General features: G+C 42.7%; 4 protein-coding genes across 5 annotated transcripts; 1 reads left to right on the top strand and 3 right to left on the bottom strand.

Annotated features, from left to right (window-relative positions):
- Positions 1–35030: 35030 nt before the first annotated feature.
- LOC119660558 (nucleosome assembly protein 1-like 1) lies at positions 35031–52973 on the bottom strand. The gene is made up of 6 exons (XM_038069198.1): positions 49569–52973; positions 41596–41768; positions 41300–41519; positions 40918–41182; positions 40749–40846; positions 35031–35322 (listed from the first exon to the last, which is right to left on the bottom strand). Exons 1-6 carry the CDS (start codon positions 49668–49670, stop codon positions 35116–35118), a joined length of 1065 nt encoding a protein of 354 aa, XP_037925126.1. The 5' UTR covers positions 49671–52973; the 3' UTR covers positions 35031–35115.
- On the bottom strand, positions 45994–61117 carry LOC119660556 (ATP-dependent RNA helicase abstrakt-like). Of its 2 annotated transcripts, XR_005250441.1 has the most exons (5): positions 60210–61117; positions 57369–57683; positions 57051–57267; positions 54166–54753; positions 45994–46360 (listed from the first exon to the last, which is right to left on the bottom strand). XR_005250441.1 is itself a non-coding variant. In XM_038069196.1 (4 exons), the coding sequence occupies exons 1-4, from the start codon at positions 61026–61028 to the stop codon at positions 54248–54250; spliced, it is 1857 nt and encodes a 618-aa protein (XP_037925124.1). In that variant the 5' UTR covers positions 61029–61117; the 3' UTR covers positions 53118–54247. The 2 variants fall into 2 exon arrangements, 1 of the variants encoding a protein (XP_037925124.1); XM_038069196.1 differs by lacking the exon at positions 45994–46360 and having other exon boundaries at positions 53118–54753.
- Positions 61118–64119: 3002 nt separating this feature from the next.
- On the bottom strand, positions 64120–66021 carry LOC119659539. Its single transcript, XM_038067683.1, has 2 exons — positions 65700–66021; positions 64120–64378 (listed from the first exon to the last, which is right to left on the bottom strand). Exons 1-2 carry the CDS (start codon positions 65926–65928, stop codon positions 64191–64193), a joined length of 417 nt encoding a protein of 138 aa, XP_037923611.1. The 5' UTR covers positions 65929–66021; the 3' UTR covers positions 64120–64190.
- A 232-nt stretch (positions 66022–66253) lies between these two features.
- On the top strand, positions 66254–67777 carry LOC119659842 (pre-mRNA-splicing factor RBM22). The gene has a single exon (XM_038068140.1). The coding sequence runs from the start codon at positions 66400–66402 to the stop codon at positions 67675–67677; it is 1278 nt and encodes a 425-aa protein (XP_037924068.1). The 5' UTR covers positions 66254–66399; the 3' UTR covers positions 67678–67777.
- The last annotated feature ends 4312 nt before the right edge of the window (positions 67778–72089 follow it).

The following is a 72089-nucleotide window of genomic DNA, read 5'->3' as shown; positions in this document are numbered from 1 at the left end:
TACTCGTATAGTGACAGAAGTATAGGAGAAGGAGGGTATATGAGAAGGAAAAGATGATTTCAGCACGGAGAGGGGACTTAACAGCTATTAGGGCACCTTCGTCGATTGTCTTGCCAAACGCAGCGCAGTCTCTGTTACATCGAAAGACAGAGTAACTTTCGAGGAGCTCAGAATCTAAAATCCTGTCATCCAACCAGGTTTCAGAAATGCAGATGACGTGATGTTGGAATTCTAATACCCCTTACATTTTGATAAAACAATGTAAAATTGTGAGAATCACTTACGTTCGGCGAGGGTGGCGTGCGGGCCGCAAATTTTCACGAAGCTTAGTCCTCTGATAAGTCTTGACGAAGACCCCCTGTGACCAAAAGGAAGATTAAACGATAGCATCGAAGACGTGAGGATACGTCACTTTGTGGGAAGCTACCACTCGGTCAGGAGAGCCATCTTTCATCAGCTCCAAACATGAGACAAATGACAAAATTAAGTTGGCTTTGCTTCTGATATAGGCCAAAATTTCGGCGGAAGTGGTGGAGTACGCTAGCCTGGACACGAACAGTTGTTTCGAGGGCTGGGAAGGCCTGCGGTTCAGCGGTGGCAACTCTCGATGATGTGCAGGAGGAATCGTAGGAAAAATTTTGTTTGGTAATTACGAGGTGGCCTCAAAATCAATGAATAAGGCAACAAAGGTTAGAACATTTCAAACAAGGATGATCCCTAATATTGAAGGGTAAAAATATTTTCATCAGCTTCTTATCGTAGGAGTGTTCAAGCCCATCCTGCTATATGCGGCTCCTGTCTGGGTATGGACACTGAACATCAGGGTGAACCGAAGAAAGATGAATTCGGCATACCGGCTAATTGCGGTGAGGGTGTGCAGCGTATATAGGACGGTATCGGGTATAGCAGTCTGTGCCATCGCGGCGAGGGGGGGATGGATCTTATAGCGAACGAGGCACACTGTTTCTGCTGGAGAAGAACAGCGAATCGACCGAGATGACTGCGGGCTTCTGAAAAGTCACTAGGAAGGAGTTTTACAGAAGATAGCAGCAATAGTGCAATCATTCCGGAAAAGGCAGCTGGACCCATACACTGATCCCGTGTATTGAGGGATGTGTCGAGCGAAAAGAAGAAGAATTTTTGAGATCTTTTTGAGAGTAGCAGATATATTTATAAACGTGACCTGAATATCAAAATAAGCGAAATCATTTGACCTCTCGATTGTCAACCTCTGCTTACAGCTTACCCTAATAAGATGGTTCAGTTTCCAACTAGCTACGTCAGCAGATCCAGTCCCTTTTCTGCTAGAATGTCGATAAGGGAAAACTAACGTAGATTCACTTCGTCAGTGAATGCTACTCACAAAGAATGGCTCAGTTCCATGGCACGTGCTAACCCAAGGTCGTTTTCTAAATATAGCAACGACTTTTGGCGGTCTAGGGGTGTTGGCAAGCCACACGCCAGTGGCAACTCATTAAAGCCAGGCTAGGGTGCTTGTACTTTGTTAGTGAAAACTATCCACTAGATAATGAGTACAGTTACAAAAATAAAACTCTTCAAATCACCCCCCTTCTCTCTCCTAGAACAAAACACTTCATCAAGCTCAACTCAAATAAATTTCATTGAAGCCGGAAACTTACCTAATCAATATCGAATCCCAAGCATTTCTCAGATATTTCCCAACAATTTCAATAAGACAGAATGATGAATATTCATTAACATCAAAATGGTCCCGAATGAAATTCAACTACTAACGAGTCCAACCGAAAACTTTAAGAAACTCAGTTTACCCAGCTCCTACGAGTTCTGTATCTGCACGATATACATGTGTATCCTTATATGTGGCCGCCTAACCTCCTGCCAATCTAAGCCCACTACAAATTTCCCTCAATAACTTCAGCTGGTGAAATAAATCCAACTCTTCGAATTCCCTACAATTTGTGTGTATATCCAACTGAATTTCATTTCGACTTAGAAACACCCCAACCCCCACAAGCCTCCGCCACATAACCCAATCATTAAGATAATGAACTTGGTATCTTGCTCTTGTAATCGCTTAAGAACATTATATAGACCCACTAGTGGGTATTATGCAGGGGGGTTGAAAGGCAGACATAAAGCGAGTGATTAGGCTACCAATCATATCCGAAGGCACGTTTTACCCTAGGCAAGGTTCTCGTCTCCTTGCTCGGCTTCATTTCAGAGGTGGAAATTATTCCTTTCAACCCCAAAGGTCATATGTAAATTTTCCACAGATTTATGCAAAATACTTGGTGCCATTCTCATTTAAATTTCTTGTAATTCATGTATCGAACATGTGGTGTCACATTTCTCACCCTTTCAGTTGTTTCTGGATAATTGTAAGGGTGCGACCGGATGGGGGTTGCGGAATACGTTCAGATTTTACCGAGAACCCATGGTTGTAATTTGTGAACAGGAGAACAAGCTGGCGCATTTGAGGACCGGCTTCATCTAAGACGAAGAACAACTTTCCTTTTCGTCGTAATTTGTCCTCACTACCCCCGATTTCGAGGACCCCTTTCAAGGGTGCACCGAAATTTCCAATCTACCACACAAAACACATAAATGCAAGTAGGCTATGACCGAAATGGAGGCAAATATTGTTCTAAATTTGCGACATCTTGTAGAGTCTCACATATTACAAAGTTTCGCTACGAAACATTTTTATCTCTTGTTGCTGGGAGTTTCGCGTCTGAAACTGTTTGTTAACTATTAATGTAAGGAGGGAACATGGAGTCCTAGTCGGGGAAAAACTTTCATCCTATGGCTAAATGTCGATAAGTGATTTTGCTTGTACACATATTTGCCCTGAAGAAGTTTTCACGACAACGAATTAAACCGTTCGTTGCAAGGAGGATAGGAAGTTGTTGCCTGGGTTTTTTTTTGGCTCCTGAATATTTCACTTGCGGTTCTGCTCGTCGGGAAACATGACTTAGCCCACTGTTTTTAGGATAGATATCTGTCCTTTGATTATTGCCATTCGTGATTCAGGTTCTTACTCAAAAATCATCCCCAAGAATTCTGAGACTAGGACTCAATTTTTGCTGTTTGGGAGACGAATTATCCCCTATGGGGCAGGGTCTAAAAAACTGGATCCAACCCTCTCAATAAGTGGACAAGACTTTCCTTTATCTAAACCATAAAGTACGGAAGGCTGACATGCTTTCATGATTTCGGAGAACCCTGCATTAATTGTCATAGATTGTGGCAGACATGCATCAGTTTGAGGTCAACCCTTTCCACCCCCTAAGCAGACGTTGCTTCCTGGTCGACACAGGCGTTGAGGGGTCAGCGCTTTCTGCATCCCGCCCAAGCACCCTATTCCCGCGAAATTTACGTCTGGTGGACGTGAGTCTCGGACTACGCCGAACCTTTTCATGGCCCTTCATTCTAGCGGACATCAGCATCCCCATATTAGGCGTAGACTTCCTGTGTCACTATGGGTTGCGGGTGGGCTTACAAAAGAGGACATTGATAGACCCCGGAACCTCGTTACGTACGTCAATGAAGATTTAAAACTGCCAAAATGACACTCAGTCTATAATTTTCGAGAACGTTGCGACCATCGCATTCGCGCACTCCTCCGAAAATATAGCAACATCACTACTGAAAGTAGTTTCTATAAGCCGGTTAAGCGCGATATGCAGCACCACATCAACACTACTGGCTCTCCAATCTTCTCAAAGGTGCGTTCACTTTCACCGCAGAAGTTTGCTATTGCGAAGAAAGAGTTTGAAGACTTGATGAAACAAGGTGTCTGCAGACCATCCAATAGCTTTTGGTCCTCTCAACTTCATTTGGTCCCTAAGCTAAACAGCGAATGGCGGTCATGTGGAAATTATAGGCGTCTGAATGCCCAGACAGTACCAGACCGATATCGCGTCCCACTCATCCATCCAACAAATAAAAATAAATCATAAGACCCGGACGCCAATAAAATAGATATCATCGAATCACTTACTTATGGACAACGATGAATTTTATCACAGCAGCTTACGAGATCTCAGCGTCCAGAAAAGCCCCATCATTGAAATTACCAGCGAGTATGAAGAATTTGCCTTAGTCTACGTTGAATTTGACAGCACGAAAGAGGCAAAGGCAAAGTAGAAAGCGAAGAGAGAACTAAGTAATCAATAAGTGGAAGCATTCTGCTAGCACGACAAAGTGAATGAAAGAGGTCCATGGGGCCCCCATTATAGTTTAGTAACATAAAGTCTCTAATTTCTGAAACTTCATTGCTACAACGCCTCGAACAGGGACTGATCTTACCGCAACGACCTACCGAAAACGAACTCGCAGGGGCAAGGGTCCTCAGAATGCTTGCTTTCTCCAATTTGAGCGGAAATTTCAACGATATCAGCTGGGCATTCAGGGACTAAGCGAAATAAGATGGTGGAACTCTGGAGAGTACTCCTCTCCCTCTTGCCACAGTAATTCGACCGACTTTAAAGTCCTAATCTTCTCCTAAGTTTCAAAATGACTTTACGGGGAACTAGTTTATATATATACCCAGTAGAAAGTGGCTTTATTATAAAACGATCCTTTCTCCATGAGAAAATTAAATCCATTTTTTTCGGCCATAAATTTAGTCATATCCATGCCACTCCATTAATGTCTAGAGACGTTATTCAACAGTAGAAGTAAGAAACCTGTACAGTTTTTCTCCGACCCCAAGGATTCTTCACAATAATTCCTTAAAAGAAATTTTTCTCATCCTCTTAGTATGCCAGTTTATCATGGATTTGAAACTGTTCTATTTATGCAATGGATAAAAGTAACAAGAAAAACAGAACCGAGCATGAACCCCAGAATATTGAACTTTCCCTTTAAAATGGTCTGAATTTAATTAAACATATTCGAATTGGTCATTCCTTCGTTAGATTGATCATTGAATTTTCAGGGGGTTTCATTTAAAGTGAAATTAAAAAACTCTGTAGCTGTACCTGTGTATCTAGGTAAATAGCAATGAGGCAGAAAAAGGAGAGAAGACAGGTAGAAAATCTGAAGAAGTTTTCAAGCCTTTGTGCCCCATATTCGTCCAATTGAATCTGTTTTTCGTATTTTTACGTAGTTCATATGGTAACGGAATTGTCATTCATAGTCCTGTGACGATTTAGGAACCATCCTCTTCAGAGGATCACATCCTGGTAAAGATAGTTCAATACTCTACAGTCTCTCGATCATGAGCCACGGGTTCGAATCCTGATTTTGGTCATGAAAGCTTGAGGTTACCCCTTTTAAAAACTCACCAAATGTGGTGGTAATAAAACCTTCAGTCTCATAAAGTCTCGTTAAAAATGAATTAGAAAAAATTAGCAATAAAAAAATATACTTATGGTTGCCCTGAAATCCCCTACACTCCTCATACACATTCTCCAAAAGTTCTGTCACACTTTCTTGAAAGATTCTTTCAGATACTTTCACTCATACGCAAACTACTTATTCATCGCCATTTTATCCCCCACAAGCGTTATTACTGAAACATTAACTTTTTATCTATATGTTCAATTGGAGATATCCAAGTCATAACCCTACACGCCCTTGTGTCGTCTTCTTCCGCTCGTAAAGTGATTTTTCCTCTGTTCTATTCAGTTTTTCTCTAACCAATGGAAAATTGGGAGGATCTCACTCATCTATTTCGTTCCAGGACAAAAGAATTATTATCTTGCTTACATAATATTGAAACAAGTCAAAGTATCTTAGCGTTTTTGTTTCTATAATATCGAAGGCATGCAGGATAGGCTAGCAAAGGACCGACGAAGAAAAATGAAGGACTCGTGTTTTAACAACCAGAAGAAGAGTCAGTGCTAAAGGCTATTGAATGCCTCTCCGTCTATTGTTGTTGATGGGATAACAAACAAAAGGACTAATCAATTTTGAAAGTGGGTATCTTTTTGCATATAATTTTTTATTAGATACATAGCATTGATGTTTTTTCGAGGCCGACTTTAGGGTACTTGTGGCATGGGGGGCGGTCAAGTACATTAACTCATGTTTGACATGGAATGGCTTTTAGTTTAGAGTCGTAGTCGTAATATAAATGATTTGAATGGTGTTTGCTTTGCAAAATAGCAGTCCAGACGAAAAAATGTTGGAATTTTAATAGGCAAATATGATATTATGAACCATTACGGATTCAGACTCTCTTACGTTGGTATGACGTACTGTTTTCGAAAGGACTTTTTCATGATATGATTTAGGACAAGGACTATGTTCAATACACTTATCGTTTGATGTTAAGAAATCAAATCCTAATTATCTTCCCCCTTCCCACCACGAAACAAAAAGATTGGAAAAATATGCCGTCAAATGTATCTTTATATGAATTATATGGGCCGGCTCAAAACAAGGTCCATCCTGACAAAAATCCACTAGAAATGCCATGTAGTGTACCGCTATCAAACTCTATTTTCACCTTCTTCAAGAAGTTTACAAGGGGCGGACGTCAAGTGATATTCACTGAATCTCCAGGAGGAGGATTGTGGATAGGTAGGCAGATGGGGGAAAACCCCCGACGAAAACAAGCGAATAAATCTCAATGCGGGATAAAGATATTTACCTCCAAACCACAAGACTCCCGCAGGGCTTTTGACAAACAAGGTCTGTAATGACTCATCAGTTGTATGTATCAACCTCTAAGCATCCTTCTAGAATGAATACTAAGGCAGTACGGGCACCACCAGCAAGGACCGCAACCTACCCTACCAGAAAAAATAAAGAACCTTACACTTTCTCATAAAAAAACCAGCAACACATCAGCTCATAAATGATACCCTCTTGAGGCGTTGAAATCTCGGTCCTTCCTTCCCATATCTCCCAATCATAATTTACCATCCCACAATCGTTGAAGCAACTTCCTCGACGATCCACACGTATGACTACAGGTAAGCAGACCTGAGCCTAAGACTAACAGCGTTTTCTTTACATTTCATTATCGCGCACATCAACATTCTTATCTTAGTCACCAACTTCCTGTACCACTATGGATTTATAATAGAGCTACATAACAGGTCCCTCATTGACCTCGAACTTTTCCTTAGGCCATCAGCAAGAATCCCATCCTAGAAACCCAGAGTGCTGGGTTTTTCTATCGTTTTTGAAGGCTTCGCCGACCTACGTATTTGGATACTTCTTCAAAAATACCGTGACATTCGAGCCTAACCTACCTGAGCCCGTTCAGTATGATGTTCAGTACCACATCAACACTTTATTACCACCCCAGAAGCTCGCAGTTACGCGGAAAAAGTTCAAAGAAATTCTTAAGCAGGTCTTTGTTGACAATTGTTGGTCTTCGCCATTTCACACGGTCCCTGAACCTAATGATAAGTGGACAGCTTGTGACGACTACAGACGATTCCATCCCGATACCCCATTCCACTTGTCCACAACTTTCCACACTCTATCGAAACTTACAGTATTTTCCCGGCCATGGATTTAGTCGAGGCGTACCATCGAATCCTTATAGCTCCCGGAGACATTCCGAAAACGGCAATAGACACAACTCTCCGACACTTCGAGTTCACTAGAATGACTTTTGGATTGTGCAATGCGGCGCAATCCTTTCAGAGATTCATCCACTGGTCACGTCTTCCTCTGAGTCTGAGTATTTAAAGCACTTCGAATGCATTCTTCAATGTCTCCTTGAGGCCGATCTAGCACTTGTGGTCCACGGAACTCTCTTTATTGAGCTAAATACCCAAACATTCAAAAAAGTGACTGACAGTTTCTTCCTTGGCGGACGCAGCCTCGCACGATTATACATAAAAGAGCGATTACCACCTGTAGCCACTCCCGATCACGCTGCTCGCAGGGCAAAGATGAGGCAGCACTTAAAGAGTTGCCTCAGCCCTGGAAGACCCCTTAAGTCACTCCTTTGAATTTTCAGGTTCCGTTGTTTCACTATGTTTCCTATGCAGGAAAATTGGTACTCACTAGGATCTGACAAGATACTGACGGTTTTAATTGAGTAACCGGCACCGTTTATGGATCGTCTATGCTATTAAACGAAGGGGCAAACCAGGAGAAGCAAGAATGCAATCGCGAAATAAAGAGAATGTAGTCCTAGAGGATACTACGTATTATTGCTTCCGGTTTTTAACTTTCAAAACTGTCAAAAGGATTGACTGTGGGCCAATTTGCAGACAGCTCCCTCAGAAGAATACCTGGCGCATTCTAGAGATTTTCTTGTTACCTTGCAACCTGCAACTAGATCTAGTTCACTGAAGTCCACTTCAATCTTTTAAATGCTAACACCCTCATCATGCAAACCGCTCCCTCTTCTTCAAATTAAACCCAACTATGTAAACATTCTAAACTTAAGTATTTTGAACAAAATTAAAAACTTGACGTCCTGTGTTGTTCTCCTTTCATGAAATAATAAAAAAATCTCTCCCATGTTTTCATTTTATCTCTAACCAGATTGAATTTGCTGAAGGACTCCACTGAAACTATGTCGCACTTGGCTCATGTTTAATATATTAAAGTCACCCGACACCATCCCCGCGGTCTTTACTCAACTCAACTTGGAAACTTTCAACTTTTCCTTGCAGTTGTTTCAAATCAGAATTGTACAATATATTTCCGCAAATAGTCATGGCCATGAGCATGGAGAAAAATGAATGAAATCCGTGGTACCTTCCCAGGAACATGAGCATTTCTGTATGTTTTAATGTTCACGTAAACCTTTTCGACATACGAAGCGAACACAAGAAAAAAAAAATACAACTTTCATAAAAACATTCGCAATTGCTACCTTTGGGAAATTACGATAAAACAAATCTCCCGCCATTACCAGTTTCCCATAAAATCCTCCTCGCCATAGGAAAATGCTCTACGGAATTAGAATTATTGTTTGCGCCATAGTCTGGATGGGGAGGTTGCGAGCATGGAGGAAGGGGTTGTGATTTCACTTTAGGTTTCTTTCCGGGAGAGGTTAGTTTTCTCGCTTAACGCGGAGGTGGTATTTGTCCCCTGAAGACGACCCCATCAGGAACAATCACATGGCAGTCCCGTCCTTCACGCCTAGTCTGACATCATCTAAGATATCTCATTACTGAGAGCGTTCCTCCGTTTTTAACTATGTCCCCACTGTTTACTTTGTGTTTTGGCCTTTTTTCATTTTCTTAGGTCCTTTTTGTTTGTTCATTTTCGAGTTGCAGAGGGGGACGACTCCATAAATCATATGGATGGCATCTTGAAGCAACAAGGACATGGACCGTGACACGCAATAACTTCTCGACGACAGAGCGCTGAAATCTCGACACTGTGTATATGGAGTGGATGAACTGGATGTTTTCCCTGGTATTGGGTTCTATCTCGTCTAGACGATGATTTACGGAAGTAGCAGTCATAAATATTTGTGTGTGGCTGGGGGTAGTTAGGATTGAAGGCAGTCAGTTAGCGTTGGTTTAGTCGACCATTAATTTTTAATTAGCTTCGGTTCGAATTAGCCCAACATTCCTTATTTGGCTTAAATCTTTTTTCAGCCAATTCAATGCACAGGGATGTAATTAAATTTAAACTTTTCAAATGTCGTAACCAGGATTAGTCGGACTTTCAGTCAGGAACACGAGCTGAGTACGTAGAGCAAGAAATGTGGGGCCCTCAAGCAAAAAAGGGTGAAACATGTCGAAGCACATAGCGAGCTTAGATTCGCCCGGGGTGGAATCAGGCGTATGCACCATGCATGGAGGTCAATGATCAACTAGCAGAGCTGGGAGACGTTTTAATAAAATTAACTTCCATTTCAGTTGAGTGTTTTCCTCCGTAATTTATCAAATGGATTACAGATAAAAGAAAATGAGTCCCTTTGTGTCCTGCTCTTTCACTCAACGGTTAACTATTTTTTTAGATTTTCAGCTACTTCGTCATTTAAATACCCACTTAGATGCCACTAGCTTTGAAAAATCCAACTTAGTTCTTTCCTTAAGATGTTCAGTAATGGCTGTAAAATTAAAGGACGTCATGAACATATCGGCCCCCACTCCCTCGTCCTTTGAAGCAAACGTTCCACTCAAATTTTAAATATTTCCATAGATGCGCATCTATGGAGTGTATATTTGTACATTATCTAACACATGTAGGCTGTAGCTCGCCTCTCAATTTGTGGTTCACGTTTGGCCTTGCCGCATGGATGTAGGAGGCTATGCTAGCGCTTTCGCAACGCTTTGAAGTAACGTTTAACCTGATTAAAAATCTTCGAAGTTGAAATTAAATTTAATTAGAAAGTTTTGACCTTATTATTCGAAACCGACATAGAAGGAAGTTCGCTCCTTGTACACCTTACCCATAAGTGTTCGGGGAGGGGGCGCGGGTTAGGTGAAACGTGCATACCATGTACCATACGAGCTCGCACTTGTATAAGCTTCATTTTCAAGCATGTTCCGAAAGTAAAAATCTAGGAGGCTTCTGTGTAAGTGAAAATTGGGTTAAGCGTTTATGAGTTCTAGTTTCGATCAATATGTTTACTATGTGAACATTTTAGTTTAACTGGATTATTTTTAGAAAAAAAAAGGAAAAACGAGTTTTATAATATGTTCCGGAATCATGGCTAAAAATAATTGGGGTCAAAATTCAAAAGATTCATTCATGGTCTTAGAAAATGAATTAGTTTGGAATTGATTTGATGAGAATTTCCGTCCACTGGTTGCCTCTAGTATTCGAATTATGATTTCCAAAAACACAACGCTAAACCTGACATTTAGAATGTGGCGAAAAGAGGGCACTCAGGTCCACTTATAGTTATTTTGATACTCGCCAATAAACGCTTGGGATGACCAGCACTGAAATCAACTTAACATTAGTTCCCTTTCTTTTTGTTAAAATTATTGCTGGTCTGCTTCTTAAAATGAATTCATTTATTAAATAAAAAGCGAGAGAAAGTAGAAGGCAAACCGTTTCGTCCCCTTCCAAATACTCGCTCCACCCAGCAACGCTTAACTTTAGTTAATGGACGGAAGGCGGTTTGTTCCAAAATTAATTTTACTACTATTGAATTGAGCACTTTTGTAAAGTAATTCTCGGCTAGCAAACGCCGGATGGACGGCTTCTAAATTCTGAATTTCTGTCATATTTTATATCTGTACTTTTTGACCCGACATGCCCCTATTCCGCAACCAACGTCAAAACTGAAACCTGTTGTTTAATTCATGCCCTACAAGGAGGCTATATTCGTGAAAAAAAAATGCTTACACCTTTTCTTCAAATGGAATGAACGTCTGCTTCGATTTAACACAAGGTCATAGCAATTTTTTTCTTGCCGAAATTCGAGTTACGGCTAACCCATTCTGGCAATACAAAGACACGGTCTTCATGTCATCGAGTTCTTAAACTGAAAACTCCAATTATTCAACTTTCAATCGGCGATCCATGCCCAACGTTCTCACCACACTTGCGAGATGGAGGTCATTGAGGAATTACTCAAAACTCAGAAGGAGCTCCCCATTAACAGAGAAAAATCACGGAATATGTTATTTAGATTCAAAGGAACTACTGCTCGAATGTTGATGGCAAGCGTTTAGTGCGGGGTATTGGGAAGTAATAATAACTATGGCGAAGGATCACCTATCCCTCGTAGAGAAACTATTTGAGCAAATAAACAAAATATACAATGAGCCGAGGGAGCTTAGCTCCGAGTGCAGAGCCAATATCGAAGTCGAAGGGTCTGAGCAACAGGAGAGGACAAACATTGATCCAAATACGTCCGCAACTTGGTTTCAAGCGTCAATACGCATTACCTAAGTTACCACCAACTAAAATTCCAACATTTATGTAGGATTTACAAGAACTGAAACTCCTTCCATGAGATTTTTTCAAACGTAATCCACCAGAATCTATATCTGAGATAAGTCGAAAAAATGCAGTACCTTGTTGCTCACTTGGCAGGTGACGCAAAGCAAATAATCATCTCCAGTTGTCCGATAGCAATTATAAAGCGGCTTTACAACTCATTCAAGTTCGATTTAATAACAACAGCGAAATATCATAATAACGTCACACATATACTCCATAATCAACACAAAGAAAGTTTAACATCGCTACCAAGATAACATAATAACGCCCCACGACACAATAAAAGAGAGCCTAAAGACCTTAAAAAATTATAAGCATAAAACAGAGAAGTGGACCGAAATAGTGACTTATTTAGTGATGAAAAAGCTGAATCACGAGAGCCTCAGATTATTCAAAGAGTCTGACTCTATCCAAAATATGCCCTCAATAGACGAATTACTGACATTTCTCGAAAAGCGTTTCCAAATTCTAGTCTCAATCAAAGGCACCAATTCTATCAAACATGAAGCATATTTTGCAATCATCAGCACAGCATATTCCAGTGATTGGAATTCAAACGCTAGAACATTCCAGCCAGGCATGCCTTTCCAAAACTAAAGAAGCTCTGGATTAACTGCATGAGGCATAGGTCGGATAACCTTTGCTGGTCAAACAAGCACCGCAATTTTTGCAAAACGAAGCATCACTTCATAATGAAAAGGAACCTAGGGCAATGATGAAAGCCCACAGAAGCAGCTCCTTCCCAGAACAGCGACGTGTTATCATTCCACCAGAAAATAAGCTCCCCGACTGTCCATGGTTAGAATTCGTAACATATTCGGACAACCAGAGCTGCACAGAGCGTTAGTGGGTCCTGGGCCACAGATTTCATTCATAGCCGAAAACGCGGTACAATCCTTAAAATTCCGCAAAGAGCGCGTCTCAACTACCATTCATGGAGTTGGTGAATCTCATATGAGCAAATCCAAAAATAAAATCAAAATCAGATTGCATCTGCGTGACCTACATTTCGAGGCATTAGTTTTACCCAAAATTCCCCCCCCCCCCCAAATTCCTCATCAAGAACTAACATGAGGAATACAAAAACCTCATATTAGCAAATCCCACTTTTAACGCACCCGGCCCAATCAATTCCAATTCCAAACAATGATTGGGGAGAAAAACGACCCTAAATGAGAATCAGCATACTTAAATCGAGCTGCTGATGAAAACAATCAGTGAACTTAGGGACACAGTGAAATCCCTGCAATCTATGCTGGCGACAGTATTTCCCGCTATGAACGTAGGACTACACACTGCTTCCCTGACCAAGCCACCCGGCTGACTATCCTCCACTGCATGAGCCACGTCAAGTAGCGAGTTCGCCATTCCGCTCAACGCAGGAGAAATCGGCAAGTAAGCCAAAGCAGGAACCCAAAGCAGAAAAGATGTACCTTATGATCGTCGACGATCAACTTAGTCTGCCGGCGGAAAGAGCAACAGGTGACTGCTACAAGTATGCTCGACAAACAGCAAGTGTCAGTGCTTCCTCTGCTAGTGCCTTAAAGCCTAAAAAGGAGAAAATTCCTCCAATTACGGCATATAATATTATTGTCCCGCAGCTGCGATTTCGGGCGAAGGGAATCTCTACTTTAAAAAGACGGAAAAAAATCGTGATTCTAGCTAAAGTTGGTAAACTTCCAGGCGAATCAACCTCGTATAAACCGAAGTGACTTTTAAGCAGTGTATGACAAATATTGAAGTGGGCAATTTATAATGTCTTTTACTGCTCCTATTGAGGAGCATCTTTATTAGATCGACAATAAAGATTCCCTAAAATTAGATGATAAATGTCCGTATCTGAGAAGATCCTTCCCGCATTATGGAAGTAGCAGGAGCTGATCCTGGTGCCTAGTGCATGTGCAAGTTTACGGCGGTCTGCATGGGGCTCGGTCAGACATTTCCCTTGCGATAGCTAAGCTTTAGCTAGAGCCAGGCTACGGACACTAGATAAACCATTCTTTCAGGACCTCAGGAAGATATCTTGTTGTAGGGTTGGAGAGCTGCTTTCGCTCGTGAACGAAAATCGTGAAAGTCTTACTCGGCTGAACTGAGGTTAGTAAGTATTCAAAAGGTAGGTATTGATTTCGAGCTGTCTACATGCCGATGGCAGGGAGCGAAGCCACAAATCCTCGGGGAACTTCAGTCTAACAAGCATCGCGCCCTTATGTTGAAAACCTAAGAATAAAGCCTCAGATTTCATATCTGAAAAGTAACATCCGTTGAGATAGCACTCAACAAGGAAGTCAAAATAGAGCATCTACTGCAAATACTACATGCTGCCCAGGTAACAGAATACATATCCGAAACGAAGATCCACGGAGACAGCCCTCTAGAAGCGTGGTCGAAATAATAACGAAGCTACCCTAAGAGCTCTAATGAACATTGGCTTGGAAAGCTGCTCTGTAAATATGCTGAAATCCAGAAAAATTGAGGCAAGATTGGTATACAGCAGACTACCCGAAAAGTCTGCAAAGAAACGCCCCAAGGCGGAGTTATTTCCTATACGCTCTGATTTTTAATAGTGAAATCTTGAATAAGTTGGACAAAACAATTTTAGAACAACAGAATTGCTCAGACGAGAGGGTTGCATTAGGTTCGGAATTAGTCTCCTTCATCATCTGCAAGATAATAGATAAAAGCTTGGATAAGGTGGGCTTAGTCATGGGTGGCGAGCTGTGACTTTGGTGTTAATTCGAGTAAATTGGCATGATACCCCGACTGAAGGACCACTGTCTACATAACTGAAGATAAACCATACTAAACTGCTGGCAAAGATAGCACATAAAGTGACTTCCCACAGGGAATTGTGCCTGCAACCAAAGAAATTTTTTTGTCCTATTCTGATTCATGACTCTGTTGTGCTATGTCCTGCGCTGGGAAAGGGTACTGCCCAGCGGGGACATTACACACCAGAATCATGAATCAGAATGGCACAAAAAAAATTCTTTGGACAAGCTTAACAGGGTACAGACAGCAGTATTAGTCTGCACCACGAGCCCTTAGTGGACATGCCCTACAGAGGTTCAGAATACATCTTCTATTGCATCGACGGCACAAATCGAAGTGCTGGGCAACCAAGACTTATGAACAGAGCAGTATCCTGGAGTGACATACCGAGTATGAATATGAGTATATGGAAGAAAAAACTTTGTAAAGACTAAAGCGGACGCAAGGATCGCTTCCCTTCCCCAAGTACCGTTTAGGACCTAGAAGCTTCATTAAATCGGCAGCATTGAGAACTCGTTCATAAAGATCGATAGCAAGCTAGTAACGCTCGTAACAAGGACTGCCCGGATGGTCTCACCTCATTGTCGTAGAGAGACCATCCGGGCTCGGGGTGAAAATGATGAGAAAAAAACTGAGCTCGGTGTGAAAATTGTAGGAATCTGGAGTGAAGACCAGAAACTAGCTTTGAACTTTATCATCACAGCAGAAGAGGGAGCAATATCTTGCACTATCTTCATAAGGGCTGTTAATTGTGCATAATAAACGGAATGTGAGTTGACTTTAAAAAAATCCTGCTCTCCACAAAGCCTCACCATCGAATACACTGTTATTCACCCCAAACCTGAAATAATTCATCATAGATTTAAAAATAAAATCAACGCAACTGTGAAAACCTCATGAACTCAATTAAACCCGAAAGCTAATCCCTTGGTGAGATTTTATGTGAAATGGAGCTCTTTCAAATGTCATTTCATTAGGCACGCTTGTTGCTTAACGCCCGGTAACCCGAGCTCGTACCAAAGAGCCTTACAACAACGTATGCACCAGAATTCAAACAATGCCACCTTCTAAGGACTCTCCCATTCACAAAAGCAACTTTACAATTATTATCCAGACACATAAACCCGACTAATCGTATTATTTACAGAAATGCATAAGCAACCTCTTCCATTTATGCAGCTTATCGCATCTGTATAGTATGCAAACAGAGAAAGGACTCGAGCTTTTCACAAGGACCCGCGCACTTAGTGGTTTTTGCTGCATATCAAACACGGAAATTATGAATGGCACGCAACCCAATAACGATGTGATTTATTTGCGCCGTGATAGTGGATAATAGGTTGGAGAGCGGACGGATTCCACCCCCCCTCTGGAGTTGGTAGTTCCAACATAATTATATGCCGACCTGCTAAAATAATTTCCTGTAGAAAAAATCTTTACGCTAATTTATTCAGGAGAAAGTTTAATTAGTACAAGTGCGCGCTCTTTGTGACGGAGGTACACACGATAAAGTTGCTCACATATTCGCCTGCTTTTGTTATGGGTAAAGGAATTGACTGAATGATATTATTTTGATGGAATAGAGGGGGGTGGTTTTTTTACTGAAGGATCTTGCTCTGTTGCTATGGATGTTTACTATAAAAAAAAACCTTCAATGAACTGGCGTACCTGACGAGGTGGAAAGATATCTATGAGCTGAGTCCTGTCAACCCCAAGGACTAATTTAAACCTAGCAGTCAAAATAATCATCACCATCTACGCGCACTTCGGTCACTTAATTGTCAAAGAGCAGCATAGTTTCGTGAAACATAGATCTACAGCTTCAAACCTCCTGGTCTTTGCCAACTTTGTTACTACATGCTTTACTTCACGACAGGAGGTACATGCTATTTATACTGATTTCTCCAAAGCCTTTGATACCGTTGACCATAACATTCTCCTCTCCAAACTCTCTCTACTCAACTTCCCTCCCTCAATCATCTCCTGGCTTTCTTTCTATCTCTCACACCGTTCCCGCAGAGATTCTTTTCATGATTGATCATCTCGTTCCTTCCCTCTTTCCTCTGGTATACCCCAAGGCTCTATACTCTTCCTGTTTTTTTTTTATCAATGATCTCGCCTCCATCCTCACCTGCCCGTGTTTGCTTTACGCAATGGACCTTAAATTATTTGCCTCTGTTTCGTCTTCGCTGGATTGTGCTCTCTGGCAGTCCTACCTTGATAATCTGGTCCGTTAATTCCTGCTGTGTCGTGGATGTCAAAAACGCATTCCACTCGGCCAACTGAAACAAAATTAATCATACTATTTAGGATATTTAGCGAATCTGATTGAAATTTGCCTCTCAGAGAGAACTCGCTGGTGCGGAACGGATGAGGGCCCGAAAAAATACATTGTCACGACGGGGTTAGCACAGGGCTCAGTACTGGGTCTCCTGTTGTTTAATATCATGCATAATTTAGTGGTCACTCTTCTCGTCCCAGAAGGTACTACGATCGACGGCTTTGCGGACGAGTTAACTGTGATTGTTACAGCAGAGTACCCACAGGATATGGAGGTCTACGCGACGGTCGTGATCCCTAACGACATTCTGGCAAAAGAAATGAGTGTGCTGTACCATGACAACCACAGAACGCAGAAATACGACAAGGCCAGAGTCGAATGATCTCGGGCACGCAGACGCAGATGGGGTAAGTCTACGAAAGATCACACAAACATAGGCTCGTTCCCACCATTAGGATGTGCTTTGAACGAAAACATGGGGAGACCAACTAGCACATCACCAGGTTGCTCACGGGACGCGGTGGTTACTACAGGCGATATCTGAATCATTTTGGATTAGACGATTCACCGAATTGCCCTAGATTCAGTGGCATGCCGAAGGATCCAGACTATGTGATGTTTCACTGCCCAAGGTTCGCAATGGAGAGGAGGAATCTGAACTAAGCGTTAGGCAGGAGCATGAGCCAGGGGAACTTAGTTGCAGAGATGTTGAGGACGAAGAAGAACTGGCTTACGGTCTCTTCCGTGCTCTACCTCCGACCTCCGCTGGAGTGGGTATGTCTTTTTAAGATTTTTCACCTCCATATATGCACAAAAAAGGACCCATTTAGGACCTCAAGCCAAAAGTAGTTTTAATGAACACAAAATAGATGAGATTCTCAGAGATACCTATATCCTACTTCAATAATCTGATCCCGAGTGAAGTGTACGCATATATTAAGGAAATCTTACACCTCGATCGTACCTTTTATCCTTATAAATTGACTTTCTAAGGAATCATTCAAACCATTCAAATTTATATTCACCTGATATGTCTGCATTTCGGGACTCAACAGATATTAGAGGAAGCATTTCCTTCCTGAATGTCGCACATATGCAGATCATCCTTTTTCCGCACATCCTCCATACCTCGGAGAACATCATTGACACCTGAATAGAACGCAAAATGACGACTGTCAGGATGGGAAATACGTGCAGCATCGTCCTTACTCTAATAAAATGTATGAATTTGCAAATATCGCAGAACTCTGGGTATTTATTAAGGAGCACGATTAATGGAGATCGGAAGCAAGTGTTTACGAGCTTGGGAACGTGATGAACATATTACCTGGCCACGAAACGGCACGTATCACTTCATTTAGGAGCATTCGGGCATATAAGAAACATACGTACATGCAGGATATGTAGTGGGTGGGCTGGGTAGCACCAGACCGAATCAAGTAATAGTGAGATACTTGCGGAATATTTAGGCGAAATTTATTAAAGCTCCATAAACTGGGTTAATAAAGTCTCGCCCTGCAACCGCACCATATCCACACGGCGTAATATTGTTTCCAAGATAGTGGGAATTTACGCCAACACATTGCACAGGAGTCATAGCGTAATGGGACGCTCTCGTTTAGACTTTATGTGTACGTGGCGGAAGCTTCAGGTGTTTCGCAAAAGTATCTCCGAGTAGCATAGATATGGGCTCTGGGTTTTACGAAGTGCCTGCATTAAATCCAGGTTAAGCAACAAGTACCCGAACTCACTTGTTCCCATTCCCTTTGGATTATTACTGCACGGCCTGTATGCTACCTCCCGCTTCGGTTTACGGGGCCGTATTTCTTTATTTGCAATTTTCTCAACTCTCCTCGTAGTTATGTCGGTGGAAAACTTTTGTAATGGCCGTAATTTACCTGGTACTTGCCTCCATAAAAGACCGCAGGCAAGTGTAAAAACTTTGTGTACATTAGTAAAGTGTGACGAGAGGAAGACTGAGAAGTGTTTTCTGTGATATGAATAATTACATGGACAAGATAAGGAATTTTAATTTGAATTTCAACTAAATTACAATCGAAATTAAGGAAAGAGTGAACATGGTAAAAGATGTTTTGTCGTGATGAAAGGTCTGGCATTTGAATTTATTCCTGTAAGATTTTATGTGGGAATCAGAGGGGGAACAACGGGAAAAAATCGTAATATTCCGAGCAGGAGATAATGTATCCTGTGGCCTCCGTCCTCTATCCTCTGTCCTCAATCTTCTGTCCTCTATCCTTTATCCTCCGTTCTCTCTTTTGTCCTCGGTCCTCTGTCCTCTGTCCTCTGTCCTCTGTCCTCTGTCCTCTGTCCTCTGTCCTCTGTCCTCTGTCCTCTGTCCTCTGTCCTCTGTCCTCTGTCCTCTATCATCTATCCTCTATCCTCTATCCTCTATCCTCTATCCTCTATCCTCTATCCTCTATCCTCTATCCTCTATCCTTTATCCTCTATCCTTTATCCTCTATTCTCTGTCTTCTGTCTACTATTCTCCTTCCTCTAGCAGTTCAACATACCGCTGCTACTAGCCTTAACGTTGCACAATATAAGCTCGTAACTTTCTTTAGCAAACTTATCGCGATAAGTATAAACCATTTCCCAGTTCATGCTTCACTGGTTACAAAAACACTCTGCGCAGCTTAAGCAATATGAGGCTGATCATGTGAGGAAACTCCACGTCTCACCCACCCAGCGAAGTTCCGGCGAGAATCTTGTTGACTACTCTCAGTCGCGTAGCGACGCCGAAATGGAGAGGTGAAGCCTAGTAAGAGGTGATTTTCATGCTAGGGCCCTTAAATGGGGCATGCCTCACCCAGACTCCAGTGGGAAACGAATCCTGGAAAAGGCCACGAAGCTTGTAGTCTTAAACAACGAATCCAGGCCAACGTCCCGGCGCCTAGGCAAGGAAGGAAGCACCCTTTCGTAACATTTGCGTCAAAATCTCTAACACCGTCGGGTCGGTAAACGAGTGACGAGTTCTAGAAGACTTCTCGGCAAATGACCATCAGAATATCGCATTCGAAATGATTAACGTTAATTCTCGTCATGTAACAACTCGGCACTTCCTCCGCGTGTGGAAACTCGTGAAGGCGATTATCGGAAGATTCGTTGAAGCTCTTAGAATAGGCAGAGTCACACTGGAGGGCATTTCGGGGGGTGCTAGCGCTGCAGCTGCCACTGTCATAAATTCAGCAAATCTGGTAATGATATCCTGAGAAACTTCCAATACTCGGAGAGACCTCAGCCACGACAAACCTTTTAGCAAAAATTTCCGACCAACGGAAGGAGTGTCTCAAGCTCCACACGTGTGCGAACAGCAGAGTACAGATCAGCAAAAAGGAGACTTCGCGCACGATGAATAAAAGGAAAGTTCGCGGCTGGCAGAACCTACTCAACGAGGTAAATGAGGATCAGTGGGGACTTGGCTATAAACTTGCCACCCGGAAAATCGTGGCTCTGCGGAAAGCCGACATACTACCTATCGACCAGATGGACCACATTGTACAAGGAAGGCATCGAGGAATGTCTCCTTTTCATTACGTGAAAGCTTGAAGGAGCGATTCTCACCACGACATGTTATATAAAAAGGCACCCGGTCTTGATGGATCCCGGCGAAAGTTTACAAACAGGTGTTCCGCCAACAACTAGACTTGCTGCTCCCTGCGTTCAACGCTTGTCTAAAGGAGGGTATTTTTCCTTGATGCTGGAAGGTTGCGAGGCTCACGCCAATCCGCAAGGAAAAAGAAAAAGAAATGGAGAAACTTAGCTGTCGTCAGCATATCGACCGACCATCCATGGAATGGCGGACGATGCCGAACCCACCTATTTCTCTTGTAAGAGGTGAGATGGCTTTCGTCAGCAGCTTTATGCAGATACAGGAGAGCTCTGTCCAGACAACATTCTCAGAAAGACGCTGAGGAGCACTGTCCGATAGAGTTGTGTTACGCATTATGTTCGGGTTATTCTTGTTAGAAAGAAGATTCAGCTTGACCGGTAGAGGTACCGGATCCCTTGAACTAATAACTCCATTCCTCCTCTACCATGTAGTTGATGAAAGGAATTCCCTGCTTTGAAAGCTCCCCAAGCCAGGAGAGAGGGAGCGCTAGCCTGAAGTAATGAGTTAAATGGTTCCGCGCAAGTTTTCCGATGACAGAGAGGTGTTTAGTTGGTAGGCCAATGGCGTATCGTTACGGGAGTCTAACACTTTGGGCGTAAATGCTCCCTACCCTATTCCAAAAAAACTACACGTTTCTGACGGAACGTTATAGATTCAACGCTACAAGGGCAGAAGCTGATGATCGACAATCGGCACACAGACCTTACACGCAACATTTTACCACCCTCAATCCAATGGAATGAGAGAGTGATTCCACCGCTCCTTCAAAGCAGCTTTTCGGAGTTATTCTCGATCATGAATTCACTGATTGTCCAACGCGATACTAGGTCTCAAGACGGTCTTCAAAAATTATCTCCCTGAAGAAAGAGGAGAAAGCCGTGCTCGTCATGCATAACAGAATTGCGTATTTGGAAGCAGCAGAACTAGAATAACAGGATCAGCCAGAACAACAGCAATACATGGCACCAAAGTTCAATTCAGGAAGCTGTTTAGCAGCAAGCATTTTAGACTATTGATATTGCAGGCAATGCTAGCCCCGGCTCTCCCCTCTCCAGTCGCATTCACCGCTCATTTACAAGGTGGCAGACATGTAATATTCGCAGTGTAGATCACGCTGATCCTTTTAACCAACTGAAGCTAAGGTTTCCCCTATTTCTCGACAAAAGAAAAGACTTCACTTTTTTAAAAATTGCAACAAACCACAGAGGAATTTCTCCATACAATCTAAAGTCACATGGGGATTGGGAGGATCATATAACTATCCTCCCCTTTACTTCAATAATGCAACCAAGCTATCTAGAATAGCACGCTTCGGGACTTGATCCATTAAGGTCGCTTAATGGCCATTAAATCCTGTTTTCATCAGCATTTCATCTAGCACTATGTAAAAGTAAATATAAAGACCTCCGGTGCCAACTGAACTATCAACTCCCAGGAGAATGGCCCACGGAGGACGGTGACAGGGTTGAGTGTAATTAAAAACTTCAATTTCATTTCAATTATCTAAATATGACCATTTCAATCAATCCTGAACGAGCTGCAATACAAAACCACTTCCAATCATCTCTACCCTCCAGTGAGCCCCACGCATCATCTCCACCTTTCCAGTGAGCTTGGCACACCCCCCACTTCACTGACAAAGGCTACCGCATCGACCGGCAGAACAGAATCGAACAAAAAGGTGTAAGGGAGGCAGCAAGGGGGACTATAGTGCAGACAATAACAATACAAGTCAATGGACACTTATTCATTCAATTTCTATACAGCACAGTCATCCTTGGCAGAAGAATTCTTTCCATTTCCTCCCCAGTCGGATATTGCGGGTGTCAGTCGAAGGACGAACGGCTCTCCTTGTTCTCATAAATAGAACAAGAATAAGACGATTGTGAGTGATTCCACCTTTTTAATAATGGTCCCGGCACTTCATAGAATGCGCCGATTGTTGGAATTCCTTAGTGTCCGTTTCCTTGTTCGCTCGTCCACTCACCCAATTCCAGCGTCCATTGCGGCGCCCACTTATTAAATGGAAGAAAAGGAGTTTTTCTCTCCGGTTGAGTAAATGAAAAATAGAATCGTTCAGTAAAGAAAGGAAAAAATTCACTCCAGGTATTTTTTCCAACGTTCTGTTGGGGCCGTTTGCTTTCTCCCGAAGAAATGCGATAGTCGAAAAATGTCGCCGCGAACTCAAGGAAGAATTTTTTTTATGAATATTTATGAAGTCTTAAGTACTTTCTCCATTTATACTTCCACTGCTTGACTTTGTCTTAGATAAAGTTGTTCTTTATTACTTTCTCTGCTTCTTTTTATGAATTTTTCGCACTTATTTAGCATCCCTCGTAGCTCCTGGACATATAATAATTAACTTTGGTCCAGGGCGCTGTCGTCCAGGGAGCGAAAAGTAATCTGCGGCCAACCAAAACACTTGATCACCCAAATCGAGTTTAAACTTCCTCCCATTTACAGGAAATTAACCTGCAGATAATTACCACCGGATTAAAGGAGAAATAATTAAAAAATATCCTTATCTTGGGCTGCGGTCGTCCGAGAAGCAATCAGAGGACCAGGAACATATTAAAACACTTTGGGGAGTGACAATGGACGCAATTATCCGGAACAAAAGCAAATAATTAAACCTTCCACGGGTCCGCGCCACTCTAGAATCGATCACAACCCCCACTAGCGCCTATTAAAATAATCCTGGCAGCAGTAAACATAAATAGCGTAATAATAATCATCCTTTGGCTTCCTTCTGATTTTACGATTTTATTGCGAATCTACTGGGGCACGCACATCTCCATATTTTCCCCATTACCGTCCAAATCATCTAAGCAGTCTCAATTTCAAGGGATGGTGGTGTAATGCAGAAATTTTTATAGCGAACATACCCTCTCATACGAGGCATACACATATCTTATAAACTTGCCCCCGCGTCTTGTGCAGGGAAAAACTTTTAACCAGCGTACATACTCGTAAATCCGCATCCTCAATATTTTCGATCGGCATTCGAGATACTGCTCGCCATAATATTAAAGCTATCATATCCTTTTGTGAATTTCAATGGGCACTTTCCTACTGATGTCGTAAAGTAGACGACGACTAGGAGCGCGGCCAGGGTCTGGGTAAATTCTTTATGGAGATATGGCACTGAATTAATTCAGTTCCAGTTTATATGTACGAGTACTTGTGGCGCAAGACAAACGTCCAATTTATGATGTTGACGTACGTACTGAGTCCTTCAGATATTATATACTCGTATAACACTTCTTGCTTTGTTTACGCACATTTGCTTGTTTATTCTGTTAAAGGAGTAGATTTTTAACGGATTTAAGTTACGACATTGGATGTCAAATGTCGGAGCGATAGTGGCGAAGCAGTCAATCTAAAGTGAACCGTGGTTCACTAAGTGTTTCAGGAAAAGTATCGAGAAGAGGAAGGGTTTTTTTAGGACCCCCCACGAGACTAAATTTATAACCCGAAAGGCCCGAAGGTATGAAGGAAATCGTCCGTCAATACCCACTAACTTACGACAGGGATGCTAGTCTATATCAGACGCTTGGTATTCGTATTGGCGAATGTAAGGACTATCTGATACCCCCGCCACTCTTGGGAGATTTTCACCAAACTTCAAGATTGAAGAGAGTTCGTTAGTTTAAAGAAATATAACCCGGATCCTCCCGTCAGCGTTCCTCAGCATCTCCCTGGCAATGTTGTCTGAAGACACCTTCCTTGTATCTGCATAAAGTTGCTGACGAATCCGATCCGATCCTACCTTCCTCAAGGAAAAAGGTGTGATCGGCGTCGTCCACCACCTCGTTACAAAACACACTGTCAGTGTATCGTGCCTTCCCAATTTTATGCCAGTAAGGATGAAAACCTTCATGCCTGCTTTGAAGCTGGATAAGGAAATAATCAACCTCACCATGTTTTCGGTGCAACCATGAAAATAAATTTTCAACAAAACGGGCAGTCCATCTGCTTCTTTTGCATTTTCTCAAGAAATTAACGCGCAACCACCATTCTTGAACACTCTCACTTGCACTTGTAGATGGTATTGTGCTCTTCTGCAAAAGGGACGACGAGCATCACTCCAGTGATCACCATCACAACCAGCTCCGAGGCAGTGCGGTAGGCAAATACCACCTGGAAAGCTATCACAGACTAATCACTATAGATACGCAAGACGCTTATGATACACCTCCTTGATAAGGGCATCAGGCCCTCATGAGAAGGCATTTTCTGCTAACGGTAGGCCAATCATCCAACTTAAAATCAAAACTCATGCTGCTGCGTTATCAGCGGCTTTTTTAATTTGCTCAAAAAATCCTGTCTTCACGTCAAGGGGCAATCTAAAGTACCTAACCGTCAGCTTTGAATTTATAATCGTCTCGCCAGTCACCACGGGGTAGGGTTTAGATTCCCCTTTTAGTTAAGATAATCACTTCGTTTTCTTTTTCTGGCGCAAAACTCCAGGGCCCAAGGATCCGCTTACTTGTCGCATAAATTTAATAAGTCAGGTCTGCTTTGCGCCTATACAGCAGTGTCCAGATTAGCGGACTATCATAGGAAGTGTTTCAGAGATTCGACCCTAGGATGAACCCTTGTATTATCCTTGCCGTGACCTCGTTCCTACTCTGGCGCTTCAGAGCTTCATAGAACAGAGAGCAGTCTCTTAAATAAGCCCACAAGAGATAGCCCGACATATGGAAAGAATTTTCTAGTTTGCCTAGAACCTCACGAGGAACATTACAGGCAAGACACGAGGAACATTACAGACAAGACAGGCAAGAAAGGCGTCGATACGTGGGGTCTGATAGAACTCATAAACGATCAGGTTGGAAATATATATGGAGCGGTCTGTGTTTCTGAAAATGTTGGCACAAAGCCGAAAGACTGCGCTGTTTTAGGTGAAGTCGGGAGAAATGTTTTTGGTGGAAGTATATTGGATGAGGTCATTCGCGTATTGAAGGATTCCTATAGAACAAGGGTGTGGTTTGGTTTGGGCATGTTAGCGGTGATTAGAGAGAAAAGGATTACAGAAAGGGATAAACCCTGAGGAATGTCAGCAGGGCATCTATAGGAAGAGGAAAGATGCTCTTAGATATTGAATAGGGATTATAGAGGTGCGGATGGAAAGGATCTCGAAAAGCTTAGAAGTGAGTCCGTATTGCCATACGAAGTCAAAAGTTTTCCTTAGGTCTAGGAGGCAGACTATGGGAGGTGTCTTCCGATTGATACCGAGAAGGATATATTGGCAGAGGAAGATAGGATTGAGTTGGCCTGTAGCTGTACCGGGTTAAGGTTTTTTTATAGATGGGAGTAATTTGAGCACGCTTCCAATCGTTGAGAAAGTGGGCGTTGAGGTAGCAGTGGTTAATGATTGAGGAAAGTATGTTAAGAGCACATTTTTCCAGAACTCTGGATGGAATTTTGTTAAAACTCACTGATTTTTCATTTTCGGAGGGTTGCATCCTGCTACCACTCCTTGCTATCGGTGATGATTTTCATGCTAGCAAAAGGCAGGCATTGAAGGCCTCGATCAATTTGTATATCTAGGAACCATTGCTTCTACCGACAACGCATACAGTTATGCGTTATGCGTACTATTGTACACTGCAGGAGGCAATGTGATCAGCATTGCACTCGCCCGAAATTATTCCCCTGATTTGGCTCAGATACTAATTCACAGCTGACTGGTATCCAAAATAAAGTCGTATTAAATATCAAGTATTAAAAAACCCCTTGGCCAACAGTGAGATTTAGCCACGACCTTCCGCTAATCAAGATCACAATGAAGGTCAACATCGGAGGCGGTTCAGGGATCTACCCTTGGTCCAGACTATTGGAAGACTTCTATGACTGGAGATGACTGATGAATCGCATCTGGTCTTATAAATGAATGATGGCTGCCACCGATTACCACACACACGGCTGAGCAAGCTCAGCGCACACCGGGAATTGTGATGATAGATTCTCCTTAGCTCAGGAGAAAACCGAAGTTGTTGACTTCACCAAAGAAAGCCATGGTCTTATCAAAGTCGGCAGTGAAATACCTCCACATCATGATAGACACCAAGATGAGTTTCTCGGAGCAAATTCCCAACAGCGCAGACAAGAATGCGGCTAGAATGTTGCGATTTACAGGCAGATGTCCAATGTCAAAGGTTCATTATCCAGTAGGCGTCGTTTGCTGATGAGTGCGATTCAGTCCGGTCTTCTTTACAGTTTCAAAGTATGGGCAGACTCCCTCGCAAGTGTCTAGCGCATGTACAAGCGCGAGAAGTTTTGCGAGTTGTGTCCGCCTATCGTACTGTCTTGGCTGTCTTGGAGCCAGTAGTAGTGGTAATAGTAGGACTTATTCTGATTACTCTCCATGTTCCTAAGCGCAGTTTTATATACCTCAGAAAAGGTAAGTGAAATAAGGAAACCGACGCTTGTGAAGATAGAGAACCGGCACTCTCTGTGTATCTCAGCAATCTTGGGAAAGAAATCGAGGGATAGATGGACCGCGCATCTCATCAAAGACTTGCGGCTGTAGTTCAGTTAAGAGCACAGAGAGGTTAACTTTTACCTAAACCAGTTGCGCAGGGGACATGGGTATTTTCACTTTTACCTGTACACATTCGGGAAATCACAGTCACTGAACTGAATTTATTGCAAGGATATGGTGGATGAGGCCTGCCACAATTTTTTTCTGCAATAGGTAGGAACGCCACCTCCGAGCGATTTCGTTGAGGCCATGCTGCAGAGCGAACACACCTAGAGTAGAGCGGCACGTTATATTCAAGGCAATTTTTAAGGCGAAAAAGAGGGACGATGTATAAGAGAAATGCCAAGGTAGGTAAGGCTCCCTGGAATCACAGGCTTTTGCTCCCACACTGAACAGACCTGGCCTGAAGTAATATGTCAAAAAGTCCCGGATTAGAGTCCTAGATGCACCAGGGGGATGCTTTTAGCGGGTAGTTTGTCTGAGACAGGAGTCCAGGGCTTTATGTCTTTCATCTCTCTACCCCAACGGAAAAAAATTGAATCCTGTTCACTATTTTGTCCAAAATCTTAGACTACCAACAGCATATCGAGACTATTTAGATGCTAACGTCTTTTTTTGCGACTATATGGAAGAAGTACATGGAAAGTGATCGCCACTGTTTCTCGAAGGTTCCGAGACCCCGTCAAGTCATCGGAGGAGTATCATCTGGTCCAATTTAGAAGGCAGAAATCAGATGGCAGGAGTGACAAACGGTAGATCACACATTAAGGAAGGGCGACAACTTTATTGTTGACTAGACTATTCAACGGAATACACTATCCCAAAATAACCGACAAACAGGTCGTCCCAAAAACACATGGCGCAGAACAGTGGACGAGAAGTGCCAGCTTCTCGGGAAGTGCTGAATGGAGTTGAAGCATATTTCAGCAAACCGTCACCGTAAACTGGGTTGTCGCGCTACGTCTCATTTGGTGGTAATTGGCAATTGGATGTGAGCAAACCGAAAAAATTATTGGACAAGATGAGTGTGCCAGATCGAAAGAAAAAGATTATGTTACGTCAAACACATATTTGTCGTCAATCAAATAATCGTAGCTCGTGCAGTTACGTCTTTTTGACAGCATCCGTTGCTGTCCTGTCTTCAGATTCCTACATTTCATCATTAAATGGGTAAAGTTTCTGAAAGTTCGCTGTACCTTTTCTTTTATTTTATCGTTAAAATTATATGGTGGGATGAAACTTTTGAGCCCGACATCACTGGCGAACTGGCAGTGAGGGGGCTAACTCCTGGTAAATCCTCTCGGGGAAACCCCTTGATTGCTTGAATCTATATATATATATTGGCCTTAGATCAATAATAAAAACTTTTGGGTTGATCTGAATCCTACTTTCGAATATGACGTTCACAATCCTTTGTATCCACAATTAAACGCATTTTTTATATCCTGCCTCTATACGCAAGCCCACACATCACCTAGGAGTCCTTAAATTGCGTCACGTTGAAAAAATTATTTCAGACACCATTGAAATTTAACTTAAGACATTATTAGACAACATTGGATAACATCACCCGAATACACTCACGTGGTTATTGGATATCCCATCCCCAAGGAATCAACAAAGGACACGTGTTCCCTTCAACTGAGACAATGTTGCACAATACACCTACAAGTGCGTATATTTCTATAAGCCAACCAATAATAGGATAAGTCTGTATCGATGCCAACCAATCTCGTCCCCCTCCCTCACCGCTGAAATGTGTTTGGGAAAATCACACAAGGCATGGATATGGTACACAGATTTCCCGACAGCGTTCAGTATAGGGGATAGTATATGAGCTCATTCGGAGACAGAAAATGATAGATTCCATTTAACAAATCTAATATCAACTTTGATGATGGGAAATTGTATGGCAGCTCGAAGCTAGGAGACAGGTGCCGGGAGGCGCTCATATGGAAGAAAGTAGGTTTCTAGTTCACTGTCTCAACTATGGAACCCACCATATTTATTGCTGCATCTGTCTGCACTTTTACAGATTCAATAAGGAGCTTCTGAACCAACTTATCCCTGGAATGTCAACTCGATTTGCCATGATATATAAGTCCGTCTCCCAACCCTCATTCAATACCAATGACAAATCTGAAACATTTCCAAACGCAACAAAGCAAAAAAAGACAAAAAACCAACAAACAAAAATCCTCGGTCATGTATTTAAAAATTCACCAAATGTCCCATCATCTCGCGCTAAATGTTCTTTCTTAAAATGGTTTATTGTTAAACTGGATCATAATTAAGTTAAAGAAAAGTTTGCCATCTTCTTGACAAGTTTTCGAGGGTAGTTGACGAAGGAGGGGCCATCACCAAAAAAAAAACTGAGAGTGAAAGGGAGTGAATTCCGGGAACTACGTAAATTCCTCCGCAACCAGCAACCGGCAAGCAAAGAAAAACCCTCAAAATACATAATTGGCATGATGGCAAGATAGCAAGATAGCGAATGATGGCTGTTTGAATAGATACTGGACGGCGGACACAACTTTTTCACTCTCTATTTGTCTATTATCCGATTCGAGTTTTTGTTACATAATTTATGCAAAGTAGATCACGAAGTGAAAGTAGAGAAAGAAGAAAAACAACGAAGCGAAAAAAAAAGATGAAACAAGTCCAAGACTTTTCTAACTTATTTGTCCCGATCCGGAGGTTCATGCCCGAGTCCAGGTTCCTGAAGTTCCCAGTCCATACTTCCATCTTTTCGGTTCCCAGCCATCATCCTCGTCGTCGACATCATCCTTTATTATTCTGGCCTTGCGCTAATATTTTCTACGTTCCATGAATATAAAATCCGCGATTTGACTTTTCAAATTGTTTGGCCAGTTTTAGGAATTTCCTCAATTAGCAGAAATTAAATGGTTTCTGTACGTTTACGAAACATAAAATTTACATTGGGGGTGGGCATCCGTTTGTAGTTGGTAGTCGACGATGACGATGACTATGACTATGACGATGACGACCTTTCAATTACATAATGTTTAAAGGCTTCCTCTCGAATGACGACTACCAACTATCTGTAATTTTCCAGTGAAGATTTTTTCTTGGCCCCGCTTGGAGGAATTGCTAATTCCATGGAGTTTGGTGGAAATTAGCATACAATAGAGGTTTAGGGAGTAATTTGAAAGTCAGTTTTAAAGGCTTGTTAGGGGAACAGGGAAGCAAGTAAAGGATTTTAGGATGGCGTGAACTATTTGCTTGGTTTTCCACCCCGGCAGATACATTGAGAAGAATAAATTAAGCTACAGCCCAAAAAAGATCCTTTAATTTCCAGAACGAACCTCGCCCCTAATCTTTCATCACACCCACCTTGCACCTCACAATCTCGTTCAATCTCGTCATATTTTAAATTATATCTTCATTATTCACCTGTACATGTGAACAATCTGAAATGATCAACGAGAGAGACATTACCGTGCGCTAAAAGGACGACCGGTTGCCCTAATGACAAGTAAAAGAATAAATCACTAATTTGGGTAATGACTTTCGTAAATACTACTTTCAACAGTTGCTTTATTATGCTCCCAGGCATAAAATTGCAGGACGTGTTTGTTGCTTGACTTTAAATAAACGGCAGACGAGTATGTTTGTCCTGGAACGGCTGTCTAGGACATCTTTCCACTCGTGTACATTAGACGTTATATTCGAAATGGCAGTCGTACTAACAATAAATAAGGACATGCTAACAGACATGTGCATATATCAAGGATACACGTTAACATAATTATCTATCGTGCGTTTATAGGTTTATGTAAAAGATTTTGAGTGACAGAATTTCTGATTAAAGTTGTCTATCGCTTCCTTCAACAGGTTCGAATCAATTCACTCTATTTAGATTAAAAGAAACACTTTAATAGAACCCTTAAGGAGTATATACATACTACTTACGTCTAGCATGGCTCCTTCACAGAGTATTACAGCATTTTCATCGGAACTTATCTAAGATCACCGTGGGTGTTAATAGACATTTTTCGCCTATTCTTCTAGACTCCTTTTCCACCTTTCTCCTCGATGTATTACGGGATCCACTCACATACCGTCTACCTTCCAATTGCCCTTGAAGGACTTTCCTTCATGTGGTGTTTGCTACCCTTCACATTTTTTTTAAGTGGTACAGAAAGCTCCTGGATTGTGATTCGTCTTGACCAAAATATCCTGGATATTGTTGTTAGACACTTATTGACAAGTCCTTTAAGACATTTCATTCTCAGTCCTTTTTGTGAGCCACATCTCACCTTCATAGGACTAGTCTAACACACAAATGAACATTGTTAGCTTTCCATTTCTTAATTGTTATGAGAATCTCTAGATAGATTTAAATCTGCTGGACATTATTCTATTCGCTGAAGGATGCAATATATTATTCACTCCTTCATAATAGTAATAATAATCCCTAGCGTAGCAATCGTTTATAGTTTTGCTTGTTGAAGTGAAATGGACTGAGGATATGAACCTCTTTCTTATCTGCACTTACTACGAAATAACAGCACTTTGTTTACTCACAGCGTGGACAGCAGGATAGACCTATGCGGAATACAAACTTCTGGGAGCTAACTTATCTCTCTCTGAGGTTGATGTGTGGCTCTCCAGGAGCCAAATCTCTTGTCTAACGAGACTGTTAGTGGATGGTGGCAGCGATACCTCCAACGAGGTGACCCTACTATTAACAAACCATGTTACTCGAACAGTGCCCATTGGATAGTTTGACTGTATTCGAACGGAGCTTCATCGATACCTGGCCGCCTCAGTAAGTAAGGCTGATTTTACCATGCTACGGGAGGCTATCGCATGGCGGACCTCGTAACCCCCATACTCGTGGGAATTATATGAGTAATACTTAATGTATTACAATAAACCAACAAATCAAACAACAAACAAGCGGGACCCCGTACCGCACACAAACTGGGCTATCAAGCGGACGCACATTTTCGCAACACTGAGAACCTGGTAATCACACCCAAGAAGAGAGAAGTTGGGAAGTCAAACAATGGAGCCAAGGTCAACATTGACCTACTGCGAAGACGACAACCAATAAAAAGACCCTGGTCAAAAAGCAAGGACGAGGTCAGCAAGGGGACAGGCCTCAGTGGCGGAGGTGCTAATTTGTATCTGACGTCAGCAAGGAGACAGACCTCAGTGGCGCAGGTGCTATTTTGTATCTGCGCTATCTGAAGGATGGCCTGAAACCGTAGGAAGCTCTTAAAAAAGCTCAGAGCAGACCTAAGCCTTCAGCTTCAGAGCCAAGAAAGTGGCGAGCAACGGAAATCAATCTGCAAGAAGGAAGCGCTCCCAAGAAACCTAAACCTGAGCCCAAGAGAGAAGAAATCTCGAGGCAGTCAAGAGTAAACGCAGGAGCCAAGCTACCCATCGTTACTAAAACCGTGAATAGCATTCGACTAGCCATACTACCGAAAGTATTTTCGGAGCAAATACTAATTCATGAGGAGTAGGAAATTATTGAGGACCACATCGTCAGGATGAATAAAAAGCTCCTGTTCATCGGGTTACACTTTCGATCAAGTCTTATACTGATAGACTGCGCGACGAAAAACACGGCCGACTGACTTAGGACTATAGTCCTTAAACTGTCAGGATAAAAGTGAACGGAACTGTCGATATGCACCAGAGATGATATACCAGGAGCACATATGGTGAAGGTCCACCTTTCCAAACCCGCAGCGATTGAAACGGGAAAGTTTCTACGCCTCCACATCACTTAAAGCATGGATCTCCACAAGGAGGAGATCCTTACCTTTAGGTAAGAACAGTAAAGCAAATTTTCCCTGGAAATACTTCTAAATCCGATTCTGATGAACTTGAAAATGACGTGAAGTGCATTCTGTTATCAATATTTTTTCTTCGTTATCCTCACGTCCCCCGTGTTGCCTTGGCTGGAGGCGGAAGGCCCAATGGATCATGTGTAACTTTCCTCAAATACCTGACGTACTGATGATAATCAATTCTTTCAATAATTTACTTTTTGATTTGGGAGTTTTCTTCCCAAAAAGCTGAAGGAGAAGCTATATGCGACGCATATGGAGAAGGTATTAAGTGCATAATTACGCAGAAAGGGTTCGCGAAATACGAAAAATTACGACTTTAAACTTAATGATATGTCATACAGCGGGCAACCTTCAGAATTTGGCAGAAAGCATTTGAAGGCATGTCTGACTGACAACGATCGCCAAAAAATGAACAGTAATACGATGCCTATCTCTGGACGAGAGGTAGTAGGGATATACCAAGTTTTCTCGGAACGATTAATTTCGTCTCTTCGCCAGTACGAAGAAAAGAATGAGCGGCAACAAAAGATACGCCGAAATCGTATAAAATAGATCCATCTCAAGAAAATAACTGTCTATGTTTGATAAGACTGGAAAATGTTCGAATAAAATCAGGATGATCAATAACCACCTTTATTTAACCCAACGTGATGCAGCTGAAAATAACCAATCAATAAAGTCTAACCATTCTGCGTTAGGCATTGCATTGTCTGTAAACGTCGAAGTCGACCACCAAAAACTGAAATAGGAGGCGACTCCGTAACTTTCATACTCCTCGTACCTTGCTCCAATGCTGCTTTCCTCTCCACGAGAATCCACCAAATGAACTTGATCCAACAACTTTGACCTCATTACGAATTGGAAATGTGCTCCAACCGAAACCACTGCACAACCACAATTTGGGAACGACCGAATTCTTTTTCAAATTATATTGAAGAACATGCAAATAGTTTTTACTATCTATTTTATTCCACTACCTTTGATAATGACTGACACCTGACCAAATCATTAGAAACCCCAGTCAAACTTACGTATTGAAAAGCTATTGCCTTGTTTTTTTTCTTTCTAATTTTACTATTTTAATGCAGAAAATTTCTGTAAATATAAAATCCCTGCACGCAGTATATATGTATAAAGCTAAATACTATCATCAAGTCTCAGCCAATCTCAATTGTCCTCTTGCAATCCTGATCACTTTTTGCAGAAAATAAACTTGGCATGCACCCAATCCCAGCACTTTGATACACCGATGACTGTATCATATACACTGTGATGGAGGGCATCATCACATACCCCACCGACGAGAGAGAAGCCCTACCGATGCTTTAAAGAGAAATGATATTCAACCTTATGAGCCTATCACTGAGAATCTACACTTTTCATATCCCTACACTGGCCCAACTTGCAACTCCCTAGATGTAACAATAAATGCCAACTTTTCCAACATATCAGTTGCATCAACAAAAGGTCAAGGTTGCCTGCCTTATGGCTGATCGTGTAAACAGCTCGCGAAAATCCTACAGTAAAAGTGAAGGAAAACCGCCAAAGAGTTTATAAAAGCATTTTAGCCTGGCTCAGGTAATGAAAATTCTGGAGATGTGTCTATAACCAGTCCAATAGTGTAACACGAAACTTTTATATCGAATAAATTCCCGAAGCAATTCAAACTGGTAAACCTCACTATTTCCGCCTGAAAAACATATCGCTGCCCTGGCTGAACGTTGATGCGACTTTGAAAATATATTGTCCCTGAGTTGATACCTCTTCACTTCTTTCTCTTTCATGCTGTGAACCCAGTCGGCTTGATATTTAAGAAATTAACATCAGTCTTGCCGGCATTCTGCTGAATGGATTAACCATTTTGAACCTACCTGAATTTCCTGACGTTCTGCGTTCTTAAACTCAATTATTAAAGAAAGTCAGGGGATATTTGTTGATCACCAACTGAACCATTAAGCTACCTAAAACCATTATCTTTACAACGAAGACTACAACGAATGAAATGCGGCAATTGACTATAACACTTTAATCCAAGGATGACGATTCAAAAAAATCTTTTCACCTGAATAACAATGAAATGCTAAAAATCCAATAAATAAGCACCAGAAATTTCTCAAATAAACATGAACTATATTTTATACAACGAAATCCTTTTTAAATTACACAACTCACACACAACAAATATTCCGCACTAAAGCATTTTTAAATACATAAATTCCACATATACTTATAGAAAGAACTTTGGGACGACTAATTGAACAATTCAACATGAAATTGATTGCGGCGTTTTCCTAATTAATGAGCAAATTTAAGGAGCAGCATCACCGTCTCCATCAGGTACATTTCCACCTTCCTCGCCAATATCTTCTTCAGATACATCACAATCCTCCGATTCATCATCATTGGATGTACTATCAGAAAAGTCGTCACTTTCACCAGTAAAATACAGAACAGCTCTCGGTACGATGCGTTCTTTTAAATAGTGGCCGATCTCGAAATCAGTCTCCAAAATTGTCTAATTGATAAGAAAACGAGATAAAATTTTACCGAGAAAATATTATAATGAATGCTAAAATATCCAATGTTTCCCTAAATTAATTTCTGTTTGATTTATTGAAATACTCCCACCACTCACTCTCTCCGCTGCAATGAACTTCAAAACCCACCATACCCCGTCAAGTTTTCATTGAGAATCGTACAGACAATTGCGATAATTTCATCCAAGTATCAATGACAAATAGCACTAAACGACCAAATAAGAAGCAGAAAGACCCTGAAGTTCGAACTACAGGATCTAATGGGCCAATATGGCCATATGAAAGCTGCATTCAAGGCTGGGCTCACGAAAAGCCCTTGGGTAGCCAGAATAGACAATAAAAAAATGCATTGGTTGGTGAACTGATTCAGGTTAAGGGTCCTCATTCACATTGAATACTAGTCCCTGTATGTAAAAAAAAACTCGCGATGTTCTCCGATAATCATGAGGGAGCCAAAAGTTGATTGGCAAACAACTTAAAAACTGCAGCAGAAACGCTAGAGAAGAAACAAAGCTGCATCCACGGTCACAGATCCATTTGATCAGAAAATCATGGACAAAGAAACGCCTTGATATGCGCGTGTACGATGAAACAATAATTAGAGGCGGCATTGAAAGGCCAGCCACGTGTAGCGATATACTAGAGAAATGGGCCTGTGTAGCTGACCTGCGTAGATGAAAACGGTGGAATAATTGTTCTTCAAATTTTTCTGGCTCGCCTGTTTAAGTAATGGCGTAGAATCTATTCCCTCGTAAATCAACCTTCCAGTTTCAGATACTTCAAGAAACCTATTTTCTATTTTGGGCAAACTGAACAGGGCAAATGGGTTCATATCCAGAAAATCGCTGAAAAATTGAAGCAAGCTGCAACACCTTTCGAAACTAACATCCACTTTTCAGCCCTCCCATTGAAAGTAAGAGCATCAAGATGAATGATATGTGAAAATAGATGCTAAAAAGAGAGATGGAAGGGCGTACTGTAAACTCTTCAGCACAAGGAAAAATGCAAGTCGACCTGGAGAGCTTATGTCAACCAACATGTGCAGTCTGTTTAGCGAATCTTTTATGAAAAACGAGATATTTTGATAGTCAGGGAAATTCTTCAGATGCTCGGAATCATGAATAGATGAACAGCGTCGCGTATACATCCCAGCAAAACTGTACTAATGAGCTAGAAAATTGTGCTATCGTTATAATGCTTAACATTAGAAAGTAATGAGAGCCGGAAAGAAATCTGGAAGCCATATGGGGTAAAGCTAGTGAGCACAATACCGCATGTTCCCAACAGAACCGACAAATCGTCTCTGGAAGGAGTAACCTCATGCAAGCTGTGGATAGACTAAGGTTAGACTGAGGTTACTATCCTCAGGCATGTAAAACCGCTGTTGACGATTTCTACGTAGGCGACAAGCTGACGAGAGGTAGCAACAACAGGACTTAATGGTAGTACTCCAAAACAATGAGTTTAAATTCCGAAGGTCGACTACCAACCACGACGAGCTGTTAGCGACAATTCCCGGGAGTGAAAGAGAAAATAAGGTACCACTTAGCCCCCAGGATGACGGGAGGACTCGTTCTCATTCAAAGTGCAGCTTGACGCTACCAGAGAGGAAGCGCTGAGCAAGAGCCAATATCTCCCGTGCGCGGTTTAACTGTTTGATCATGCAAGATAGTTGCAACCGACAAATCTGACGGCTGTTAACGCTGGTGGTAACATCGAAGAAAGGTCCAGCAGCACATACTTCGCCAGCATCGAGCATAAGAGTAAGAACATTTTGCAAAAATGCTCATCCTGCAGAAGACTTGTACAAATTGCTGCCTACTGCCGGAAGTGACTAAGGAAACTCAACAGCACTTTTCTAACTTCCAAGAAGCTAAGAAAGCCAGAAACCATTTGTTTTCTGTTGGCGCAGTGGGAAGCATTCCCAATGGAGATCAAATCTCTCGAGAATAACCAACAGCAATCGAGTAGTCTGGTCAGATTGGCGGAGTGGGCGGAAGGATTCAGAGCAAAGCGCAGCATCCCCGAATAAAAGACATCAGATTGTGTTTCATGGGCGCGTGGTGAATCTAATCATCGACCACTATTACCTTCTCGGTTTACATGGTGGACACCAACTGGTTTACGCTCTGAGTCGCACAAAATGCTGGGTTTATCAATGGAACGGCAGCATAATGCATAACCTGTTTTAAGACAACAAAACACCAGCCAACAGCAACTACCATCCGTGTTCACCAGGATAATCACATACCGGGATTGATTATGCTGGACCCATCACGATCAAATGGAATAGCAGTAGAAACACGAAGACCATCAAGAAGACCGCATATACCACTCGTGTTCCTATGCCTCTCAACAGAAGCTGTTTACTTGTAATTGGCGAGCACCCTTTCACCAGAAATGGGCATAGCAGCAATCAGAAACTTCACCGAACAAAGGGGGAAGTGCCACACATTGCTAAGTGACAACGGAATCAACTTCATTGGAGCTGATATACGGCTAAAAGAGATTGCAAAACAAATTATCAAAGACGCAAAAGACGCTTTTGGTGAACAATATGTAGTGGAAATTCATCAAACTACGAAGTCCCTATTTTGAAGGTATTTGGGAAGCAGCCATGAAGTCCATAAAGTGACATCTACTAAAAGTAATTAGAACGTATTTATTGAACGTCAAGATCAACACGCTGTTAATTCAGATTGAAGCATGTTTTACTTACAGACTAATGACACCCGTAAGAACGGGCCGGAATGTCATTAAGGCTCTAACATCAGAACATTTCCTCACTGGGCAAAACCTATTCGAACTATTTGATGGAGCCGCTGAGGAGAAAATGAGCAGAAAGTAGCAACTCACCCAAAAATTGAGACAGCGATGAAACCTCGAGTATCCAACGCAGCTGCAATAACGGACAAATGATACGGTGAGAATCAGAACTCGCACTCGAAGAGAAGGATAAAGTATACGAAGTGCGCGGCGTTCATAGCAGTTATTGAGCGCCCAAAGTCGCTCTTTTAATTGAATGCGGTTTAGACGGAATTGTCTGCTCTCCGTTCGGAGATAAAGAAATATAACTCCTAATGAGGTTCTTGCTCGACGGGTTCTGTTTTCACAATGTGTGATTCGGAAGACGTTTGCGCAAGTGTAGCCATCGTACAGGTAAGCGCAATCGAAGTAAGTCAGAAAACTGCAACGCTAAGAAGAGTGGCAATCGACAATATTCAGCAGCAAAGCCCCTTGAATGTTCTAGACAAATCTACGAGCCACCTGTTCTTTGTCACCTGAGTCAATATTTCCGTGATTTCCCGCAGACATAACGCAAGTACACTAAATGATCGGCGTATGAACTTTACGCAGCGAAAGGTTTGAAATTTAAGACTTTCGGACAATAGTTGCTATCGATAAATTTAGGTTTCCAGCGGAATCTGTCTTAGAAATTTTGTGTGGCCAATGCATGTGTGCCGGTCTACCGTAGGCGCCAATTTTATCCACCATTTTAGGTTACTGATTGGCATTCGTAACCACTGCGTAATCAATTCGTCAACCAGTGAATCATACAAAAGATTACGGGTGGCTTGTAGAACCCCAACAGCTGCAACGGTTTTTTGGCAAACACACTACCCACCGTGTTCAGACCGATCATTGTGGTGAACTTATTTGAATTTCAAGGCTACAGCCTCCAAGTCTCTCGGTGGAACATTATATTGTAACAATCGCGGGACACCAATCCCCGAAAGTGACCTTACTCCCGAAGAATTAGCGCGACGAATATCTGCTTAGGATGGGCCACTGCCGTCTCTCAAGCAGCTCTTGATCGAGCTTGCTTCATCTGGTTCCTAAGAATAATAACTCCTGGCGACCAAGTTCCGATTATCGCCGTCTTAATGCAATTACTCAGACCGATCAGTCCCCACCTAATTAAGCACATTGAGGACGTTTTCGCAAGGCTACCCGGATTTTCAGCAAAATAAAACTATTGAAAGCTTTCCATCAAATTCCGATTGCCGAGAGTGACATCCCCAAAACATGTCATCGTCCCCGTTCGGTTTGTACGAAGTTTTGGTGAAGACGTCCGGGCTGCGAAACGCCCAGCACACTTCAGGAGATTTACGGACTATTAAAGGCAATGAACGGCGTCTTGCGGTGATGGAGACGAAGAAGTCGTTTTGGACTAGTAGCATAAGACGCCTTGATCACATCCGAAATGAGAATATATCCGTGATCGATATGGGGTTGTACCGATCGTGGAAAAATTGCGAGAGAGGTGTCTTCGGGAATTCACTCGCCAAGATTGATCTGAACATTGAAGTCAGTGGAAAATGACCAAAAAGCCGCGCCATATGCTAGGTGGTGATTTGAAAGCCTCGTGAATGCATCAAGACTAGGCAAATGGCAGCGAAAAATTGTGCAAATTATCAAGACGAGCCGACACCGCTTGTGAACGGGACAAAGACGAAAGAAAAAAATATTAACGAGACTTGATTTTTGCGTATATCGATGACATTCTAGATTTAATCGGAAAATTCGAAGCAACAGTATTTACGAAGATTTGAACGACTTACCGGTTTCGTGATTAATGAAGCGAAATGCATTTTCAATGATCAGGAAATGGAGTTCCTCGGTTAAACTATTAGCAAGAATGGAGTCGGATCACCGGCGCCGCGAGTACGTAATTTTCCGCGGCCAGTTACATTCAAGGATCTAAGATTTCTCGGTTCCCGAACTACTATCGTCATTTCATTCCAAATGCTACGAATCTGCAAGCCCCTGGTTTGGACATGAGAAAACAAATCGTGCGATAATTGAACGGTGTTACTTCTGACCAGAAGCAGAAACCTATTGATAATTGCGAGCGCAATTTGGGAATTTGACGCTACGTCCAAAAGTTGGTAATAAGATCGGATACACGGAAAAATCGAATACTTGAGTTTGTGATCCGTCTACGTCGTATTCAATCCGAAGTCAGTTTCTAATTCATGATCATTAAAACGTGAGTAACGATGAATGGTCGCCTGTCGACGACAGCTACGACACAGGTTTTTTTGGAAAGATGTCAAGGAAACACTCAATTCGCTTTCCTACTCGAAATTTTCAGTAGCAAATTATGATTAGAACGTTGATCCTGTCTCATATCAAGTGGATGCGGACTTAGGATCCCTCATTTGCCAAACAAAAATATCTACGAGATTTTTAGGAACATCGTCCTCTTAATTCTCTTAGGAACAATTTAATGGACCTCTGGAGCCAAACCTGATTAGCTACGCTCTTACGAACAGATATATGTGGGGACCTTATAACTGATTGTCTAATTACTAGTCGCCAAAAGCTATAAATTTGAAAATCTCTTAACTGACGAGAGACTGAGAATATAATCCTTTAACCAAATAAAAAATGTCGTCCTTACATTAATATCATCAAATTGTGGATCATGCTCATCCTCGGGAATTTCAGGGGGATCAAAAAAGTTGAAAAACGACTCAGTCTTGATAATCTTAACACTTCCTGTAATTAAAATAAACAAATCAGATTAGTAAGACCCGCGTTCATACAAGTATAAAACAAACAAAATTTACCTCTATCTTGATTTAATTGACTTTTCCTCTTCACAGTCTTGCATGTTAGATCCTTGCCTTCATACCAATCGATATTACAGCCAATGCATTTATATATCTCCGGTCCATCAAACGAAAACGGATCGTCATTGTCTGGATCGCATTTCAGCAAATACTCTTTGGTAAGAACCGAGTTTGAGAAAAATGGATTTGGAGAAAAATGGAATTCCAACGTGAAGGACAGATCTGGCGGCGGTTTGGTTACACATCGAATGTCAACCAAGTGCTAGAATAAATTTTACAAAAAATTATATATTATTTTTGAATTCGCAATAAACACGAGCGTTGGGCAGATTCGATCAAAAGAGCAAAACAACAATTCAAATATGGAAACTTCACTCACCTTCAATGCCGGCTCATCGGTCTCTTTCACAAACGTTTCAAACAATGGAACATATTTGAATATAGTCAACCAAAAATCCGGTACTCCTCTTGCATTCGCATCGAATGGGGGACAAGAATTATCAACTGACAATGGGAAATCATCTATGGCGTGAGTATAGTCCAGAGTATATTCAGCATCCGAATAATTGCATTCTTCTTCAGTTGGCTCATAGTCTCCACTGGAAAGAAGGTACACAGATAGGGGGCCATATCAAAAACCATTTTCAATCTTAGTTTTGTGAACGGATTACTCACTTTATGATCTCAAAACGTTTCTTGAAAATATCACGATGTCTTTCTTCAAAGCTACGTTCCAATTCGTAGACCTTACGATGAAATTCGGCATCAAGGTGCGTTGTTATGAGTTGTAACTTTCGAAGGGCACGAACTTTTTTTTTAATTGGCAACGGCAAGGATGCCATAAATTTCTGAAATTATATGAAAGAGGAAATTAACATAGGAGATAAAAATTGAGGGTAATATTGCTATGAAAAAAAATATGATGCTTATTGTAGATTCACTGGCTGCCTGTAGTGATCGGGAATAAACTCTAAGAATAGAATTAGATGATATGATTTCGTCGTAACTTTGCTATGATAAGCTCAGAAAATGACAGCAACCAACCAACTGAAAGTGTTAATCGAAGTCAATCAAAAATTATCTAGAAGTTGCCGAAGTGAATAGAAAAAAATGGAAAAATCCTTGACAAGAAAATTGCAGTTTAGTATAGCTTTTTTTGAAAAAACCTATTTCTAATCAAGAATCAGCAACTTTCTGGTTAAAAGATTAGACCGCGATGATTCTCTCCCAAAGCGAAAACTACAGAATTATTATGGCGGCGTCCTAATCTACGGTTGGTATGGTTGACCATAACCTTATGGACCCTTGCGAAATCATACAAATGTTTCTAGAAAATCGATGAAACTCACTGCAAACCATGACTCATTTAGGACCGATCCTTATTTACGGTAGCAACAAACCGTATATTTCAATAACCACGTGAAAAACTGTATGAGATAAAATACGAAAGTTCCTATTACGCACCATACTCGCTCACCAACTAATACTTCTCCTCCAAACGCATTCAACGCACCTTCACCACTTTTTTCCACTCTGGAAATTCAAATTTTGAGCAACAACATCAATTTGAAGCCCCTTCACGTCCAATGATCTGCCCGTGCCACTATATACCACCAATGTCATGCTTGCATCTTGTAATCCGCGTATTCTGGTCCAAGATAATAACTAATGAAGGACTTCACCGGCCTACGGGGCCAAATATCCGTGGAGATGTTGATCCAAAAGCAGAACTGGCAGTGGAAAGATCACACGCAAATGAGGGCGACACCTCCGATGCGGGTTATGCCATACAATGGATCCTATTACCCCAGGATTATAGACGAACGGGCTAATCTAAAATCACGTGGAAGAGGAACGCAGAATTCCCATAGAACCGTGAAGGCAGCCGAAGCACATTACCGGGAACCGACACACGAGCCATACCCGTCGACTTATTGATGAAGAATCGAAAGTGAGTAGGTCATACATTGAGAAAAGGCAACGACTGCATTGCGGATGGATGGATGGAAACCACTACCTAAGGACAGCCGACAAGCGGATTGCCCTACAAGCTACGGAGCACAGAAAAATTGAGGAAGAGTGTAAGCTTCTCGGAAAGTCGTGGGAGAAGCTGAAGCACACTGCTAGGAATCAACGGTACAGCGATGGTACTTATAGCAACAATATATCCTTCTCCTCTTTAGGAGTAAAGTGGTCTTCGAGCTCTTTCGCTTTTTTTTGTGAATTATGAAATCAGATTTTTCAAAATAGAAATTTTTCACTATAATTTTCTAAATTTTCGTTTGAAAGACGAGCCGTAAATGAAAGTCGGAAGTGTATGGCTCGTGAGTTACAAGGCGTACATTCTGTGTGGAAGTTATTCTAAATCACAAGTTTCCATTGCAATGCGAATTTTCCACTTAAGACATTTATGTGAGATGCACTGAGTGAAAGTGTCTGCAAACCAGGCTCAAAAATATCGTATCAGACACGGCAATCGGACGAAACGACCGCTGAACAGATATGAAACGGAGGAAGATTCGAGATTTAAAGACGTTCGTTGATTGTCGATCACAAAGAATGCCAGTTCATCCAGATTGCGTTAATCCGTGAAGGAATTTCATAACGCTATTCTCCAGCTTTGTTATTAGACGCTAGGAAAGCATAATTTGCATAAAGCAGTGTATAGAGCACTGATGTTAGATGTTCCGTGTGACGGTGCCCATAACAAGAGCAGAGCAGTGGTGAGAGGGCGCTTGCTTGATGAACACCAACGGAGACACGAAGCGGTTTTGATGCACCATATAATAATGTAATGTGTGACGCTCAAAACGTGCAACAACTCTAACCAGGTACACGGGCTTTAGGCTTCAAAATAACCGTCTGTTGCCCGATGTGTATAAAAGTTGAAGTCCCGAGTTGTCCATTCATACGAAATGGATATAAAATTAACCGTAGGATTGTACTAACAATGTGACTGTTAGGATTGTGGCTAGCTGGAATAATGAAATTCTGCACATTTATGGAATTGTCACGCCCTATATTTCCAAAGCTGTTACGGTCATGCAGTAAATATCATATCATCGCAACGAAAGTCGTGTGAGACTGGAGCTTGAAAAAGGTAGCAGAAAATGATAAGAAAAGTGAAGAAAACAGATTGCATACAGGAATAACTGTATATAGTGATAGTTCCTGGAGAATTTTCGTGTTATTTCAGGATCACATCATTGATCGGGTGGTTTGCAGGGGAAAATCGTCGACATTGAAGCGAAATCGAAAGACAGTAAAGCTTGCGAGCACTGAAAAATAAATTAGATACTGCTGAGTACGAAGAACGGCTCGAATTATGTGAAGGCTTATCGGGTAAAATGGAGATAGATGCTGTCATCGAGATGTTTCAACGTCCCGAAATTTTACACGGGCTTAAATACCCAAATTATATATGTGATGACGTATGAAAATCTTCAAATGTAAAAAAAATGAATTGATAATGTACAAAAACGAATGGACACTCGGTTGAGAAATTTGAGAAAAAGTAAACAAGGAGGAAAAGGACAGTTAACCATGAAATTCATTGATCAATTAACAATTTATTATAGCTCAACCACTCGACGGAAAAATATGAGAAGTGAAATCTCGGCGACATTATTTCATAAAACGCCAACCCGATAGTAGCTGGGCGATAAGCATCGACTTTGACGTAGCCAAATGATTAATAGAATTGAGAAAAACAACAGTTAGATTAGAGTGGACAAATAAAGTGTGATTCAACTGATTCCCGATAAGATTGGCCTGAAAGGTAGAACAATTGTTCATGAGAGTTAACATTGAAGGGAAGAGGGAGTAAACAATAAAGGCAAAAGGGAAAGAACCTCTCAGATAAGATTTCAGTGTCGTAAGTAGTTACCGCTTGACATTAGTATTATCAAACCATCGTAACGTTAGGACGGAATGTGGAGCATAAGCGAAGACGTTCGATCACAGCAATGATTCAGTTCTTCAGGTACCAAGGATTGACTGTGCATGGTTTTTATTGAGTACAATAAATCGAAGAATTCCGACGAAGGTTTTCAAGACCCGTGTGAGAAACCTCGCCCCTGCGTTGTCAGGACGTCCGATATTCGCCCATCACAAGAACTATCAGTTAGGTTCCTGACTCGTACATTTCAAACTTAGAATGGAGGCGCGGTTATTCATTAGTAATAGGAATTGCGTTTGATAGTGACACGCGTGAAATGTATATCAGAGAAGCAATAATAAGAGGCAAAAATTAGCCCAATTGGGAAGGAACTTCCCCAACATATCCCAGCCCTCTGGCATAGCGAAAATTTAAATATTCTTCGATAAGTTCCGAATTCAATATCTCGTCAACCTGTTAAATTTTAATGCTAGGAAAGCTACGATGGATGAATTGGTGTTCATCAGATTTAGTTCCTAAAAAAACACAATTAGTTACGTAAATTAGAAATGGGCCTGAAATCTATCCGCAAATGATTCCTTTGGTAAGACTTTTCGATCAAATTTTTTTGTAGAGTTTCACCGTGGAGTAATCCCTACAAAATTGCTTCTTTTGATGCAGGTTACTGCCATTTCTCAACACAAAGCTCCGCAACAGTTTAGGTTTCATGGTTGATCCTTTGAAACATCTCTGAGGACCTTATAAAATGTTATTTGGTTTCATCAGCCCAACTTTTCTGTGTTAACTGCTAAAATATACTGAAAAAATCGTACCAAAAAAGCAGAAAGATAAAAAATTAATGATATAACGAAAAAAAACTAGAAATCAATGTCTGGAACATCTTGTCTTCTAGTCTTCTTGCTTCCAATGTTATAAAGGCTCCTCACTGTCCTAAAAATAATTAGCAACCTCGAAAGGAATTTCTTCTTCGATTCCTTTCTACACCCAAATTACCAAGCACGGGGTCTATTCACTCATGGGTAAGACTGGTTCGATGGTGAGGTTTGATCAATTTGTCAATTTTCCGCCTAAGCAAATAAAGAAATGATGGTAAAATTTTTTAACAGATCCTGAAACAGTAAAAGTGCAATAATTCCCATTGAATTCCAATCAATCTTCAGACGTTTCTTCTTTGCTTAAAAGTACATTTATTGAAATTCCATTATTAATCTTACATATATATCTATAGTTTAAACACTACTTAAAAAATATAATTTCATAGATTTACTTAACATTTACGCTTAAAATTATAAACAAAACACAGAAGACCATACCCTGAGAAAGGAACTGTATACGTAATTCATGCTACAGACTTTGGTATTTCATTTACTGTTAAATTAACTCTTATTTAGATATTGACGTGTAGGCACCAATTATTTCTTTCAATATCCTATTGTCATTTGAATTACAATTTTCATTTGAAAAAGGAAAAGTACATTTTCGTGGCGGATACTGCAGGGTGAATCATGAAGCTCAAAACGGAAGATTGCTCCACCAGTACAACTTAAAAAGAAAATTAGGACTTTTCAGACATGACATTTTATGTGAACTAATTTAAACAGTTTTAGGTGACTTTTTTGGAAAGTGTTGTTGGTTAATCAAGTCCGCGAACCGATCTAGTTTCAATTTTTTTAGTGAAAGAAATAAGCAGCAGTCGAAAGCCCCTTCAATATATATGAATGTGATTAAACGGAATCTACTCATGATATTTGCTTAACGTCGTACCAACTGACTTGCAGTGACACTTAAAAAAATGACCCTGCGAAGCGAAACAAAGGCTAGAGAAAAAATTCATTTTAATTATGGTCGATAATAGGGAATTCGAGATCACTGCGATGAACTCAGGATATCAAACGAATTACAAGTCGAGGATGTTAGTCGGGAGCTAAACGCGATGTACAAACTCAAGCCCTCAAAAAGGTCCCCTGGCCTCGTCACCATCGCCAAGCATTTACTAGCTAGCCACAGCAGGAACCATAACCTATCTCGGTTATCGTGATGTAGCTATACGTCACGAAGTAGAGGCTATGAAGCGCCAGCAGGCCAGAATCGCGGTCTTAATGCTCAATATAACGGATTTGGAACACCATCAGATATCGAGGGGCAAATCAATAAGATGGAGGAACAGGGGAAGTCCATGTTTAAGCAGGAGATATCGGAATTCTCTATGGGGATAAAGACCCTAATAGGAGAAATCGAAGCCAAGCATCACCAGCTCTTAAATATTCAGCCCTTAAGGGAAGTGGTGGAATATGTTTCCCGTATCAACAAGGGGGGGGGGGATAGTCCTTCCAGAACTAGAAGAACCCGAGCCACAGGTACATCCAGTGGCAGTTTGGCTGCAAAATGAGCTAGTCACGGTCGAGACCTGATTCCTCTTGAATTTAATGATAGATTTAAGCATGTGGCAGTTATCGCAACCTTTGATGCGAAGAATTTCACCTGGGATCTGGGAATAGCGGCACCCTCTCGGGTTGTTTATATGGGACCTGAGAATGACAATTTCTTCCTGGAGGAGGAGATCCTTCCAGGCTTATACGAAGCAAAGCTGATTCGATCAATGCCAACATGTATCAAGGAAATTGTGCAGGAAAGTGAAAATTTGCGCGACTGGTATGCGTTGAAACCGTGGGACGTAAATCGGACATGTGAAACCAAAAATCAGGGTAATATTCAAAGGACAGACTGACACGATTCCGACCACGTGTAATGGAACAAATTTGGAAATAAGGTTTCCCGTCACGCTCATTGAGCTAGAGTACTGCACTCTGGATGCGGTTTCGTTTAAGGTTAGGGAAATACCACGGGGCATCGCCACTAATTGGACTAAAGTGTATGATACAGGAACTCCACGATTTAATACTCCGCCGAGCACTACCAGATTCTGATGCACAGACTATAGCGAAACTTAAGCGGAAGCTAAAACAGGAGATTGAAGAAGGAAGCGTTCTAGAGAGTAACATGCCCCATGGTTGTGCCGGAGTCGATGGGTTATTCGGGATAACACTGGCAGGGGTAATAATATGAGTGAAAAGGAAAAAAAGAAGGCAGAGCGGAGTTCAATCCACCTTCGTAAGCCATCTTTCGACAGAGGACAATTGTCCGGGAGGTTACGAAAGGCGTCAGCACAAAGAGGCGATGACGTCCCAGCAGTAAGTTTTTCCGTATAGGAGACGAGCAAGCAACATTCTTTTCCTTTTGTAAGTTTTTGAATGTAAATTACAGCTTGTAAATTTTTGAGCCAACTAAACTTAAACATAGAGATAAGGTACCATAGATCTAACAATTAGTCAAAACTTAACGTTAGGACTGAAACGATAAAAGTAGGAATGGATACTAACTAACCAGTAGCAATAGCACTAACATATAATAATGGGTGTTAACATTACTTATAAAAATGCAACAATCATATACTACGTGCCCCTGAATAAAACGACATCATCATACTCATGTTATAATCCGGGAAAAAAATAAAACACACCGAGGTCGCAAACTTCGCATGCGTTATCATTTTCCAAACAAGGTTAAAATGTTTCAAGGTCAGCCCGACCGTGCATTAGCTGAACGATGTTCTCGCCACAATCAACTCATAGAATATATGACGCATGAGGAAAGTTTAGAAGCGGTGACAATATATTACTTGAGAAAGGAAATTTGATAAGGCGAAACAAACCATGGTCCAAGTCAAATAAGGAATTTATTAAAATGATACTCATCGACATGATTGCCAAGTTGTTTCCGTAAACAATGCCAGCGTTCTGCCGCACATGCAAAATGCGACATACGCCAAGTGAGCCAATGTATTTCAGTGGGAGTATCTAGGAATCGCCCCGTCGGTGACGAATCTTTTAAACCCAGAACAAGGCACCCTTCCGTCAGGCATGTCAAGCCAAGAGCAGCCACTAACTTTGATTACTCTGTAATTGTGATGTAGTTACTGTTTTCAATAAAGGATAAAGGAATTCAATGTAATAAGAGTAAGCAATTTCATTGTTCGCCCGGAAATTTTCCAGACACTAAGTTGACATTTTAATTTAGATAGATACCACCCGATAAGTAACCTGTCCCTGCCCCTCAAAGTTGAAAATAAGCACACACATCTAATTCAAGTATTCAACAGACTACAACACTTCAGAAATCAACAACAAAAATTGTTTTTGTCTAGAATTAACCCCATCCTGAACACCTGCCAGTGGGGGTGAGAAGACCAATTGGCAAACAGCAAATTGGGAGCTTCGAATTTTATACGAAGAACTGATATTTCATAATACATAATAATGAACTTGGTCATGAGCCTGATTGGGAAAGTACCAGGAAAATCTCCTCTGTCAAAAAACGACATCAAACGCAAGTATATATTAGTAAAATTGACTTTCAAATGCCCATTCTATAACACCATACTGGCATCCCCTTTCGATAACAACGTACAAAGTGCAGCGCTTATACCAATAAAAGTTACTTTCGGAAATTTTTATGAAAACGCTGAGAATAATAAAATTTTGACTCAGGAATAATCCCTAGCAATCCATTAGGATACGAATAAGAAGATTGATTAGTGAAAGTGACCACAACCTTTGGTTCAATTTCATAATAATTTTCCATCAAAAAGTATCCTCCATTAATGCTGAAATAAACCTTGAAAAACGTAGCTGCAAGTTAGACTGCGGCAAAATAAAATGTTAAAATAAAATCAAAATAATCATCGACATACTTGCTGTTGACCCCTCTTAAGAACTTGCGAAATGTAAGGCGTAATAAGAGCATCGTTATGCACCATATTTTCATTATTTTCATCCGGGGTAGAAGACATCATAAGATTTCAATTGAAAAATTTCGAAATTATGTTTTTGCTCTATAAACATACACACGCGCTCACGAAAATTAACCGTACCGACACATACGCGCAACAATCACCACAAACAATTAATAAATTAAATATGATAATATATACGGAACGTTTGATGAAATTTACGGAATAGATTTTTATAAAAAGAAGACTTTTCCTTGAATTTGAGAAAGCGCTTTGTGTACCTGTTCAATTGTTTGAAATCTGTCTGATGTTCACTACGTTATATTTCGTAGCAATTTTTTGGCATTTACAGTATGAAAATGTATTTTAATCAATGAAAACTTGACCTGATGTGGAATCACTTCGATTTGCACTTGAATAAATAACCAACTTCGATTGGAGGAACTTTTTGGGTTGTGATGACCTACACACTACCGATTCGGCCTGCAGATCAGCACGTCCTTAAAGATAGTTGGGCCGTATGCCTCAGACAACAGTATCCTAATAATACGATGCGGAATACAGTTTCAATAAGGAACAACAACACATTGACACCGCTATTGAAAACGGGTATAATCCTCAGAATATCGAGAAGCTGATCGTTAGGAAAATCAAGCAACACAATAGGAACACTCATACAACACTATTTCCGCGATACAAGGAAGTCACCTATTCGACAACATCAGGAATTGGATGAAGAAGTGAAAGTTGTAGGTCCAAGTCGATTGTCCACTTTGCGGAATTTACTGGGGAACGTCAAAAATCCGTTGGCAGCGGAGGAAAATGGCGGTATCTACCGAATAAAGTGCAGTGATTGTAACAAGGTATATATAGGACAGACTAAACGCCTGATAACGACTAGATGCAACGAACACATCAAGAAAGCGGTACATAGTGTCCGGAAACAAAGGTCATGAATTTTGTATTAGATAGTTTCATAGAAGAAAAGGAACATATGTATATTATGGAAACAATTTTAAGGAAATATAAATACGAGATGACCGAGAAGAAGCTCAGTCCTTGTTTCGATATTACGATGGTCTTGTTTCTATATCACAGTACGGAAGAACTAAAATAAACAACTGTGTAACAAATAGACACTAAGCGTTGTTACTTAACTGTACCCGTTGTCCGACAATAGTCATGATTTGCTGGTGCTACACCTGCACACTTTTTAATCCAGCGAGGCTTATTAAATCCTCCGATGGGGAGAGGTCTCAGGGGAGATCTTCCTGCAACAAGGCGGTAGGGCTGCAGGTCCAGGAATTACAGCATCAGCTTTGGTTAAAGTTTGAAAAAGATTTAAAGATTAAGTAAATCAATGGAGTTAGCGGAGTAAACCAACGAAGTTAGCGGAGTAAACCAACGGAGTTAGCGGGGTGAGTTAGTAGAGGAGTTAGCGGAGTGAGTTGGAGTTGCAGAATGAGTTAGTCGAGGAGATGCAGAGTGAGTTAGCAGAAGAGTTGCAGAATGAGTAGCAGAGTTGCAGAGTGAATAGTAGAGGAGTAGGTTAATTAATTTATCGGGCTTTTTCAGCAGCAAATAAAAGTTAATAAAAAAATTGTTAAACGTGTACAAAAGTGTGGTTTCCTTCATTGACAAAGTACTCCCCGGTATTAGGGTCAAGAATTATTTCCACAGCTATCATCTATACTCAGCAGCGAGGGACAAAGGAACAGGAGATCGTCACTCCCAAGAAATAAGCGCACCTAGTAAAATACTAGGCTGGACTTGGGATGACCTGTGCCATATTTTAAAGACTCCCAAACAATACCTACAGAATTTAATTATCATCCAAAGGGTGCAATCAGATGGTATAAACGTAAACTAGAAGACAAACCATACGACATCCCAGTCGGCATGGATTTGTTGAGTAAACCGTGCAAAAACATTATATCTAGTGATTTTTTCTAGCGTTGTTTTGACGGCGGGTAATAGTTCACTTTGAAATGAATTTAACTTTTCTAAATAATCATCTTCATTATTTTGAATGTTTATTTTGTTAAATTTATATGTTCTCCCATAGAAGAGTTCATATGGAGTAAATTTTGCTGCTGAATGAATAAAGTCATTGTAAGTAATAACATTCGAAATTTCGAACATTGTTAATGCTATATTAGGATAGATGACGCCGCCGGCGCTCTCCGCGGCTTTGTAGAACTCGCCACAGGAGTGGAAAGCAAGCGGTGAAAAGGTTCCTTTGTTGGGAGACAGAGGGACCGCATGGAGAACAACCGCTCTCTTCAGTACCATTTGTGTTTTTCTAAACTTTATGGTAAAAATGTGCCCCATCCAGGCAGCGTGCCATCAATGGAGGCGACCCCATGTGCAACCGATGTCATCCAGTTTCACACGGAGCCTGTTTTTGAAAAAGGCACGTGACAGCAAATTTCCAGATGTGCAACCCATATTGGGATCTACCTGGCAGTCTGTCCAAAATACCCACATCCTCATCGGGAGTCCACTTACCCAACGGTGGGTCATGTCACAATTAAATGTAGGTGGTTTTGCAGTTTCATATATTAATATCATGGAAAACTGTAAGTATCTTATTTGTTTCAGATGTGTGGGCGTTTAAGCCTGGGGCGAGGCCGATCCATACCATGGCGGGCACCCCCGTACGTCAGACAGCTCCCACAGCCTTACTTAGGTACTCTTTAGCCTTTGACTAATTAGAGGTTGACATCACTAATGTCTTGTATTTTTATATTTTAAGTGATGTCTATATATTGCGCGAAAGTGGCCAAGGCGAGGATAGTGCCCTGGAGAGCCACTCATCATATGCCGTCATCTACACTCGTTCATCCCACCCCGATCACATCAGCAGGGATGTTCTGCTTTGGTGAGTAGTCTATATTATTACTCCTATTTAACATTTTCATAATTAATGTTATACATCTTTATATTTTAGGTAATGTGTATAGGAACGGGACAAAAAAAAACGCCAAACAAAGGCAAAAGAAGGCGCCATGGGTAGAGAGCCCCCCATCATATGCCACAACAAAGATCCGTCCCGATTCCAAACCACGAAAACAATCGTCTCTCATCATTGAGGCCGTTCAGTTGTTGTCGTTTTGTTGCCAAGTGCATGATTGTCTTCTTGTTCATCTGTTGGCTGCTATATGCGCTTATACTGTTTCTGATCAAAGAGATTGGGATAACAAGCTGTCATCAATCAACTGTGCCTTTCGTTCAGCAGAGGACCTCCCCCTATCACGTCGTTTTTGCGCAGACCATGGTCACCCATGGGGATACCTACGCCCTTTTACGACGACTGAATACCTTGCATGATGCGATCTGGGAGATCTGTTCTCAGAATAACCTTGCTATTCTGAGAGCAGAGGTTCAGAGGCGCATCTTCCAAGCAAGACAGACACAAGAAAGGGGTTACCAACTTACGATCCCGAGCTCGTGAATTTCAGGTCGGAGATATCGTGTATAAGCTGCTCTTCAACTTAAGGTATTATTTTATATTTCTCTTTGGACATATTTCGCAGCAGCATTTCTCCAGCAAAGTAAGGTAGCAGTAATATACAAACGTCATTGCTCAAGCTGCTACAGATTGGCGGCGCCGTACACTACAGGTATGACATTTGTCCAAAAAATCAGTTGTCAAAAAGAGAAATGAGATGTCTCTCCTGTTGTAATCCGCCGGCCAGAGAAGAGTCCAAGTGCTACTTTGGTCAAAAATAATAATAAAAGGCAGTGCTCTTTGAATATTTGGGAATATAGCTCCCCAAAAGAATGAGTACAAAGTTAAAATAAAATTCGATATTTTTTCCTCTTTGCCTGGTGGGCATATAGAAAGGAAAGGAATGATTAACGCCAAGGCCCCTCCATTTGAGTAGGCATCCAACACAAAAGCAGTTCCACAATGACTTATTCTGACGTTCATTGGAGAGCCATTCATAAATACATAAAGAGCCAATCGTAAATGATAATTTTTTGGAAATGTATACAAGATAACAAAGACCCAATCGAGAACATACCGCACTGATGTCGGAACATTTGTGTTCGCAATGTAGCAAATAATATAACAATAAATTAATCTTATACAAGAAAGATTTTGGGTCTTCTTGACCCAACCTCCATCACGAGTATCAGTCCCCGATATACTCAAATCCACTACAAAATTTATCAAGAGGAATATTTTTGTTGTGCCTACACGTCAATGTGTCGCTTAAAATTCTAAAATTATCATTAGAATTATAAATTAAATGACTATAAATATATTTGCGCTCAATTAAAATAATTAGAAACTTTTGAATATATTTATATCGTGTTTATCCACAATTATGTGGTATTTCACGACAGCCGCACATTGGCGCATGCTCATATGAACGGAAGAGAATCTCATATCCGCAAAATCAAATCCCGCCAAACAAACAAAAGCCACCAGTGTAAGCAGCTATTGTAAAATCCACAATGGTTCATCCTATGCTTATCACTTGTAAACTCAAAGTAGACTTTGTCTTCGATAATCAGCCCTAACTAATAGTAAATGCTAAACCGAGCTTACTTGATATATCAGGCTTTGTTCCATATACAACGTTCTGCAGTTTTCGCCAACATCAAAAATCACAGCAATAAATCCAAACACTTTAATAATCTGCCGCTGTGTTCGACAAATAATCACGACGTCCAATATTCGAGACCTGCTTGCTCTGGACAGCTTCAAGTTTCGGACATTCAGTGATACGATGGCCCAAACCGCCACAATAACTGCATCCATGTGAATCGCCCAGATCCAAATACTTCTCAGTTTCAGAGCAAAGTTCTGCCAGAAATGGTGGAACTTTCTGTCTGGCTTCGATCAGTAAATGTTTCAAATCTAGCAACACCGATTGCTCAGTAGTTTTATTTACGAACGTTGTGGCGAGTCCCTTTGAGCCTATCGAACGGCCTGTTCTGCCAATTCGATGTACGTAATTTTCCACATCGTCGGGCATATCGTAGTTTATTACGTGTTGAACATTTGGAAAGTCCAGACCTTTTGATGCCACATCGGTTGCAACGAGAACATCTTTTTCTTGCTTGCGGAATGCTTCCACTGCTCGGGATCGTTCTTCTTGATCTTTGCCGCCGTGAATGGCAACAGCTTCAACACCTGAAATTATGGGAAGAGAGAAATGTTAGTGGTCGATGTGTAATAAGATTTAATTGGGGGTAAGTAAAATCCCAACAAAAACAAAGGTAATCGGAACGTGGGTTCACAGCTAAGAAATCCTTACAAAAGACTAAACTCACAGCCAAGGTACTCTTGCCAAGGGCCCAACTCACACCCAAGAAACCATTGCAAAAAAAAACTCGACTCAAAGCCATAAAAACCTTGCAAAAAGCACAATTCGCAGCCTTGCGAAAGGCACAGCCAAGTAACTATTACAAATGGCCAGACTCGGAGCCAAAGAGTCGCCGCATAGGTTTCAATCAGGGCAAAGGAGTCATTGCAATAACTCAGAATAAAAGAATCATTGCAGTGTGGCTCGGTCCATAACGAAGGAATTCTTACCAAGGGGGTCGACCTATAGCGAAGGAATTCTTGCCAATGGCTCGACCTAGAACCAAGAAATCCCTGCCAAGAGCTCAACGCAGACCCAAGGAAGGAATCCTTGCAAAGGCCCAATTTACAGCCTAAGAATGACCCCAACTTACGATCCAGAAATTACCGCAAAGGGCCCAACTCGCACCCAAGGAATCCTTTCAAAGTGCCCAAATTACAACCAAGGACACTTGCAAAGGCTCGCAGCCAAGGAATCATTGCAAGGATAGAAATTAAAGAATCCTTGCAAAGAGCCCAACTCACAACCAAGAAACTCCTGCCAAGGGCATAGCTCATCGCCAAGGAAACCTTTCAAAGGGCCCAACTCACGACCAAGAAACGCCCGCAAAGGGCACAGCTCATAACCCAGGGGGCCTCCAAACTGCCCAACTCACAGTCAAGGAATTCTTCTAAAATGCCCAACTTACAGCTAAAGAATCTTTTCAAAAGGCCCAACTCACAACTCTCAGCCGAAAAATTCTGCAAAGTGTACAGCTTACAGCCAAAGATTCCTTTCAAAGGACCCAACTCACAGCCAAGGAGTCCTTGAAAAGGGCACAGCTCACAGCCAAGAAATCCTTGCAAATGGGCTCAAATCACAGCCCAAGAACTATTACAAAGGGCCCGACTCAGAGCCGAGGAATCACTGCATAGACTTCAACTCAGGGCAAAAGAATCATTGCAATGGGCTTGACTCAGAGAGAAGGAATCCATGCCAAGGACCGGACCTATAGTGAAAACATCGTTGCCAAGGCCTCGACCCAGAGTAAAGAAATCGTTGCCAACTCACAAACAGGGAATCATTGCAAAGGGCCCTACTCTCGGGCGAGAAATCCTTGCAAAGGACCCAAAACAGCCAAGGGGCCGATCCAGAACGAAGGAATCCTTACCAAGAAGCTAGATCCAGAGCGACGTAATCGTTGCTAAACGCTCAACCCAGAATCAAGGAATCCTTGCCAAGAATTTTTAGCGAATGGCTCAAGTCAGAGCCAACAAACCTTAGAAAAACTAAACGCGCCATGGAAGATTCCCAACAGGGCTGCGAAGTATCATTCTTGAGTCTGGAGTATATTTGCCAATCTTTTTAGTTCAAAACACTTCAAGGCTTCCTGTTGTAGAATAAAATGTTTACTTTGAATACATATACCATGTTTCGGGAACAATTTGATCCCTTCTTTAGTGAAAGGTCTCTAAAATCTCTACCATACGTACTCTGAAGAAATTCCGTACTTATCTGCTATGAACCGCCAAGCGTTTGTACAAACTATCAAGAAAGGGACATATGCCTTCGAATTCCTCGATGAACCTTAATACCAGGATTACCTTGAGTACTGTAGATGCAGAAACGAAAGCCAGAGCAAATGATGTGCATCTAAAAAGGCCGAAACAGACTTAGCGAGAGAATACGAAGAGGAAAACAGGACGATCCAGAAGTTTGACAGCTCATAGAGCTGTTCCAGAAGAATTGGCGGACAGAGCTCGGATTATCTCCTCCTATAACAGAAAATCTTCAACTGTTTTGATCTGTGCTGCCTTATCCACGAGAGACGATTATATGAAAATCTCTGATTCCACCCAAGGCAGGCTTACAACCGAGACATGTGAAAAATCCAATCCAAGCGTTCTTCGCAACAGAACAGGGCAAAGAGAAGAATTTAAAAGACAAATGCAGAATTGTGGATGCGGATCAGCGTACTAGAACGAAAATTTAGGGAAACCGTTCCGAAGCCATTGTCATTTTAGATCTGCTCCACAGAAGAGTGGATAGCGATACAGCTCTTATTTAAAAATTTACGTTCCAAAATTGAAAATGTCAAATGAAGTCATTTGACTTAACTCTTAAACAAATTAATTGGAAAACAAACCTTTAAGCAGAAGATATTCATGGATGGCGTCGACGTCTTGTTTCTTTTCCGCAAATATCAAAACAGGCGGTGCAGTCTTCTGTAGGCATTCCAATAGGTACACAATTTTTGCTTCTTGCTTAACGTATTCAACTTCCTGAGTGACGTTCAAAGATGCTGCTCCAGCACGCCCTACGTTAATAGTGACCGGCTTCACCAGAGCTGATCGAGCAAAGTTCTAGATGGAAGAAGGATTAAAAAAATGCTATTAATCGATCAACGATTATTTATGGAAGCTCAGCAACAATTATTATTGGAAAAAGGAAAAACAAATTTTACCTGAATTTTTTTTGGCATAGTAGCCGAAAACAAAAGTGTTTGACGTTGTCCCTTGAAGAATGAGAAAATCGTTCGAACGTCCTCCTCAAAGCCCATATCAATCATACGATCAGCCTCATCCATACATAAATAACGACAAATATTCAGAGTAACCATTTTCTTGTCCAACATATCCATAAGTCGACCGGGGGTGGCAACCATGATGTGAATTCCTTTTTGAATCTGTTCCATGGCTTCTGTAACTGGTAAACCACCAATTGCCAAACAGCTTCGTATCTCGGGCATGCCACTCGATTGGATTTGTTTACAGTAGAACTGGAAATGTAAGGGAAAATGATATGTCAATAAATCGTCGATTTTCCTATCAAAACAACGCATCTGCCACAGCGATATTGGTTCGAATGCGAGGTCTATGCATCACGAAACTTCCAACCGCAAATAACCCGACGAAAGTACATCCCCCCAAAAATACTCCTGAAGAATATGCTCTCGAAGGGGCCAGCCCGATTCTCATGGTACCAGATTCTCTCCGGTGAGACTTCGTGCCAAGAGCTACTTCAGATGAGTCCCATTACATATTCCGGTTTGACTGTCCTCCTCGAATACATAGGGCGGCACTCCCCAATCGCTTGCCTGAAATTAGCCTGCTGAAAACCGCAATAAAACTTTTCTAACAGTCAACTACCGCTGTGCATATTCTCCAGAAGCGATATTATTTTTCGTGGGCGTCAACTCCTCCTTGTTCATCTATCAAATAAGGCAGAGCAAGCTCATGAGGTCAACGCTTTGGACATCAATGTCAAAACTAAACACGACACCAAGATAGCACTAAGCGAGCTTTATAAACAGATCGTTACCTTTTATGAACTATACTTTTATGAACGATACTAAAGTTAGTCAATAAGCTGCTTCCAAACGCCCACGAAAGACGAAGAAAATTCAACAGTTTGGTAGATGGCTACCACATGAGTTGAACGAAAGGGGGATAGAAAAATATCCATGAATTTCGCTTGCCCGATACAAAAGGAAGTGATTGTTTATCATATCGTTACCGGGGATGAACGTTCTAAGCGGAAAAAATACTGACAGACCCGGGAGACATCGACCGCAAGACCGAATCGTTTTCGAAGGAAGAGAAAACTGTTGGATGAGACCATAAGTGTAACTGTTAACACTAGCCACTACCAACAATTGGTTGACTTAACTGTTCGCTTCTTGAAAAACAACTAGAATACCAAGAGGGCGGCCTGGTCTGATTATGCTTCAGGTTACAATTCCTCACACGACCTCCTAGTGGTGGCCGCTGGAAACAGTGTTTAGACGGGCCAAGAGTGTGTAGGGCCAAGCTGGGAGTAGGCTCATCCAACTGACTAGGATCTGCTTGTCTACTGGTCATATGTTAGGGGCAAGCAGATCTGGCAGGGGATGAACCGAAACAACAGCCCGGGGATGGTCTTCTCTGCACTGAAGAAGGTGCTAATAGGACTCCAAACCAAGGTGGATAGCATACACCGAGGGCTGCGTATCCAATGGAGAGCTTGATCTTTAGTATGCGAACTCTGAATACCTTGGGCACATTCAGTTTCAAATAAGACCCTTACCCTGGCGGCCGGGCCAGCCAGGGTGGACATTCTTCCCGGGCTACTCATGGGACCAAGACATGGATTCAATTTTTAAAATATAAAAAAAAAACGATAGAAGAAGAGGATGGCCGCCGAGAGCAGTACACTCGGTGCCAGCCGTAGTACCGCTGTGCTGAAACCAACCGCAAGGATCTACCGGAGCGAGGCGGCAGACATAGCACTCCTAACCCGAAACCCCGGTATGGTCAACGAGCGGGATGAAAAAACCTCACTAAATACCAGACGATTGTTGAGGAATACAATGGCAAACGCCTGGCAGACGAGCAGAAGGGGAAGCCCATCGCTCTGAAACGCAATCGATCTCATGACGAGGTCAAGCAAAATCACAAGCGGAGCAGAGTGGGCAAGAGTTCACACACTAAGCAACAACCGAAGAAAAGTTCGCAGCAACAGTCAGCCGACGAGCCACGAATTGCGAAATCCTTCAGCGACGTTGCCAAGAGTCACATATGGCGCTGGCGGATGATAATTCTGCCAGCGGCAAACTAGCGTCGGAGGTGGGGACCGGTGTTGAGGCCAGGCTGTCGGAGATGATGTTTGAGCATCTCCTGGACACCGAAGGCAAACACACGGGATTCATCCACTGCCTTGATTCCTCTCAGGTGATCCGTGGGTTCCACGAGCACCAATTCTCTAAACTTTCTCGGTTCGTGCGTCGCTAAGATCAGACACGCCTGGGAGGACGTAAAGCTCAATATCACCCCTTGCGATGAGATCCCCAGGAGGCCGGCCGTTCGATTCTGGTTGCCGAGGAGCCGCATGGATAAGGACAAACTCTTCCAATTCCTGCGCTTTCAAAACCTCAGGATTCTCATGGACTGGGTTGTTATCAAGGAGGAACCCAAGACAAACAACCAAATTTTTCTACTCCGTATAAACGAAGAGTACATGGAGTGAGAAACGCAAAGATAAAAGTGTTCCGCTCTCCAAAATCGGACGACGACCTAAATTCAATTGAATCCGCCGCCTAAAAACCAACTCCGCAATTACCCAAGCGGAAACTGCCACCAAACGCGAAATAACCATTTGGCATTGCCAACCAAAACCCCCGCCACAAGGGAGGTTTCGCTCTGATTTGTGCTGACCATCCATTGAACAATGTTGTGAATACATTTCCAACGGGAATCCTCATACTCCGAGCCTAAACACTTATCCTACCAATGATGCCAGCAAGGAAATCACCGAAAAGAACACTCACCTGAATTATGTCGTGGGTCTGCTTCGCCAACTCCCTGGACGGGCATATGATCAGCCCGTAAGGTCCCTCGTTCTTCACAAACGGCAACGACACTTCCTGCTCCAAACAGAACATGATGATGGGCAGCACAAACACCAGCGTCTTCCCGGAACCGGTAAATGCGATCCCAATCAAATCTCGACCCGCAAGCACCGTCGGAATTCCCTGGACTTGTATCGGCGTCGGTTTGCTGATCCCCTTCTTCTGCAGCCCATTGAGAATGCCCTGATGGAACTTCATATCCCGAAACGACAAAATTGGCGGCGGCACATCCTCACCCTCAACCAGAATCCTTGACTTTTCACGAATCGACGCTCGCTTGCTCTCAGGCATCGCCAAAATATAACGAGGCGGCTTCCAGCTCGTCTTTATCGGGTCCTCGTACTGAATACCTTTTGCCAACTCCGCGACCCCCATCAATGCCTTCTTCTCCGCCACACTTTCGAGGATCTTCTCCTCCTCTTTGAGCTGCTTCTCGACGGCGCTGATTTTCCGAGCCTCCGCGATTTTCTTCAGCTCAGTGTGCTGGTCCAGTAAACTGATGTTGAACTTGCGGCCCCAAACTTCTTCACCGCCATCCTCGTCGTGCTCGTTTTCACTGGACGATTTAGCGGTTCCTGCCGCAGCCTCTGCGGTCAACTGGACGATGCGACCAACTTTCAGGAGCTGCATCTTCTTCCTTTCTTTCACGGGAACGTACGGGACGTACTGATCTTCCACGGATTCTGAGTCACTTAAGTCATCACGACGGTAACGCTTCACTGGGGGATCGTTGGGCATTTTAAATTAACAAAGAATGCAATGTCGGCGAAAAAACACAACAAACGTTTATCAATTGAAGTCTCCCGACAACAGCGAGCTGTCACATGAATTCGTGTTGCCAGATCTCAGAATGTTAACATGCAACAAGTGTCCCAGGGGAAAATTGTAAATTAAACTTCTCTACACTTTTCGTCATATTTTCTTTCGCCAAAAACTGTGCAAATATGGAAATGGCTTCAAAAACAGATTAATTATCTGAAAGTCCTTTCAGAATTCCAAATAATAACAAATTTTCCTCTCAGAATTGCATTCGTCCTGAAAATTCAACTGAACTGCGTAACCACAAACCAGTCTTCAAGGAAGATGTTCATGCAAAGTCAAATTCACCCTAAAATCTGCATTGCCAACCCATGTGTCATTTGACATCCGATGTCATTAGTTGGTGTGTTTATTGCACAAGTCGTTTGAACGCTTTAATTGTTTTCTCATAAAACGTTTGATTTTCCGTCAAATGAATACAATGACAATGGCACCTAGTCAACAGAAAACATCAAACCATGTCTATGTCAAAAGCGACAAACACCTACAATCGCCGAAACTGGGAAGATTCCGAATTGCCAATTCTCTATCAAACAAGTCTCGGCGGCAATCCCTACATGCGAATGATCAAGGAACGCTACGGGAGAAGACAAAAATCTGCTGCCGCCTGAAGAATATCCGGCAGACGTGCCTGCTCGACTTCCGAGTATGGACTTCCAACCCCACGCACTTGGATGCTGCCCTGAAAATCGCTAATGAGCTATCGAAAACAGGTGGAACCCAGGTAGCAGAAGTTGTTGGGAAATCGGTGGCTGCAAGCGAGATACTGTCCAAGTTTACAAGCAATGCGCCTTACTACAAGCGAAACAGCATGCGTCCCACGGGGGCGTACGTCCATGTACGGCAAATATGCCGCTCCGTACGCTTCGATCCTACTTCCTGGCGGAGCGATTCCTTCGATAAGTGGCAAACTGTTGCAACATCGGCCCGTGTTCCGAGAATGGATATCCCTGATTCGGATTTCACTTGTACAACTGTGCTCTGGGGTCGGGAAGGAGTTGTTGTCCCTGTTCCTATCGTAGCGTCCAAGGCTGAGGGAATGGGTTTGTATGGATTCAGTGGTTAGGGATAACGTTTCGGTGTTGGCTTGATGTTCTGGAGAACGCTGTTTCGGGCATGGAGGAGCCTCTGACACCATCGGTGGACGAATGGCGAGTCCTGGAAGACTTTTCGGCAAGTGATCACCAGTACATCGCGTTCGAAGTGGTTAACGCTACTTGCCGGCGAGCACCAACGCGACCCTCCCCCTGCCTGCGGAATGTCGCGAAGGTGAACATCGGGAAGTTCGTCGAAGCTCTTGGAGTTGACAGGGCCGCGCTGGAGGGTGATAGCGTTGCAGCTGACACCGTCGTAAATTCAGTGATGAATCTGATAACGACGGCGTGTGAGGCTTCCAGCCGTGACAAGCCTTCTATTTACTGGTGAACAGCCGAAACTACCGACATACGGAGGGAGTGTCATAAGCTCTGCCGTTTGGCACAACGTTTACACACCAACTAGGAGACATGCGCCATAAAGACAAAGTGTAGATCAGCAAAAAGGAGACGCCGCAGCGCAATGAAAAAATCAAAGCTTGCAGCTGGCAGAACCTGGTCAACGAGATGAATGAGTACACGTGGGGACTTGGCTATAAGCTTCGAGGATTGTCCCCTTTTCACAATGAAAGAGTTCGAAGAAGTGGTTCTCACCATGAAAAATAAGAAGGCGTCAGGTCCTGATGATCTACTGGCGGAAGATTACAAACTGGTGTTCCGCCAACGGGCAGACTTGCTGCATGAGGCGTTCAAGCCTCGCTTGGGGGAGTCAATTTTTCCTTGCTGCTGGAAGGTAGCCAAACTCGCGATGATCAGCAAGGGAAAAGGAGATCCAGAGCTTCCGTCTGCATGTCGACCGCTGTCTATCCTTGACACAACCGGGAAAGTACTTGGACTCACCGCTCCCTCCTCTATGAGATGCTAGAAGGCCGGAGGAGGATGGAAATCACGTCGGAAGTAGCACAGTGATCCATCCTAAGACCTCTGGAACACATCCTACCATAGTCTGCTGAGAGAAATCTCATAGTTTTCCTGTCCCGCCTTCGTATAAGGAAAATCAACCCGAAACCAGTTCAGCAAATCCAGAAAAAGGGGCATGCGCCTTTCACAACTACGCACGTAAATGAGAGGAGATTAACTGCAGGGTCTTAGGTGAAGCCATGGATACAGGTAAGGCCAGCGAGGTGGGAAGCGCCTATGATCATGCCAAGACAACTTGTAATATACGAGGGTTTTTCAGTAACATGGCTACTCTTCTTCTTTTTCTTCAGCCTTTGTCCTGTTTAAAAGCGGGGTCGCCATTTGGCTCAATCAAATTCCTAATCTGGATGCAATCTCGAGGCTTTTAAATCCCCATCCAGCGTATCAAGCCAACTTTGTTTCGGTCTGTCTTTTGGTCGTTTACCATCGATGACGCCTTCCTTCCACGGCCCAGTTGACCAACAATCCGCTGCCTGATCGATGGGCAGTCCGCTGCCTGTTCGACTGGCAATTCCCTGTCCGGTCGACTGGCGATCAGCTGCCTAGTCGACTAATGATCTGCTGCCTTGTCGACTAGCGATCTGCTACCTAATTGATAGCCGGGCACCTCCCGCTGTCTGGCCTGATCGACACCCAGTCCCTAGCTCCTGCCTGACCTGGATGACGGTCGCTCCTCTCCCCCGCCTAGCCTCGTGGAAGGCCGCTTTCCTCGCCTTGGCTGGTTGAAGGCCAGTTTTTTTCTGCCCGGCCTGGTCAACGGTCGGCCTTATCCACAATTATGTATGCTTCACGACAGCCCTATATTCGCGTATGCTCATATGAATGGAAGAGAATCTCATATTCGCGAAATCAAACCACGCCAAACATACAAAAGCCACCAGTGTGAGCAGCTGTTGTAGAATCCACAATAGTTTATCCGATGCTCATCACTTGTAAACTCAAAGTAGACTGCCTTCCATAATCAGCGCTAGATAACAATAAAAACAAAAACAATCTTACTTGATATCAATCTTGGTTCCATATTCAACGTTCTGTAGTTTTCACCAACACCAAAAATCCAATCACTTTAATCATCTTCCGATGTATTCGACGAGGAATCAGGATCTTCAACATTCCATTCCTTCCTGCTCTGAACAGCTTTAAGTTTCCGACATTCAGCGATACAATGACCCCGACCGTCACAATGACTGCACCTATGCGAATCGGCCAGACCCGAATACTTCTCAGTTTCAGAGCAAAGTGGTTCATCATCAGCTACAAATGAAATTATAGGGAGGGAGAGTTATTAGTAGTCGTTCTGTAATAAGATTTAATTGAGAGTAAGTAAAGTACAAAGAAAAACAATGAAGGTAAATGGAAACCTGAGCTCACCGCTGGATGAGGCGATTACAGAATTGTCCAACGGGCCTAACTCACAGCCAACGAATCCTCGCAAAGGATCGAATTCACAGCCAAGGAACTCTTGCAACAGGCAGAAACCACAACCAACAAATCCCTGCCAAGGAAACATTTCAGAGGGGCCAACTCACGACCATGGAAATCCGGCAAAGGACGCAGCTCATAATCCAGGAGACCTTTCAAAGGACCCAACTAATAGCCACGGAACCCTTACAAAAGCCCAATCCCAGCCAAAGAACCCTTGGAAAGGGACCAACTCATAGCCAAGGATTTCTTGCTAAGGACCCAACTCAGAGTAAAGGAATCACTGAAAAGGACCCAACTCAAAGCCAACTCGACCTGGAGTAAAGAAATCGTCGCAAAAGACTTAACTCACAGACAGGGAATTATTGCAAAGAGCCCAACTCACAGGCAAGGAATCCTTGCAAAGGGCCCAAATCTCAGTCAAGGAACCCTCGTCTAACACCGAGAGCTCGTGTCCTGATGTCACGGTTAGAGGCAGCCATCCCGAGGCCAAAGCAGTAAAACGGTTCCTTGGTGGAATCGGGAACTGCAAAAACTCAGGAAATCAACCAGGCGACTTCTGAACCGTGCTTTCAAAAGTATTAAGAACGAAGACTGCTTAAATTTCAGGAACTCACAGCGTGAATATAAGAGGCTCGTTAGGCGTTCGAAACGAGAAGGCGAAAGAGAGACTTCAACGCTGTACAGAGTCCTTAAAAGGGATGCCTCGGCCAAGTTGGACTCTCTTAGAAAACCCGACGGAACTTTCACGAACTTCAGACTGGAATCAGTACAGACCCTCCTGGAAGTACACCACCCAGGAGAACGGGTGAGAGAAGTGGTAGGGGGAGAATTGACGGTTGCAACCCCTTCAACACGGAAGTGCTGCTAGGGGAACTAGAATACTGCGAAAGCGGTTGTTATCTATGAAAAGGTGAGAGCCATACTGGACTTTTATCGGCGACGGTTCCTTGATCCCCTTTTTCTGGACCCCGTTGAGAATGCCCTGAGGGAGTATCATGTTATGAAACGACTGAATTGGCGACGGCACGTCCTCACCCTCCATCAGAATTCTTGGTTTTTCACGAATTGACGCTCGCTCTCAGCCGTCTCCAATATATGAAGAGGCGGCTTCCAACTCATCTTTATCGGTTCCTCGTACTGAATACCTTACCGCCTGAAGTGCGCTGGTCCGGTGGACTGACATACTCCCGGTCCCAAACGATGAACGATCCAGGTGTTCCTGGATCCGCCGGTTCTGCGTTCGCTGCCCTAAACGGGACGATGCGGCTAGCTTGTATCTTCATCCCCTTCGTTTCTTTTACAGAAACTTCATCTTCTGAGAATTCTGAGTCACTTCGTTCTTCGCGACGGTAACGCTTCACTGGTGGACCGTTAGACATTTTAAATTAACAAAAATGCAAGAATGACGAGAAAATCGACTTAGCCAAATTTAGCGACAACAAACGCTTATCAATGGGATCCCCCCAACAGCATGTGTAGATTTCTCTACATTTTTCATCACATTTTCCTTCCGGAAATATTCCACAAATATGGGAATGATTTCAGAAATGCATTAATTCATTCTAAAATCGTAAATGATTACAAAATCCCTCTCAGGATTGCATTGGTCCTGAAAATTCAACAGAACTGCATAACCACAAACCAGTCTTATAGGAAGATAATCATGCAAAGTCAAATTCACCCTAAAACCTGCATTGCCCACCCGTGCATCATTATGACATCCGATGTCATTAGTTGGCGTGTTTACTGCTCAGGTCGTTTGGGAGTTTTAATTGTTTTCCCATAAAAAGTTCGATTTTCTGCCAAATGAATCATAGTGTTGACAACTAGTGAACAGAAAACATCCGACCATGTCTATGTCAAAAACGACAAACACCTACAATCGCCAAAACTGGGAAGATTCCGAATTCCCAATACTCTGTCAAACATGTCTCGGTGACAATCCCTACGTGCGAATGATCAAGGAACGCTACGGAAAGGAATGTAAGATCTGCACGCGTCCCTTCACCATATTCCGCTGGTGTCCAGGAGCACGGATGCGTTTCAAGAAGACAGAAATCTGCCAGACCTGCTGCCGCCTGAAGAACGTATGCCAGACGTGCCTGCTCGACCTCGAGTACGGACTTCCGATCCAAGTGCGTGATGCCGCCCTGAAAATCGCTGATACGATGCCGCAAAGTGACGTCAACAAGGAGTACTACATCCAGAACATCGATAATGAACTATCGAAAACGGATGGAACCCAGGCAGCGGGAGCTGTTGGGAAATCGGTGGCTGCGAGCGAGATGCTGTCCAAGTTGGCACGCACTGCGCCTTACTACAAGCGGAACAGGCCACACATTTGCTCGTTCTGGGTGAAGGGAGAATGCAAGCGCGGCGAGGAGTGTCCCTACCGCCATGACAAACCAAACGAGCCCGACGATCCGTTATGCGAGCAGAACATCAAGGATCGGTACTATGGCCGCAACGATCCCGTCGCCGAGAAGATCATGAAGAGGGCGGCGAGTCTTCCGACGCTTGAACCGCCTGAGGACAAGAACATCACTACGCTGTACGTGGGCAACCTCAGCGAGAACATTACGGAGCCGGATATCCGCGACAATTTCTACCAATACGGCGAGATTCGCTCCATCGCCCTCGTTCCGCGACAACAGTGCGCCTTCGTCCAGTACACAAAGCGCAGTGCGGCCGAACTGGCTGCCGAGAAAACATTCAACAAATTAGTCCTGCACGGTCGCAAGCTGACCATCAAATGGGCTCATTCGCAGGCCAAGCAAAACACCGTGGCCAAGACGGATCGTCGCTACGAGCCGATCCCCGGTCTGCCACCACCGTCGGCAACGACTACCTCGAATCCGAACGATTTCTTCAATTTGCAGTCGGAAGTGACTGTGCTTCCGCCTGGCATGAAGCTGCATCAGATCCCGCCCAGCATGCTGCCCACGGGGGCGTACTCCTCCATGTATGGCAACTATGCCGCTCCGTACGCTTCGATCCCTCTTCCTGGTGCAGCGATTCCTTCGACAAGTGGCGTTGGGCTGGAGACGCAGATCCCTCCGCCGCCAGGAGCACCAGCCGTTCACTATCCAAGTCAGGATCCCAGCCGTTTGGGGGCCGTGAAGAAGTGAGGAGACTCGTGGATTGTTAAGTTAGTTTTTAGTGCGATTTCTGTAATGTCTTAAAAGGATATTTTTCAAAGGATTGAAATACACGAAACTAAAGTTTTAAGTTTTTGAGTTGTTATTGTCGTTGAAGCTTTGGGGGAACTGGAATTACGGAACCCGCCAATTATCCCTTCTTTTCATTCAAATTTCTTTTTCAGAACCTGGAGAATCCCCCCTTTTGGCCTGGTCACTCGTCTTTGTAATGGGGGTGCGGCTGCTGTCGTCTATTAGATGTTTTCGCAATCAGTGCATGCGATTCCGATGGTGATTTGGGCGAGAACAGTAGTGTCTCCTCCTGTCCTTCCTATCCCCCGTTGGAGGCGTCCCCACGTACGCAGGACTATCAGCCCTGAGTCTGTAAGGGACTCATTTGGAGTGGCTCTTGCCATGAAGCCTCACCGAAGGTTATCTGGTAACACTGGGATCAGCATATGTTCTCAGCCCGAATTTTTGCGGTTAGCCCGCCTAAGAAAGTTTCATGGTGGTTTGGCGGTGGTCCTTGCGGGATCAGGCGTGAAGTTGCGCCGCACAACTCGGGCACCGTACCCCACAGTTGCAGCCTGGCATCCACTGGTACGACTGCTGGGCCCGCCAATGAGTATAAACCAGTCCCAGTCATGACGGGTTCTAATTGTGGTCTCCAAATCAATCCGTGCTCCAAGAGAACGATGAGATTAAGCCTACACGGCTGGTACGTTAAACCCAAGGACCTTCATCTCTCTATTCTCTGCCAGTTAACGCCTGATGGACACTCTCCTTTTCGCAAAGATCCTGACAAACTCGTTTTCAAAGGCTCAAAACTGAAAACCACTTCGAATCAGGTGACTACACCTAAGAAGAGATAAGTTGAGAAGGCAAGCAGTGAAACCGAGGCTAACATTGGGCTATTGCGAAGACCGCAACCAACAAAGGTTACTACTAAAAAAAGGGCCAACTTCTGAGGTCAGTATATCAGACGTCAGAGAGGATACAGTCCTCAGTAGCGTAGATGCTTAATGGTATCTGCACTATCTGAAGGAAAGCTTGAAATCAGCAGAGGTCTTTCAGAAGGCACAGGGCAGACCTAAGCCTTCATTATGGGAGCCAAGAGAGCGGAACTGGCCATACTCCAAAAGTAATTTCTGAGCAAATACTCACGTGGAAGGAAATAATTGAGGACCTCGTCGTCATGGAGATGTATGAGGGATGGAATAAGGAGCTCGTCTTCAGCGGTGTGCGCTTTCGACCAGATCTTGCTGCTGATAGTTCCAAGAATCCCTTCAAATGATCGAGGAGCGAAATGTTTCTGGTAAGAAGCTCGGTGAATCAACGACACGAGAAACCTACAAGAAAGCGCTAGCTCCTCTGAAGAAGGCCGTGGTGCTAGAAGAGCTAGGCTCACGAGCCGCTATTTAGACAAGGAGTTTATTTTTATAAACTGAGCAAGAAAGCAAGCTATTGATTAGAGACCACGATGGTGTTCGTTACCCTTGGAATGGGCCCATTCGACGGGTTAACGAGACCAGGGATAGTCAAAACCAACACGGTGACGGTCTAGATATCGAATACAGACATCTTAGATACTGACATTCCAGAGAAATTGCTCGCCAAGCTGAAGACTCATAATAAAGTCCCAAAAGCAAGGAATGATACTGGATTAGTTCCAAATGTAATGGGGACGATGTAAGTATTGTACTAAGTACAATCTCAGTAGGACGCAAGGCCTCACAATGCTGTCGTAATTAAGGGGTACGGCACCCGAGTTGTACACTACAATTCCACGCTTGAGCCCACGATCTGGGCCCAACCACAACCTCCATCAAATTCCCACAAGGGAGTAAACAACGGTGCGAAAATCACATCCTCCAGAAATTCGCCTGGAACATATACTTTCGGAGGGCTATCCCAGCTTACTATAAGCACCACAGATGATCAGGAACATTATTCTAGAACATCCACAACTGTCCATTCCTAGGATTTACAAGGGTAGCCCGACGATGTTCAATGAATTTCGGTGGCACAGATATTCATTGGTCACGTATTGAGCACATGACTTCCATCTTCACCATGCTTGGATGTTTTGAGTAAGGGCCTCCGAGTATAACTTATCATAATTTAATCGTGATCACAAGGCTATGTTTGAACTAAGTGATTTTCAGCAAAATTGTATTGATTTTTAGGTGCTTGGAATTCCGCACGTAAAAGGTTCTGTTCTTCTTCAAAAGTGCGGATCTTGAGCTGCTTCTCGGCTAATATCCGTAGCTTGTATTGAAAACTGAAGAAGTTGAACTCACCTCGAAGTCCTAACTATAGTTATTCCTCCCTCCCCTTCATAGTTTTGACTTGATTCTCCTAATTCTCTTGGCTTAACATCCCTCCGCCTTTTTAGTGTTTCTTGCTCACTCCTTGGTTTTTTATGATGGATGGATGGAGTATAGAGCATCCACATAGTCAGATTGTGCTTCAGTTTCACCACCATCATACCTAACGCTAGGCAAGTGACAAGCTCACAGCAGCGAGACAAACACAGCCACCCATTACGACTGGGAATCGCACCCAGAACAGCCCCCTTTTTAATACTTCCTAACAACTCCTATCATTTCCTTTCTCACTAAAAAATTATTTAAATCGAACTCTTCATCTTGCCCTCATCAATCTACCTGTGTGCGGTGTTTCCTTCTATCTCCTGATGCTCCTCTTTACGTTGCTCCTGATGCCCATCATCCTCAAATCGCTGTTAAGTTAAACTTTCGAAGGTTTGAGCTCAGCTCTATTCACTATGAACTAGGATTTCATCTCCACTCTTTTAATATGGGACAAAGCCCTCGCTTCATTCTATACCCTTTTGCCTAACCTGCTTCATTGTTACGCCCCTTCCTTCCCCAAGCCCTTGGGCCCTTGTCCATTCTGACTCACTACTGGTATCTGAAGAAGCTTCGCCTGAAAATGTGAATCTCTGGCTCCCTTCGAAACTATGATTTTCAATAAGAGGAAAAGAATAAATGGGCAGTGTCGAGGTCACATTGGTGTGCAGTAGTCCTTTTGGCGAGCGGAAACTTCAAGCGGAAACCATGTGCAGCCCCCCTCACGTTCGACAAGTTATTTTCAGACTCCTCTACTGAATCGCCTCAAGTCTCATGTGACTTGCAATTATTTTTCCTCGGCGCATAACCCCACTTCTTCTTCTTCTCTCTTCTCTTCTGTTTGGGCGTAATCTAGTCTGTATCTTCTTCTTCTTATCAATTTCTTAATCAAAAACCTCATTGGCAACCTTGACGCCAATATTGGCGCCAGATAAGGGACAAAAATATGGCACTTATCACAGAGAATTCCTCGCAATCTACGAGGGAATCAAATTTTGCGCTTTATGTTGGAAGGCAGGACTTTTACAGTCCGAACAGACCACAAACCGCTTTTTTTGCTTCCAATCAGAGTGCAGACAAAGCAACCCCCAAGGAAGCATGGCCGTTCTATCGTGATCGCGCGGCATGAATTCCACCGATACTGATTAGCTCTTCATCCGATATCGCGGAAGCATAGCACACTGGCCCAGGATTACAGCAAATCTTACCTCTGGAAACTTCCCTTCCTAAAAGCGACTTGTAGCACTGATGAAGGCAACAAGTGGTTCCCGAACTATTGGCATTTGCAAAATTAATAAATAATACTAACGAAAAGCAAAAGCAAGTCTTATTTATTTCAAATAATTTAATCGCTAGAAACGCCGCGGGATTACACCACACATCCGCATCCAATTGTCGCGCTCAAGACGGTTTCCATTCTTTGCAATCTTAATGTAATTCCATTGCAAAGCTCTCGGATGGCGGTGTTTCGTCCCCCAAAACAAGCCAAACGACTATGGGGGTTTGGAGTTTGCGGTAAGTGCCAAGGGTGATGCAATGAAAACCAAATGGAAGGAAAAGCTATGTAAAAGGTGGCGCAAAAGACCCTTACATAAAAAAATTCCCCAAATGAATGCATCGAGACAACCCACCCTTGAAAATCTTCTGACTCTGTGTTCACGTCTGACGGCCATAAAGAGCAGACGTGTTTTTCGTTTCAGCGCTGGGATTATCATCGACAACGGAAGCGAGGATAAACACCACCCAAGGAGCTTGGTCCTACTTCGCCAGTCTGCTGCCTGCAACAGCGGCAGCACTTAAGCAACACCACCCAAACCCAATCAGCGAAACAGTAAATTGTGGTCTGAAGAGTTTCCACCATTGGAAACCCCTGAAGCGCTGTTGCCCATACTCAGTCAATGACAATTCGTTCCGATTCCGCAAAAAGCCGCCTGAGGACAATGCGTACGAGAGTACTCGCACCCCGAGCCACCACATCTACAAGTTAATCAATACTTTAGCTGGTAAACCCAATCTCGCCCCAAATGTACTTAA

The sequence above is a fragment of the Hermetia illucens genome, chromosome 6, assembly GCF_905115235.1.
Source record: "Hermetia illucens chromosome 6, iHerIll2.2.curated.20191125, whole genome shotgun sequence".
Lineage (NCBI taxonomy): Eukaryota > Metazoa > Arthropoda > Insecta > Diptera > Stratiomyidae > Hermetia > Hermetia illucens.
This window is presented reverse-complemented; position numbering and strand designations above follow the sequence as displayed.

Excerpts from the sequence above, each read along its gene's own strand:
- LOC119660558 (XM_038069198.1), bottom strand. The coding sequence starts at position 49,670 with ATGATGTCTTCTACCCCGGATGAAAATAATGAAAATATGGTGCATAAC. Across the intron at positions 41,520-41,595 it reads AAACGTTTTGAGATCATAAA|TGGAGACTATGAGCCAACTG; the intron begins GTGAGTAATCCG and ends CCTTCTTTCCAG. Across the intron at positions 40,847-40,917 it reads TCAATTAAATCAAGATAGAG|GAAGTGTTAAGATTATCAAG; the intron begins GTAAATTTTGTT and ends TTTTAATTACAG.
- LOC119660556 (XM_038069196.1), bottom strand. The coding sequence starts at position 61,028 with ATGCCCAACGATCCCCCAGTGAAGCGTTACCGTCGTGATGACTTAAGT. Across the intron at positions 57,268-57,368 it reads CTATGCCAAAAAAAATTCAG|AACTTTGCTCGATCAGCTCT; the intron begins GTAAAATTTGTT and ends TCTTCCATCTAG. Across the intron at positions 54,754-57,050 it reads TGAATATCTTCTGCTTAAAG|GTGTTGAAGCTGTTGCCATT; the intron begins GTTTGTTTTCCA and ends CCATAATTTCAG.
- LOC119659539 (XM_038067683.1), bottom strand. The coding sequence starts at position 65,928 with ATGTCTAACGGTCCACCAGTGAAGCGTTACCGTCGCGAAGAACGAAGT. Across the intron at positions 64,379-65,699 it reads GGACCAGCGCACTTCAGGCG|CTGATGATGAACCACTTTGC; the intron begins GTAAGGTATTCA and ends TTTCATTTGTAG.
- LOC119659842 (XM_038068140.1), top strand. The coding sequence starts at position 66,400 with ATGTCTATGTCAAAAACGACAAACACCTACAATCGCCAAAACTGGGAA.